Source organism: Trichosurus vulpecula, chromosome 4 (assembly GCF_011100635.1).
Source record: "Trichosurus vulpecula isolate mTriVul1 chromosome 4, mTriVul1.pri, whole genome shotgun sequence".
Lineage (NCBI taxonomy): Eukaryota > Metazoa > Chordata > Mammalia > Diprotodontia > Phalangeridae > Trichosurus > Trichosurus vulpecula.
In genome coordinates, this window is record NC_050576.1 from 163,941,264 (window position 1) to 163,998,157 (window position 56,894).

The 56,894-nt window shown below is 43.6% G+C and overlaps 3 protein-coding genes and 1 non-coding gene across 4 annotated transcripts in view; 1 reads left to right on the forward strand and 3 right to left on the reverse strand.

The window, feature by feature from the left end:
• The window catches only part of NPR1 (natriuretic peptide receptor 1), a 22,207-nt gene extending 2,608 nt beyond the window's left edge, over nucleotides 1-19,599 (reverse strand). Inside the window, exons 1-18 of the mRNA XM_036755108.1 lie at nucleotides 18,422-19,599; nucleotides 17,384-17,583; nucleotides 16,826-16,939; nucleotides 16,079-16,214; nucleotides 15,060-15,151; nucleotides 13,297-13,432; nucleotides 10,715-10,799; nucleotides 8,955-9,075; nucleotides 6,410-6,484; nucleotides 6,174-6,251; nucleotides 5,785-5,889; nucleotides 5,504-5,575; nucleotides 4,983-5,139; nucleotides 4,462-4,617; nucleotides 3,832-4,000; nucleotides 1,349-1,495; nucleotides 497-620; nucleotides 201-269 (exon numbers count right to left, since the gene is read on the reverse strand). Of these exons, the coding sequence (XP_036611003.1) occupies nucleotides 201-269; nucleotides 497-620; nucleotides 1,349-1,495; nucleotides 3,832-4,000; nucleotides 4,462-4,617; nucleotides 4,983-5,139; nucleotides 5,504-5,575; nucleotides 5,785-5,889; nucleotides 6,174-6,251; nucleotides 6,410-6,484; nucleotides 8,955-9,075; nucleotides 10,715-10,799; nucleotides 13,297-13,432; nucleotides 15,060-15,151; nucleotides 16,079-16,214; nucleotides 16,826-16,939; nucleotides 17,384-17,583; nucleotides 18,422-19,121 (2,736 nt within the window). The 5' untranslated portion in view covers nucleotides 19,122-19,599. The remainder of the gene's footprint in view (nucleotides 1-200; nucleotides 270-496; nucleotides 621-1,348; nucleotides 1,496-3,831; nucleotides 4,001-4,461; nucleotides 4,618-4,982; nucleotides 5,140-5,503; nucleotides 5,576-5,784; nucleotides 5,890-6,173; nucleotides 6,252-6,409; nucleotides 6,485-8,954; nucleotides 9,076-10,714; nucleotides 10,800-13,296; nucleotides 13,433-15,059; nucleotides 15,152-16,078; nucleotides 16,215-16,825; nucleotides 16,940-17,383; nucleotides 17,584-18,421) is intronic.
• A 2,538-nt stretch (nucleotides 19,600-22,137) lies between these two features.
• TRNAM-CAU lies at nucleotides 22,138-22,209 on the reverse strand. Its single transcript has one exon. It is a non-coding gene; the product is annotated as a tRNA-Met (tRNA).
• A 257-nt stretch (nucleotides 22,210-22,466) lies between these two features.
• On the forward strand, nucleotides 22,467-31,561 carry ILF2 (interleukin enhancer binding factor 2). The gene is made up of 14 exons (XM_036755109.1): nucleotides 22,467-22,568; nucleotides 23,814-23,873; nucleotides 25,369-25,411; nucleotides 25,885-25,989; nucleotides 26,675-26,752; nucleotides 27,337-27,439; nucleotides 27,915-27,980; nucleotides 28,332-28,448; nucleotides 28,844-28,922; nucleotides 29,147-29,234; nucleotides 30,245-30,306; nucleotides 30,396-30,510; nucleotides 30,725-30,815; nucleotides 31,000-31,561. The coding sequence occupies exons 1-14, from the start codon at nucleotides 22,564-22,566 to the stop codon at nucleotides 31,158-31,160; spliced, it is 1,173 nt and encodes a 390-aa protein (XP_036611004.1). The 5' UTR covers nucleotides 22,467-22,563; the 3' UTR covers nucleotides 31,161-31,561.
• A 308-nt stretch (nucleotides 31,562-31,869) lies between these two features.
• SNAPIN (SNAP associated protein) lies at nucleotides 31,870-34,037 on the reverse strand. Its single transcript, XM_036756296.1, has 4 exons — nucleotides 33,825-34,037; nucleotides 33,513-33,559; nucleotides 33,170-33,288; nucleotides 31,870-32,517 (listed from the first exon to the last, which is right to left on the reverse strand). Exons 1-4 carry the CDS (start codon nucleotides 33,965-33,967, stop codon nucleotides 32,416-32,418), a joined length of 411 nt encoding a protein of 136 aa, XP_036612191.1. The 5' UTR covers nucleotides 33,968-34,037; the 3' UTR covers nucleotides 31,870-32,415.
• Between the last annotated feature and the right edge of the window lie 22,857 nt (nucleotides 34,038-56,894).

The following is a 56,894-nucleotide window of genomic DNA, read 5'->3' on the forward strand; positions in this document are numbered from 1 at the left end:
TCCTGTGTCTGTTTCTGTGTTACTCTCTGAGTTACCCTATTTCTTTCTTCCTCCTTTCTTTTCCTTTCTTCCTTCCTTCCTTCCTTCCTTCCTTCCTTCCTTCCTTCCTTCCTTCCTTCCTCTCTTTCTTTCTTTCTCTTGGACTCTGTGTCACTGTTTCTTCTTCTCCCTCTTCCTCTCCCCATTCCCAGTCTAGTCACCTTGTACACATCAAAGTTGTCGATCACAGCATCGAAGCAGGTGTACAAGTCATTAAGGAGGGCCACCACCTGGGAAGGGAAGCCAAGTATCAAGAAGAAAAGGAATTTTTACTCTGGGAAATATTGATAGAGAAAGGAAGTCTGGGGACAGGGTGGTGGAGAAACAGGGAAGAGGCCTTGGAGGAAAATTCTTCCACCCAGGAAGGAGTACAGCAAGCCTCAGTGGGTTCTACCTCCATAGACACTCCTGAGCTGTGAGGTCCTTCTACCAGCTTGGTCCCTGGGATCCTACTCACCTGCATGGGTGTACTTTCTGCAGACAGAGCCGTGAAGCCGACAATATCACTGAAGTAGATGGTGACACTGTCAAAGGCCTCAGCCTGGACCGTCTCCCCTCGCTTCAGCTGCTCTGCCACTGAGCTGAGGAAGCAGGAGAGAGGGGGGAGAGGGTCAGGTTCAGTGGGTGAGGAGAGGAGACAGGCTGGGGATGGGCAGTGACTTGTAGAGGCCCTTGCTTATTAAGCAAAATCAAGTAGATAGGGAGCCATGTGATGTCTTAGGGAGGTGAGGGAGATCCTGGAGAGTGGCATTGACAACAGGGATGAGAAGGGAGCCCAGATTGTCAAGAGAGAATCAAAGTAGGGAGGAAGAGAGACTCCTGGAAAATGGAGGGGATTCTCAAATAGGTATGAGGGGAGCCTGAGGGGAATCAGTCCTATGGGGGAATGAATGAATTACAAGCATTTATAAGTGAGATAACATTTGCAAAGCACTTTGAAAACCTTAAAATATCATATAAATGCCATTATTATGCAGGCTATCCATCAATAATAATGGTGGTGTGGGGCAGGTAGGCAACACCATGTAGAGAGCACCAGTCCTAAAGTCAGGAGGACCGTTCAAATGTGGCCTCAGACTCTTAGTAGCTGTGTGACCCTGGGCAAATCACTTAACTCCAATTACCTGAAAAAAAATGGTGGTGATAATGATAACCAACATTTATACAGCATACTTTAATTTGCATAGATGATTTCTAACCACTGTGCTAAGTAATGGGGATCCTACAGTAGATGACCCACAGCTATTAGGCCAAGAGGGGGAGTAAAGAGAGAGGTCCTATTATTGGAGATCCCAAGGTAAATACTCACTGGGGCAGAATCTGGTAGAGCAGGGCCTCGGCCTTCCGCTTCTCATCCAGGTAGGCCTGCGTTCGTTCTTCCACCAGCTCCTCCAGATTGTTGGCATACTGCTCCATTCTTGAAAGCAAGTTGTCCAGGATATTACTGCTGTTCTCCCTGGGTATAGAACAGGGAAGAGGGTGGAGGTGAGGGATGGAGGAAGGCTTGAGGTTGAAGGTTGTGTGTGTATGTGTGTGTGTGTGTGTGTGTGTGTGTGTGTGTGTGTGGTGTAAGGAACTGGAGTCCATCCTCTTCTACCACTTACCAAGAACCCCATCAGTATTGGGTAGAACACCCAGGGCCGGGAGAGTTGTAAGGGAGGAAGAAGTCTTTAATTTCGGCCCACTACCACACCTGGAATCTGGGATAGGGTCTGAAGTAGAACAGCCTAAAGGATAGATTGATATGGGGGTGGGTGGTGGGTGAAGGGTTATGCAGGAAGAGAGCTATGAGAAAGGAGGGGAGGGGGAAAGTAGGAGATGAAGGGGAGTGAGAGAGGAGGGGCAAAGGATGAGGGGAGAGGGAGATGATGAAGGAGGGCTGTAACCATGTGAAAACATGCTCCGAATGAGTAACAGTAAGGAAAATGTGAATTAAAACAATTCTGAGTTTTTACAAAATGTGATATAAATTGGCAAAGATGGTAAAAGATGAGAAATCCTCATTATAGGGGCTGTGGGAAAACAAGGCATACTAATGCATTATTGATAGAGTTGTGAAGTGATGTAGTCATTTGGGACTTCAATTTGGAATTAGGCAAAAGAAGTGCTGAAACCCTTCATACCCTTTGACCCAACAATCCCACTTACTGGGGCATATGCTCCAAGGACAGAAACAAAAGCCCCAAACAAACCAAGTTCATGGCAGCACTCTGTGATAGCAAAGATCTGGAAACAAAGTAGGTAATGGCTGAAAAAACTATGGCATAGGAATGCAATTGAGTATTCTTTTGTAGCAAGAAATACAGAATATAAGGAATTCAGAGAAGCACTGACAGATTTATATCAACTGATACAGAGCAAAATAGGCAGATATGTGAGAACATACATGATAATGACACCAAAGTAAATGAAAAGATCACAAAAAGGAAGCTGAACTCTGAATAATGGGGAAAATAATAATGAAATTCCTGAAGGAGAGATAATAAAATATACCTCCCCCTTCACAACAGAGGGGTGGGGGATGACTAGGGCAGATGTTGGATATACTTTCAGAAAAAAGTCTTGGTATCATATATTTTGCTAAATTATTTTCTTTTGTCAGAAGAGAGGGTTCAATTTAGAGGGTATTGGTGAAAAATAGCTGATACAAAAAGACATCAATTTAAAAAGGAAAACAGTGGAAGGGAGTAGAAAAGGTAATACGAGAGTGTGTTGGAGCTAGCTCTGACTCAAACTGAAATTTTCAGTATGGGCATTTATACCTCAGAAATTGGCAATCACTACAAATTGGCTTGATTTATTCTTTTGTCGATTGTCTAGGCTTGAGAAGGTGTTAATGCAGATTAAATTTCAAAGTATGTGCATAGATGGGTTTGTTTGTTTTTCAGGATAGCCTGGTTAAACATTTATCAGCGTATCTGTGTATTGGTCTATAAGCATTGCTTGACTCAGCAGGAATTCAGTAGAAGGCCTGGGAAACGAAGTTATCGTCAGAGTGGAGGCCTGGTGATTATAGGTGAATAATAAGGATAGTCATCATTATTGTTACAACTGGAATTTATATAATGCCCTGAGGTTTGCAAAGTGCTTTATATCCATTATCTGATTTGAGCCTCACAACATACCTGGGCTATGGTATGTGGAAGAGGAGTAATAATTGAAGAGAAAGAGGGAGATTAAAGGGTAGAGTAAGAGGGAGTGGAAGGGAATGGGGAGAGAGAGAGGAGAAATGGAGGGGATGAATGGGAGGGGATAAAGCAGGAGGGAGGATGGAGGGGATAGAGGAGAGAGTGAGAGATGGAATAAGAGGGATAATAATGGATTACGTAGCTCTCTAAGGAATGAGGGGAAAAGGAAGAAGAGATAGTAATAAAGCAACATTTTAATACACTTCTAAATTTTACAAGGTGTTTTTCTTACAACCACCCTAGGAGGTAGGTAGGGATGAGTAAGTGGTGGAGGAAAGGGGGAATCAGGAGGATGAGGCAGGGAATGAGAGTTGGAGGGGAAAGATGGAAGGGTATGGGGAGAGGAGTAGGAAAGGAGAGAAGAGATAGGGGAGGGAAAAGGGAAAGGGATGGAGGAAAGAATGAGAAATAGAAGGAGGGAGGATGAACAGGTATTGGGGATGGAGGAAAAGAAGGATGGAAATAAAATGAATAGGGAGGAGGGTGAAAGGGGACATACAATGGACAGAATAGGATTAGGGAAAATCGATGAGAGGCAGAGTTGGTAAGAGGTAATGGAGTAAGGGGTGGGGACAGAGTGTGCGTATTTGGAGAAAGCGAAGACCTGTTGAATTTCCGCAGCATCAGACGGATCTGCTGGAAGGGTGGACGCTCCTGGGGGTCTTCAGCCCAGCACTTCTGCATCAGCTGCCCCAGCTCCTCCAGGTGGCAATGAAGGGCCAGTGATGGCCGGAATGGGGGCTGTTCCCCTCGGACTACCCGCTCAATAATTTCTGCGTAGATGATTGGAGCAGGGAAGGAACATCTTTCAGCCTGGGAATGACCTCGTGGGCTGGTGGACTTTCTTGGGGCTTAGTGTGTAGCTCTGAGTGGGTGGTGGTATGATGTAAGGCAGGATGGCGTATTTAGGGGTCTGAGGCCAAGGGGTTAGAGTAGGTAGCCCAGGGAAAAGATGCTGAGGGGTTAGGAGTTAAGGTGAAGGTGAGTCAGGCTCTGGATATAGAGAGGAGAGGTGAAGGAATGAAGGAAGCTGATAACGGGACACCAGATATTAGGGGAAAATTTGAGGATTGTCTCCTTGGAATTGAGGTCAATCAGAGACAGGAGATGTGGACAACTTTTCTTTCTTTCTTTCCTTTTTTTTTCTTTCAGGGAAAATATTCCTTGGGGTTAAGGTCAGTGCCAGGGCTGAGTGTGGGGATAGGAAGATATAGCAAAAAGGCGGTCCTTTCACCTTTGGGACTGAGGTCCATTCCCTCCACATGGAACACCCCCCTCCGAAGAGCTATCTCCTGAAGGATGATCCCGAAACTGTAAATGTCACCTGCCTGGGTGCCCTGGGCAGGAGGGGCTGCCATTCGAAGTAGCTCAGGGGCTGTCCACAGCTTCTCTGGGGGTCAGAAGTCAAAGGTCACAGAGGGAGGTTACAGAGGCCCTCTACAGCTTAGGAATTAAGGGGGAGACATTGGAGTTAGGTTATAGGAGTTGGAGTTTTGACTTTCATAGATGAAGGGGGCTGGGGTCATTATGGGTCAACAGTTTATCTCACCAGCACCCAACCTGTGGCTATACTCACACCTGAGGTCAAAAGATGTTAGAGATAATCTAGTCCAACCATATATTTTACAAATGAGGAAACTGAGGTTCAGAGAGGCTACTTAGTCAAGGTCATCAGAGGTCAGTGGTCAATCTCATTGGCTAAGAGGGCATTCATATCTTAGGGCTAGAGTCAAGCAGTTAAAGGCAAAGTCTCACTGGCATAGAGGGTATAGCTGTGCTCTGGCTCTGGCACCCGGAAGCTCTCCAGCCCATAGTCAGTGATCTTGAGCACGAAGCGCCCATCTACGACGCAGTTAGATGACTTTAGGTTCCCATGAGAGCAAATGGCACCATTGTGCAGAAACAGCATTCCCTAGGGAGGGAAGAGGCAAGGATAGGAGCTCTCTTTGTATCCCCAGAGACTAACTCCATTTGCCCTTTATTGATGCTTATTGAATGGAATTGGATTCCTAAATATAGGGTCATACAATTTTACATCTGAGAAGGACCTGGGAGGTTATCTAATCCAACCTCTCCTTTTACTGATGAAGGTCTTGATTTCTAGAGTGGGATGTGCTTTTTCCATTAGTAGAAGAACAGAAACTTAAATCCCAGTCCTCTGCTTACTTCAAATGCAATGTTCTTTCCCATTGTACCATAGCTGAGAGCAACCCTACCGTTCCCACTCTCATCCCCCTTCATATCTCCTTCTCTTTAAACGAAGCACGGGGACACACCTTAACAATGTCATTTGTGAGTGAGTATCGAAACATCCAGTCCAATGTAATACTCTCATTCTCCAAGATATCCTGTAGGGTGAACAGGGAAGCCTGAGAAAGCCAGCCCACTCACCCACATCATTCCCCAACTCGGCCTCCCATCATGGAACCACCTCCTCTTCATCCTCCATCCCATGCAGAGTCCCCCATTCTGACTCTGTCCTCCTTGGATGTTGGGTTTTCATCTATCTCCACCCTGCATCCTTTCCATATCCCCTCTTTTCTCTGTGCCCTCTCACCTGAAGGCTCCCTCGTGGACAATATTCAGTGAGGATACAGATATTGGGGGGGTCAGTACAGGCACCCACAAACCTCGTCAGGTGTTCATTCTGTACATCTCTCATCTGGAGGCAAATAACAGAGCAAAAATACTACTGGAATCTCTCTCCTCACCAAGCCAGCTTCCCATTCCATCTAGTCCCTATTAACTTCCTGGTTCATCTATACTTCTCATTCTTTGCCAATCCCCCATTTAAGAGGTACCTGATGACTCTTCTATCTCTTTTCCAATGATCTCCCCGGATCTCCATTACCTGTAGTGCCAAACCCAACCCCTTCCAATAGGCACCTCTCCCATATCCTCCCTAGGATTTCCTTCCCAGTAACTAGCTCCCCCATCCCATATTACATGTTTTAACTCAAATAGGACTTTTCGGGTCAGGTCAATGCGTTTCCGGTTCACATGTTTTATGGCCACAAGATTGCCCTGGATAAAGAAAAGGAAATTTAGTATAAGATAGGTTACAGGTCCCCCATCTTCCTTCCTGCTGACCCCAGCTGATTCCCCTATCCCATGCCCCAGCCAAAGAACTCAAATCTTCTTCCACTCTAGACCCCAGGAACTAGAGATCCCAGGTTCCCTACCTTGTAATAGGCTGTCTTGGCATAAATCTGGAACTGGCCTTCAGTGGTCAGCAGGGAGCCATAGTTGGATCCTCTCTGCAGGAGTGTACATGGACATCAAGAGTGATCAGCTACAACCCACAGGAGTAAACTCCCTTTCCAGGTTACCATCCTGGTCATCCCAATCACTTGAGTCCTAGTCCTCACTGCCCCAGTCCTGTCTATTTCTTCCCTGGTCCACTTCTCCCAATGCCTTTATGCTTATGTAGTTAGTGCCTTCCCATCCATTATCTCTTTGGATCCTTGTATAGTCTAGGAGGACTCTACTGTGGTTTTATTTTCTCATTGAATTATTTTTGCCCACTGGGCCCAAGGAAAAATCATTGAAAGAAGTGGTGAAAAGAAAGCAGGATATTCTTGTTGTGTTCCTCCCAAGGTCTCACTATCAATGACTCTTTGAGGCAGGAAGGGCAACTGACTATCATTAACTCCATTTGATAGGTGAGCAAATAGGCTCAGAGATGTTGAATGACTTGTCAAAGGTCACGCAGCAAGTTAGATATTAAACCAGCCAGGTCTCAAAACTGGGTAGGACACAGCAGCCCCAAAAATTGAACGCAGGCTGTATCAAGAGAGGTAGAGGGTCTAGAACAAGGAAAATGATAGTCCCACTATAGTCTGCCTTTGACATCAGACCACTGTTAGACTGTGGTAACCAATCCTTGGTGTCAACTTTGGCGCAGGAAGTTGACAGACCGGAACACATCTGGAGAAGGGATCAGAATAGAGAAAGAAATGGAAGCCACGACGTCTGAGGACCAGGCAATAGAACTAGAGATGTGTAGGCTGAAGAACGAAAGATTTGGGGGTCCATGAGAACTGTCTTCTCGGTGTCTCCCTTGAGAGCAGCGATTGTTGCACTTCTGTCTTTATATTTCCGGCACTTCGCATAGTCTATCACATAGTAGGAACTTAATAAAAGCTCATTGACTGATTGATTATTTGAAGGTCTATCAAGTGGAAGAAGGCTCCAAAGAGCAGAACTAAGGGCTCTGGGAGGACAGGTCTTAGCTTGAAGTCGGGAACAAAACCAAAAACTTCCTAATGATTGGAGCTGTCCAAAAGCAAATGAACCGCTTTGGGAAGGATTGAGCCCCCCCTTCACCTGAGGTTTTCTTTTTTCTTTTCTTTTTTTTTAAAGAAATTTAATACATTTATTTTAAGTTTTTTTAACATTCATTTTTATATAAAATTTTGAGTTCCAAATTTTCTCCCTCCCCTCCCTCTCCCCAAGACAGTAAGCAATTTGATATAGGGTATATATGTGCAATCATGTAAAACATATCCATATTAGTTATATTGCTTCATCTGAGATTTTTCAATTGGAAACTGAACGGGATATTGTCAGTCAGGCAGTTAATTTATTAAGCTGCTACTAGGTGCCAGGCCCTGTCCTAAGTGCTGGGGATGTAAAGAGAGGCAAAAGACAGACCGTGCCCTCAAGGAGCTTATAATCTGATGGAGGAGACAACAAGCAAAGAAATATGTACAAAGGAGCTATGGACAGAATACTGAGGAAAGGCATTAGAAGTGAGAGGGATTGGGAAAGGCTTTCTGTAGAAGGTAGGATTTGAATTGAGACTTGAAGGAAGCCAGGATGGGAGGATTCCTATTCTGTTATGGGTTGATGTAGATTCAATATTCAGAACAACTCTGTGAGGGTGTTTCAACTCTTCCCCCAACCCTTTCAGTAGACTGGGTTTCCCCATCTCACCCAGGCTGGAAATGCCTGATTTCCCCAATCATAGGCAGAGAAGCTTTGACGTGTTCTCTCTGTGGCCTGGGCTGATTTGTCCCTCCTTAGGAAGTCTGGAGGCCCCTCTCCCCTGGGAGCTTACCATATCGGTGACAGACATAACCTACTGAAGCTCTACTGCCTCGAGGCAGCTAGGGGGCTCAGTGAATGGGCCTGGAGTCAGGAAGACCTGAGTTCAAATGTGACTTCAGATCCTTCCTAGCCATGTGACCCTGGGCAAGTCACCCTTTGTCTGCCTCAGTTTGCCTCCCATGGTTGTTATGAGGACGAAACGAGCTTAGCACTGTGTCCAGCACATAGTAGACACTATTATTACATCACATTATGTTATTGGACGTGTTGTATTAGATTCTATTATTATTTCAGAGCCTCTGAGCTCAGGCGATTCATTAGTTTGATCCTAACCAGTAGCAGGGAATATAGGCATGTGCCATCACGCTGGGCTACCCTTCCTTTTTAAAATGAGAACACTGATTTTCAGAGAGGTGAGCTACCTCACACCAATAATAAGCAGCAGAGATCCCATTTAAGTCCAGATTGTCCACTACTGGCCCTACAATCCTTTTGTCCACACTGAACTTCCTCTAAAATTTGCGCCCTAGCCCCTTTCTAAATGTCTCTAGTTAAAAGCCTCAGACTGAATCTTTGCCCCACTTCAGCTGTAGCCTTCTTCCCCTGTCCTTGGAATCCTGCACTGAGGTCCCCATGGCCACCTCTCCTCTTTGGGGTGAGCAACGCCCCCTTACTTACCGCACTCAGAGTTAGCCGGCTCCCTGCACTTCGAAGGGTCCTCTCCAGGCTGCTGGCCTGTACATCTTCCCATCGTACCCTCCACAGTTCTGAGGCCAGCTCCTTCTCTAGTCGCAGCTTCCTGGGGGTAAAGAGAGGCCCACACTGAACTGGGGTGGGGGAGGTGCTATGCTCTCCTGAGTCTTCCCTTGGTTAGGATATTATATCTTGCCTCTATTGTTTCTGAGCATTGAATAATGATATTTTATTCAATATTTTGGATTTTAAAAATTTTATAAATAAAATTTTATTTTTATTTTATATTTATTATCTTATAAAGAAAATATTTTATAATTTATACATTTTGGAAATATTTATTTCTAGAGACCTGTAAGATTTGAAAAACGCCCTCCTCCCAGCAACTTTGTAAGGTGGGTAGAAGAAGTGTTATTATCCATATTTGACAGATGAGGAAACTGAGGTTCTTCAAAATACAATGACTTTCCCACAGTCACAAGCTAATAAAATCAGAGCTGGAATCTGAACTAATGTCTCCTGGTCTCTATATCAGTGATCTTTCTGCTACACCAAGGGTTCTTAAGCTCATAGAGAACTGTGGATAGATTTCAGGGGGTCTGTGCATTTTTAAAAACTTTGATGATTATATTTCAATGTAACTATTTTGCTTTGTAATCCTGTGGGTATTTTATTTTATGCATTTAAAAGTATTACCCTGAGAAGGGTTTCATGGGCTCGGTTAGGTTGCCAAGGGGGTCCAGGACACAAAAAAAGGTTAAGAATCCCTCCCCTAATTTCTCTAGCCTCCTTCCTATTCTCCTTCCCTTTTTCTATGCTCCTTTTCCCAGATCCCTAAACCCTTAAAGATTGTCTTTTGCCTGGGTCTCTTTTCTTCCTTCTCATTTTTCCTTCTTTATCTCCCCACTCTCCTCCAGGTAATGTTGAACCCAATGGAAGAATCAGGTGAGAGAAAAGATTATTTCTCTCTTGTATTAATAATTATTCAATCAGGGCTAAGGTTTTTTCCGTTTTCTACTTTCTCATCCAGAAATCAACTCGTATGAGAAGTCTTTCTCAAATACTTACTTAGGCTAAAGATCTAATCAGACAGTAAAAGAAATTCTAAGTTTAGACTACTGGGTGGATTGCTGGTCTCTGTGTTTACTTTAGATAGGAAAATGTAGACTCTCCCCTTTGTCAGACAGGCAATATGGAAATTGATAAGTCTCTTTGACCAAGAGTGGGTGATCCAAGACCCTCATTATGAGGGCCTTGAGCCCACATCTCATTATAATATTCATTTTCTCATTAATTGCTAACCAGTCATAGTTGATTGCCACCATCAGGAATATCCACTCTTCCCAGGCATATAAACTATGAGCCCACAGCCATGAGAGGTCTTTGGCATTTGAGAGTGCCAATGACCTATTTTACTAATAACTTGCTAGCATTATTAATAAAATGACTAATTACCCAGAAATTATGTCTCTTGAACTTTTAAAATGTCACACAGGAGATGATTTCTGTACTTGACTGTGAAGTGACCTGGCTCTTGGGCAAGTCCCATCCTGATCCCTTCCCTCTGTGTGGGCCTTGCAGCCCTCTAAAGCCTCTCCCTCTCCCACAGACACCCCCAGTTCCCTCAAGCCTCTTCCTGTCCTACCCTGGAACGCTGACTCAATTTGCCCCTCAATCTGTCCCCCAGACCCATCAGCCTCAGCTATACTGCATACTCTGCCAGCACTAGGGCTCACTTCGCTCACCTGTATATGAAGAAGGACACAATTAGGATACTGAATAGCAGGAGGCTTCCCACCAGGGCCAGGACTTCCAGAGTAGAGAGGGAGGCTACCATGGAGATCCGGAAAGGGGAGATGCTCAGGTTAGATGACAATTCAACCACAAATGGATGAAGTACCTACTATGTGCAATGTGAAAGGCGCTAGGAATGTGGAACTAAAATTAAAATGGTCCTTGCTGGCAAGCAGGTGATCTTCTACTGGAGTATATGAGAAAGGAAATACAACACATATATAAGTTAACCTCAAGGAGAGAGAACTGTCATGGCGGTGGGGAGGACCAGGAAAGGTTTCATGGAAGAGGTGGCATCTACACTACATTTTGATGGAAGCTTAGGGATTCTATTTTTTTTAGAAGCTTAGGGATTCTAAAAGGTAGAAAAAGTAAGGAGAATGTGTGTTCTACACCTATGCAAAGACAGAGCTGAAAGATCACGGGTCTAGAGAGGAAAAGGACCCCTAGAGACTATCCAGTCCAACCATCTTATTTACAGGTGAAGAAACTGAGGTCTGTGGAGGCTCACTGTATTGCTTTAGTCCATAAGCAGTATGTGTCTGAGGCAGGATTTGAATGTAGGATCTCTGACTTCAAAGTCAATGCCATACTATCTCCCAAGGAACGTTGTGTGTGGGGAAGAGTTAGCAGGACAGTTCGATGGTAATGGAGAGTGCATGAAAAGGAACAATGTAAAATAAGACTGGAGGTATGTGGATGGGAGCCAGAATGTGAAGGGCTTTGAATGCCAGGCTAAGGATTTTGTACATTATCCTAGAGTTAACAGGGAGTTCCTGAAGGTTTTTTTTTAATTATGTATAGGACAGCTAGGTGGCATAGTGGATAGAGCCCTGGGCTTGGAATCAGGAAGACTCATCTTCAGGAGTTCCATTCTGGCCTCAGACACTTACAACTGTGTGACCTTGGGCAAGTCACTTAACTCTGCCTGTCTCAGTTCCTAATCTGTAAAAAAAAATGATCTGGAGAAAGAAATGGCAAACTAGTCTAGCATTTTTTACCAAGAAAACCCCAAATTGGGTTACAAAGAGTCTGAAACATCAATAACAACCAATAACAACAATGTTTTTTTTTTTTAGTATAGGAATAATATGATATGGTCTGTGGTTTAGGACTATCAATTTGGCAGCAGTGTAGCATATAGATGAGAAAGGGGAGAACCTGGAAGTAAGGAGACCAATTGGTTTGAGCTTGAGCGGAACGCGTGTGATGAAGAGACAGGGGACAGAAATGGGAAATACTGTGGAGTTAGAATTGACAAGACTTGATGACTTACTGGATAGATATGGGGGTGAGGCATAAAGTCAAGCATGACTCTAAGGTTGCATTCTTAGGTTACTGATGAATAGTCAGGCAGGCAACAAGCATTTATTGAGTGCTTCTGATGCCAGGCTCTACACTAAACACTGGGCATATGAAGAAAGGCTAAAACAATCCCTACCTTCAAAGAGCTCACATTCTAATGTGGGAGAGAACATGTAAATATATAAGATATATACAGAAGAGCTGGAAAGCAATCTTAGTGGGGAAGGCATTAGCAGCTGGGGAAGTCCCATAAAGGCCTCCTGAAGCATATGGGATTGGAACTGAGTCTTGAAGGGGGCTAGGGAAATACAGTTGGAGATGAAGAGGCCAGAACATTCTCGTTGTGGAGAATCAGTGCAAAGTCATGGAGGTGGGAGGTGGAGTATCACAGTCAAGGGCCACTTATTGCTGGATTTGTAGAATGTGTGGTAGGGAGCAAAGAGAACACTAGGAGGGTAGGAAGGGGTTGGATTATGAAGAGTTTTAAATGCCGAACAGAGGAGTTGATGGTTTAATCTAGAGTTAATAGGGAGCCGTGGGAGCTCATCGAGCAGAAGGGTGACATGGTCAAACCTATTTTAGAGAAATCACTTTGGTAGCTGAGTGCAGGATGGGTTGGACTTCGAAGAGACTAGAGGTAGAGACCAGTTAAAAGGCTATAGTGATGTCTTAACCAGAAATAGGGAATTTTGGAAGAAGAATGAGTTTGGGGAAAACTATAATGAGTTCTGTTTGGGGCAACTGGAGTTTTGAGATGTCTATAAGACAACCAGGCAGAAACCATCGGCTCAGAGATCTAGAGGGGAAGGGAACTTGGGGTCATCCAGTTCAACACCTTCTTTCATTTTACAGGTCTTTGAGGCAAAAGTTAAGTGGCTTGCCTTTGGTCATATAGGTAGTAGGCAGGATTTGAATTCAGGGTCTCATTACTCCAAATCCAATACTCTTTCCACTTTAGTATGCCACTTCAGTAAAGTCCAGCAGGTCACAGATATGGGAGTGGAGTTAGTCAGGACTGGACACTTAAATTAGGGAGTCCTATACATGGAGATGATCATTGAACTTGTGGGAGCGGACGACTTCCAGTTTATGTGAATAGGAAGGACTTCCTAAAAGTTAGGGAAATGGGATGAAAGAGGGCATCTCTTTCCCCTCTCCCAGATTCTGGAGGGAGCATATAGGCAGGTGGACTCTAGAATTGAGAACCTGAGGAGTGAGAGGGAATTACCTTGGCTACAGGCAGGATCCCTGCCATCAAAGCCACATGGGGGGACGTCAGGAGGGGGACGCCCTAGGGGCCAGTACAATTCACGTCCACGGACAGAAACCATCTCTTGGGTTGTCCCATTGTAGTTAAGCACGACCTGGAATGGGGGTAGGGGAAGAGAGGAAGGTATGGAAAGAAAAATGATGGATCAGGTCTGAACATGGGAAACTTGTCCCCAGACTTCTCCACTCTACACCAAACTCCTGCCCACCCATGTTTTGCCTTCTTTGACCCTGAATCCTGGAACAGTCAATTAATTATTTGCTTGATTAAATGGTGAAAGATACAAAGAAAATATTGTGCAGGATCTTCTTAAAATCTTTGGGTACTTTAAGCACCTTTGGTCGTTGATGTTACATTAAGAAAAAATTCATATTTCTATGTGATTTAAGATTTACAAAGGATCTTATTACAAACAACTCTGCAAGGTAATTAATGTAAACATTCTTATCCCATTTTAGGGATTTGGAAACTGAGACTTGCAAAGGTTCAAGTACAGGGTCACTCACACAGCTAGTAGATAAGTAGCAGAGTCAGGACTTGAATCTAGGACTCCTGATTAGGGCAGAAGAGATTGTCAAACAAATTTAAATGAAAATTAGCTCATACTGTTGATAAAGCTGTAATCACCAACCATTCTGAAGAACAATTTGGAATTATGTTAAAAAGGTCACTATGCCAAAGGTCCTTTGACCCCTTTGGTCCATTGCTAGATCTCTGTCTTTATATCGGTGTCTGATATACAGAGATACAGAAAGAGAGAAATAGCAATAGCTATAGACGTAGCTATAAATATAGATGGCAGCTAGGTGTTACAGTGGATAGAGCACCAGACATGGAGTCAAGATGACCTGTATTCAAATCCGATCTCAGACACTTCCTAGCAGTGTGACCCTGGGCAAGTCACTTAACTCTGCCTCAGTTTTCTCATCTGTAAAATGAGCTGGAGAAAGAAATGGCAAACCGCTCCAGTATCTTTACCAAGAATACCCCAAATGGGGTCACAGAGAATCAGACATGACTCAACAACAACAACAAAATAGACACAGGAGTACAGAGTACACCAAAATAGTCACAGCAGCACTTTTTGTGGTAGCAAAGTATTAGAAAAAATATAGCCAGTTGCCCATTGACTGGGGAATAGTTGAGCAAATTGTGGTACACACATTGAATATTATCGTGCCTTAAGAAATGATGAAAATGAGGAAATTAGAGAAGGATGGGAAGACTCATATGAACTGATACAAGCGTGGAAGCAGAATCAGAACGATATACATAATGACAACAATGGAAGTGGAAATAACAAGAAGCAGGTGAATGCGGTGTAATTGTAACAATGCAGCGTGACTCTGAAAATTTGATACAAGTGCACCTCCCTCTCTTCTTTGCAGAGGATTATGGGTGTAGAACATTGTATATATGATCACACTTGATGATGCATTAGTTTTGTTCAACTGCTCTTTTTTTTCTTTTTTATTCATTATTACAAGGAATGACTTAATGGGGGAGGGGAGAGGAAGGATGTATTTGGAAACAAGGGTGATGCAAAAACAAAAGATATCAATGACTTTTTTCCTTAATTGTAAAAGCAAATTAGATAATGTTTAGGACAGCTACTATTGAATGACAGATAGCCTGACACTACTTTGGGATGTGAACATAGGGCAAGTATCCAGTCAGGCAGGGTTGATGGTATTCATCCTCCCTCATCCCCACAAACTTACCCTGAAAATACCAGTAGGCGGTTCCATGTCCCAGAGAGAGAAGTCGTTCTCCCGGTCACCATTGCTATCGATTTTTAAGTACCCTGTAACACCTGAGGCAGGCAGGGATAGAGGGAAGAGTGAGGGAAGGGATGTGTGTCCTGAGAGGTAGAGAAGGTCCAGGCACTTCTACTTATAATTCACATCCATTCACATGTCTATAGCATTTTATGGGTTTGTAAAATACTTTCTTCTCAGTAGCCCTATGGGATAGGTAGCACAAAGATTATTATCCTATTTTATAGGTGAGGAAAATGAGATTTAATGACTTCTCCAGGGTTGTACAACTAATAAGTAATAAAGCCAAGACTTGAACCCAAGTCTCTTGGCCCCCAAACCAGTGCTGTTTCCACTGCCGACTCCTTTGACTCTGTATTCCTTCCCCCATCTCCCACCATCCTCACACACCAAGCAGTCACAGAGAAGTATCCCAGTGCTCTGAACAAAAAATATTGAAGTAACAGCAGGACAACTGAAGTCTCATACATTTATCTATCTATCTATCTATCTATCTATCTATCTATCTATCTATCCATCTAACTCTCTATAGATAGATAGAGGGATAGATAGGTATAGAGTCTCATATGTAAAAGTTATATACATACATGTATATGCTTTCCCTATGGAAATGTATATATCTATCTATATCTGTCTATCTGAAATGCTTTTCCTATGGAAATGCAGGATACAGTGGGATGGAGACCTGATGAAGGCTACGGAGTCCTCATCTAAGAGATGGGGAAAGGGGCTTTAAATGGAGATAGATTCTTCTTCCCTGTGGTAGGTAATTAAAGGGCAAGGAGGCTACACCCTAGTTGAGATTACTTCTCAAGGTCCCCTCCAGGCTGAAGCATCTACTTGCTCCTGAATCCCCTCAGATATCTTTCTGTTCCTTCACATCATGGTGTCCATCTGTTTTACACACACACACACACACACACACACACACACACACACACCCCAACCCCCAAGGCTCTGACCATAGAAACTTCGATTCCACATCCTTTTTGTGACAGCTTCTCCATCAGTGGCTGAACCACCACTGGCCAGTGTCTCGGTCACTGCTTGGGCATAGATCAGAAGCCCATCGTAGAAGGAGGCGGCAATGGTGTTCATCTGTTGGGGAGGGGTGGTGGTGAGAGGGCATCCTATCTCAGATGGCTGGGGGAGGACACTGGGTAAGAACATGGGGGTGGTGGAAAGTAGAGATCAGCAGGAACCAGGAACAGGCAGGAGACACTATCTGGCAATAGAGAAGGAGATGCCTAGATAGGTAATGGAGGGATGAGGAACACCAGGAAGAATAGGGAGAAGAGATATGGTGTCTTTGGAGTAAACAACCAGGAAAAGGGACATGGTGATGGTGGGGCGGGGGGAGGAATGTGGAGGGAGGACACAATGTGTAGGGGAAACAGGGCTACAATACAATTCAAATATTAAGCACTCACTGTGGGAAAGGCACTGGACAGTTCTAGACAGTTGGGATACATAGAGAAGATAAAAAGAAAGTCTCTGCTTTCAAAGAGCCTACTTGCATTTTACAGAGCACAGTGAGTAGAGCAAAAACATGGAAACCATGAAGCAAGAGACATTAGGTTGGAAGCACAGAGCTCATGTGGGTGGAAGGGTGGAAGGGCAGTGGGTATGCTGTATATGAGTTGGTAACACTAGGGCAGGGGTGTGTGAGGCTGGACACTGCCTTGGGAGCCAGAGTGGGGCTTCCTTACCAGCCCATCCTCCACTGTGAAGTTAAATTTCTTTTGGGCTAAATCTTTGAGCTGCTGCAGAAATTCCAGGTACTCAGGATTATCAGGCTCCTTATATGTGATGATTTTAGCAGCCTGGCCATGGGGCAGGAGGAGAGGGAAAGAAAGAGTTATAAGGGATATAGCTGAAGGTGCTAGACTACAGGGCTCCTCATTCCCAGGAATATTGTGATCACGCCCTTGGGTTTCTCTGTTTCTGTTTGGTGAGTCTAAAGTCCTAAGTCCAGAGGCAAAGGAATAGACAGAGAGTCGTCCAAACTCCTGCTCACCGGAGGCACCTCTGAGCTCCGGACTTACCTCATTTCTCTAACTTGTCATTCATTTGGCTCTCAAGCCCCAGCTGTAGCCACCAACCCATCTCCTCTACCATCCATCCTCCGACTCCCTGATAACCTGCCCCCAACCTCATCCCCCTTCTGGAAGTATGTCAAGGACCAAGGAAACAAAAGGAAGGATAAGCCTCCAGCATAGCATCATACAATGAGAGGTAGGTTCTAACCAGGACTTTCGGGTACCCACCTGGAAGGCCTTTCGGGCAATGGCATCATACCTATCCCCCTGCTGCCATGGCCTTCCAGAGATAGGGCTATGCCCATCCTGCAGGCTCTTCCCGAAGACATCAAGGTAAAAGAAAATATAGTCTCCCCCGGTCATCCCTGCTTCCTGGGCCAGGAGCATGAGGTCTCTGAATGTGCTTGGAGAACTGCAGATATAGATGACTATGGCAGAGGACAAGAAGGAGTTAGATGAGCAGGGGATAGGAATTTTGTGGAGAAGTTTGGGGGCTGAAGGAGGGGTGAGATGGGGATAATAAGGGCCAGAAAAGATAGTCCTCTCCACTCCCCACCCCAGGTGAGCCATATCTCCAGGTTCAACTTGGGCTATGGCAAGGAAAGGAGGACAGAAAGAAGTTGACCTGAAGACAATAGGGACTCTTTGGCTTCCCCACTACTAAAGTAACAATAGAAGACAAGGTGGGAAGGAGAAAGTGGAAGTTGAAAAAGGAGAGGAAATTGAACCAGAGGGGAGAAAGGGGAGATAACCAACAAGGACAGAGAGTCCAGAGAGTATAGGAAGAGTGGTGGTTGGAAGATTGGGTGGAAAAAAGGGAGGAAAGGGGATTAGGGAAAAGAAAGAGAGGGAGACCATAGGTGTGGGATAGATGGACAAACTCAAGGCAGAAAGGAGTAGAAAAGAGGATAGGAGAAGATAAAATCCAGACAGAGTGGCGAGAGGAAAAATGGGGAAATGGGAAAGCTGGGGAAGAATGAGGAGTGGAAAATGGGAGGAAGGTAGGGGAGAAAGAGCTGGAGAAACAGGACCAGAACAGAAAAAGCAATATAAGAAAGAGGGGTGAGGAGGGTCGAATAGGGAAGAAGGGAGAAGGGAAGGGAAAGAGCCAGTGGTGCCAAACTCTGGTTGTGAGATGGAGGCCCGTATGGGTCAGGAGCTTGAGGGATCCTGGGAGGGTGTAGGGGTGGTGATGTAGGGGTCAAAGCCGACCTCCCATTCCCGAGGGGGCTCCTCCCACGGTATCTCAAAGGGGGTACCCCTTACTTCTGCCCTTTTGTTGCACGTCCCGTAGAAGTGCACTATAGAGCTCCAGGTCACCCTCGGCAAACTGCAGGTAGTCCACGGTGATGTTGAGTCGGGTCCTGAGCCGAACGTAGAGCCCTTCGATGGCAAAGAAGCAGGGCCGGTCGTCCGGGGGACGATCGTTGTAGAGCAAGAGTGTGCGGCGCTCCCAGCCCAGCTCCTGATGCAGCGTGGCCACGAAGTCCCCGATCTTGACGTGGCTCGGGCCGGTGCGGGTGGTCAGGGCGTACTCATCCTTGGAGCCGAAGCCCAGCGCGGACGCCCCGGCGGTCAGCAGCGGTACCTTCCAGTGAGCAGTAAAGCGGCCCACCGGCGCCGCGGAGTACACACAGCCTGGCCCCAGAAACACAGCCGGGTTGTATTCCACTTTGAGGTCCACCGCAACCAAGGGTGCCCAGCTGTCGGAGCACACCCCTTGGGGGTTCTCGCTGTTGCCCAGCTGGTGCACCGCGGTCCAGCCCGGCAGCAGGTCCGACTGTTCGTTCATCCTCTTCAATGCCATCTCCACGGCCGGCCCCACGCGCGACCACGACCATGGGTACGTGGTGTTGGTTACTGGCAGGACCACAGCCACTGTCAGATTCTTCGCCTGGCACCCCCGGAGAACAAACTGGACAAGGAAGGGGAGGAGGGCGCCCGAGGGGCACTTCGGGGCGCGCATTGCCTCAGCTGGAGAGAATAGGGCAGAGGGAGAGCTCCCAACCACGTCCCCTCCCCTCCCCACGCAACCTCTTTCCTCTCAGTGAGGCATCGTGTCCATCTCCGGGGTGGGGGGGGGGGGACGACACAAAGAGACGCCTGGGCCCTGGGTGTCCCCTCGGTCTGGGCGAGAGACAAGAGGAAGGGGCGAGAGTGAGCAGCAGGGGAAGACAGTGCTAGCGTGCCAGGGAACGAGCGTGCCTCAGCGGGAGGGTGCAGGAGGGCAGGTGGGTGAGAGGGCGAGAGTGGAAGAGTGTATGAGAGTGCGTGTGTGTGTATATGTGTAGGCTGGTGAGAGAAGTGAGAAAGATAAGAAAGGAGGGGAAAAGGGAAGGAGGAGGGGTGTGAGTGCGCGCGCGCGCGTGTCTGTGATCTAGGGTGCCACAGCGGGCAGAGGGGTGGTCCAGCCAAACTCTCCGTCTGTCCTAAGGGGACTGGGAAGGACCTGGAGCCCTAATACACTCGGAGCCCTCCCTTTTTCCCTCTCCGACTCAATGACAAAAGGGCCAATCCCGGATATTTAACTCCTTCCTCCCCGCAATCTGGCTGCCTCTGTCTTCCTACCTCCCTTCCTTCTTCGATGTCCCTCTAACCACTCCTACCTCTGTCTCCCCTTCCTCCCCTGGGGATCTGGTACGGGCGAGAAAGCCTTTCTAGAGGACAGGAAGTTTGTTGAAGAGGTATTTGTATGTGCATGTGCGTGTGTGCGCTAACAGCTGTGTCCCCTTCCTCCCTCCCTTCCTCTTATCCTTTCCCTTCCACCTTGTAACATCTGGTGAGAGAAGCATTTGCTTACTTGAGAATCTGCAAGAATAAAATTGGAGGCGGGGGTGGGCTAGATTTATGGGAATGATGATTTGGAGAATGGGAAGGGGGAAAGAGGGTGAGAGTTGAGCTGGGAATCCGGAGGCCAGGCTCTCCATCTGTACGTGATTTCCCCTTCAGGACTGAGCCACGGAGATGGATCTTAGTCTTGGGAATAAAACTGGAAGGGACCTCAGAAGCCGTCTCAGTCCGACCCTTTCATTTTACAGTTGAGGAAACCGCCCCAGAGACGTGAAAAGACTTGCCCGAGGAACAAAGGGGGAATTTCTAGGTCTCTCGGGTTCCTAGATTGGAGGGGAGAAACGGAGATAGAGCCCCAGGATTGATGGGCACAGATCCTCCAGTGTGGGAGCTTTGGTGAAGACTACCTCACAAGGGTTCCGTCTCTTCCCGGGCTGGTGGAGCAAAACTTCGGATCCTATCCCTATACCTAGAAGATGTGGCCCGAGTGCGAGCGAGCGCCCGTCGGGGTTTAGGAAGAGTGGGAGCCTACGGTGGAAGAGCGAGAAGGAGGCAGGGTGGGGTGTGGGGTGCGACATAACTTAGGGACTGGAGGGGAGCTCAGTCTGGACGACTGGATGCAGTCCGGACAACAGTGGAGTCATTCTGCCACCCAGTGGTCAGTTCTCATCACTGATGTCGCCGGCTCCTGCCTGTCAGGTCATCAACAATAAATTCCCCCCGAGGTGCCCCAGGCCAGCTTCTGCTAATCATCATCATCACCATCGCCATCACCATCACCATCATCATCATCATCATCATCATCACCACCATCATCACCATCATCATCATCACAATAGCATTTCTATAATCCTTTAAAGGTTTGCAAAGAGCTTCACAAATATTACCTCATATTATCTCATTTAATTCTTCCAACCGCCCTGAGAGGCGAATGCTATCATTATATTTTATTATATATATATTATATATGTTATATTTTACAGATGAGGAAACTGAGACTAAAAGAAGTTAAGCCCAGATTAACTAGTAATTGCCCGACCCCCCCCCCCCCCTCAGCTTCCCATCTCCAGCGCTTCCATCTGGATGTGCCTTAGATATTTCAAAGTTTACCTGTTCAAATCAGAGCTCATTTTTCTTCTCCCTAAACCCTCTTTTCCTTATGACTTTTCCTATTTCTGTTGAGGGCATCACCTAGGTTCACAATCTTGACTCTGCACTTGCTTTTACATAATCAAGTTTGTAGATTTCACTAGTTCATCTTTTGCCTGTCCCCTCCCCTCCACTCACATGGTTAGTTAGCACCCTCATTTCCTCTCATCTGAAATATTTCAACAGCTTCCTAACTGGTTTCTCTGCATCCAACCTCTCTCCTTGACAAATCCGTCCTCCGTACAGCTGCCAAATGGTTGTTACTAAAGCACAGGTCTGAGTAAGTCACTTCAATGCTCAAGAAGCTTCAATGGCTCCCCGTTTCCTGTAATATAAATTACCAACCCTTCTGTTTGGCGTTTAAAGCCTTTCACAAGCTGACTCCAACCTAGCTTGTCAGGCTTCTGAAGCATTACTTTCCCCTTTGTCTCCCTCTCCTATCAAACAGCATTATGCATTTGCTGTATAGATTCCATCTCAAGCTCTCCTGGCTCCCTTTAAGGTTCAGTTAAGAGCTGCCTTGTCCAAGAAGCCATTCCTGAATCCCCCAGTTGTTATTCCCCCACTATTATTACTTTGTATTTGTTTCGTAAATATTTGTATTTACTTATTTGTGTACATGCCCCTCTCCCCCATTGTAATTTTCTGAGGTCAGGGCCGTCTTCATTTTTGTTTTTATACCATATCCTCAACTAGTGCAGTGCTTGGCACACGGTGGGTGCTTAATAAATGCTAGTTAAAATGAATTCTGTCTTCGGCCTATTTGTCACTTTCATTTATTCCCTTCCAGTCTTTCATTTCTTCACAACCTGTCTTGGGATCCCACTCTTTTTCTCTTCAAATCCTACAATTTCCAGGCCTCGGTCTTTTCCCCTTTTTGCCTCTGGTTTTCATCCCGTCCTGCTTCTAATCTTCATATTTAGGTAGATTAAAATCAGGCAAAAAACATGTTACAATATATGTTTGAGATTATCGCTCGTCTTCTACAAGACAGCAGTATCATAGAGGAAAAAAAATTTTAGTTTGAAATCGGAAAATGTCTCTAGCAGAGGATGGTTTCGATCCATCGACCTCTGGGTTATGGGCCCAGCACGCTTCCGCTGCGCCACTCTGCTAGTTGACGGCAAGACTGACTAAATCGTATATAAAGAGTGTAGAACGTGTCTTTCGAGTCAGTATATTGCATTACCTTTTCCACAGCGCCTCCTGCCGAACATTCTAAAAGTCGCCCCAGTCGCCGCTTTTCGTTAAGCTTATTCTCATTGGCTGTTTCCCGGTACAGCCGGCTCTCCCAATGGCTGATAATTCGGCTTGTCCGAGGAGGCCAATAGGCATGGATTTTGAAATGACGCAGGAGCCAATAGCAACTGGTCTTATTGGAACGTGCCGGCAAGCGGCCTCTCCGGTTGTTGGCTCCTCAGGGGAAGGGGCGGTTGGCGGGGCCTCCATTGTTCAAGACTGTGGGAACCATGAGGTGAGGTGCTGGGGGGCTCCAGGGGAGACCTGGAGCGGGGCTTGAGGACCAAGGCCAGAGACAGTGAGGCCAGAGCGCCAGGAAGCTGGAGGGACTGGGTGTCCAGGAGTTGGCTGGATCCCAAGATCCCTTAGGCCGGGTGGGGGAGGGATGGACTCATGGCAGAAGCCAGAATTTTGGGGGAAGGGAGAAACCCAGGGGAGCTCTTACCTGTTGAGGCTGAGGGAGTCGAGGCCCCCTCATCTCGGGGGACAGGGAAGGCGGAGCGCTTGGAGTCCTTGCCTCCGGTGACACTTTTTACAAGGAAGCCTTTCCTGACTTCTTCCCATTCATCTTGTCTTTCTCTCCAAGTTATCTTGTAGGGCAGTAATAGAAATGGAAATCTCATTTAAGCTAAATATGAAATAGTTGGGAATAAATCTGCCGTAACACAGAATACTTATATGCAGATTCGATTACAGACCGCCCATAGACATAAAGAACAATTTAAATAGCTGGAGGAGTGTTTAGTGCTCATGGTTGGGCCCTGCTACCAAAGTTAATTTACAGATTTAATTCTATATCACTCAAACTATCTGTACCCCCATTCCCCAATAAAACGAGTGTAAGCTCCTTGAGGGCTAGAGCTGCCTCCATTCTCAGCACCTAGACCTGGAGCAGGGAACTCCTTGCACCTATGATTTTCTTCCTGTGGTAGGGCATTTCCCCTGCTAATGCAGGTTGCCACCTATTAGTTTTAGAGTTGCCTAGGGCACCGAAGAAGTTGAGTGACTTGTCCAGGGTGACATAGCCAGTATGTATCTCAGGCAGGACTTGGGTGCTAGTCTTTCTGGCATCTTTATTTAATTGGACTAGCTACCCCTACATTAATAAATGTTTTTTTGAGCAATGTAGTGCAGAATTTTTGCATATGCTGCCAGATGCTGGGGATGTGTTGGTGGAGTTTGTATAACTTTTCTCTTTTAATTTTCTCTCTAATGCCACCCTGGATAGGGGAAGCAGGAGGGATGTGTTCAGTAATAAGCATGATGTGAAAACAAAAGATATCAATAAAAAAGATTTTTGAAAATAAATGCTTGTTGAGTTGAATGTTTGAGAGGTTGGGTAAGCAGAGTACCCATTGAATTAAGTTGAATCATAACTTGGGGAAAAGAAACTGGGATGGGAGGAGGTTTGGATCAGTCTATGCTGAGGATGTTATTGGTTTCTTCACCCTGTATAACAATTGCTTTGTCTTATTTATAGGGGTGATAGAGGCCGTGGTCGTGGAGGGCGCTTTGGCTCCAGGGGAGGACCAGGAGGAGGGTTAGTACCACCTTTGAATACCAGATGGGTGTGTGTCTTCCATCACCTGATTATTTTTGTCCAAGACCTTTTACAATAGAGGCTTTGGAGTGGGTCAGTAAATATTGCTTGCTTTTTATGAGGCCATACTCTGGCTGAGACAACTTTCCCCTTGTGTTCTTTTTTGACATCTCACATTTATCCCCTTTTCTGTACTCATTCACATTGCCTCTATCCAAGTTCAGGTCCTTATCACATCTTCCCCAGATTGTTAATATTTTAATGGCCTCATAGTTGGTATTTCTACTTCTAGTCTCTCTACTCTGTCATCTGCCGCTGCCAAGTTGGTATTCCTAATTTATAGATCTGACCATGTGACTCCCCTATTCAGATATCTTTAATTAAGCTCCATGTGCCTCTAGAATAAAATGCAAACTCTGCTTTGGTATTTAAAGCCCTCCACAATCTGGCTCTCTCTAGGCTTTCCAGTCTTATTTCATAATACTCCTTTTTGCTCTCTCCCATTTCTAGTCCAGTTAGCCTGCTATCCACTGTATATAACACTTCATTTCCTGCCTCTGTGCCTTTGCATAGGTGGTTCCCTGTGTCTGGAATATTCTCTCTCTTCTACTTCTTAGAATCCCTAGTTTCTTTTAAAGCTAAATTCAAGGGCTACTCCTACAGGTCTTTCCTGATCCCTGTCCCTCCCTCTCTCTAGTTGTTAGTATCTTCTCCCTTATTTGTAGAACTTTTGATTTTACTTATGTACATGTTGTCATTCTCTTCCCCACCTCCCCTTCCCTGGTGAGACTATAAGATATTTGAAGGTGGGGATGGTTTAATAAGTGCCTAGCATGGTATCTTATTAATTAATAAGATTATTAATTAAGCATATGTGCTTAATATTTGTTGAATTGTTCCTGTAATAACTTGATTTTTGGTTCCATTCCCACCATGCTGAGAGAGATACACCTCAGGTGACTTTGTTGCCAGTTCAGAGCAGTAGTTGTTTATAAAGGTCTCTAATAGTTACAGAGATGTTCGCTCATTAACTACATTTGGATGATAATACATATCTTGGAAACTACAAGCTCATGTGGGTGGGTGTGAAACTTAGTATAAATTTTTAATATCTCCTATTAAGTCTCACACAATGCTACCAACGCTCTGAGCATTTAATGTTTAATCTTATCAGAATAAGGTTGTGTAGGCAGACAGTGCTAAATGCTGCATAGAAATGAAGAATTTTAAGTTCTGTATCCCTAACATTTTTTAATTTTTAACAGTTTGCAGAACTTGGTATTTATCAAGTGTGGATATGATAACATGTCATGGTAAAGGGATAGACTTAACTTTTACTGGGTAGCAAAAATGAATATTTTTCTTATTTAAAAAATTCCTTTTTACTGATGCCTTCTTTATTTTACATATGCTTTCTTTTTTGCAGGTGTGTCAGAAAGTCCAGCCCTTCTGGTTATGGGAAATGACTTTATTTTCATTGTTTCTTGTTTTTTAGGTTCAGGCCATTCGTGCCACATATCCCATTTGATTTCTATGTGGTGAGTTTGGTACTTTGTTTTAACTTGGGTCTTCCACTTTTGCTAATCCTAATCATAGGGGTAGAGCCATGGTCCTCTGGTGTATAGTTACAAGTTCATTTGAGGAGAAACATGGTTGTGGGGAAGGGTTTGAGGTCCACCTGTATTTCCTTTCACACAGAAAGGGGCTGTGCAGGTTGAGAAGGTATAACCTTGGCTGCTGTTGGCAGAAATTCATGATATTGTCACTTTTGTTTTTGCCTTTCTGGATATCTTGAGTTCTCTTTTCCTTGATCTGTTAATAAGATGTCATGATATTTTGGAAGAAAGAATTGTTAACTTTGTATAAAATATTACTGCAAAATATTACTGCCTTTTTCTTTTGGATGTCTGGTAGAATATAATAACTGCACAGGAATTTTGTTGTATATAATTTGCATCTCTGTAGCACTTGTTGTGATTCCTATTATCATTTCAACTTCTTTCTGGTTCAGTGTGAAATGGCCTTCCCCCGAGTCAAACCTGCACCTGATGAAACCACTTTCAGTGAGGCATTGCTAAAGAGGAATCAGGACCTTGCTCCCAACTCTGCTGAACAGGTTTGTTCTATAGATCTTCCCAGTGTTTTCCCCGATAGTTGACAATGAATAGCTGAAGATGGTGTTGGGAATAGTTGCAGAGACTTAAACTTGGGTGTTCCTCAGCTTTCTCATTTTGGGTGGAAGAAGGTTTTGAGAAGAAAGAAGTGAATTTGATTTTCCTGAAGTGTAGGTCCTACTATAGCTCTTACCTACTCTCTTACCTAATTCTCTCTTGCCTCTGGAATCAAATATAAGTTCTGTTTAGCCTTTAAAATACTTCCGAATGTGGCCCCAACCCATCTTATTTACCTTAATTGTACATTACTCTTTGTACTCTGTAGTCCCGCCAAACTGAAATTGCTATACCTTCTATAACAATTGAATATTTTTTAATTTTGGAGGCGGGGAAGGCAAGGCAATTGGGGTTAAGTGACTTGCCCAGGGTTTCCCAGCTAGTAAGTGTCAAGTGTCTGAGGCTGGATTTGAACTCAGGTCCTGACTCCAGAGCCGATGCTGCATTCACTTTGTCACCTACCTGCCCCATAACAATTGAATCTTGGTCCAGATCCCAGAGTAACAAGTTTTTATCAAGTTTTGATACCTAGGATTGTCACCCATAATGTTTAGTTATTCAGGTGCTGTTGACATATTTTTGGTGACTTTTTTTAAACCTTGGGTTTTTAAATTTCATGTCAATTTTCAGGCATCCATCCTTTCTCTGGTAACAAAAATCAACAATGTGATTGACAACCTGATTGTGGCTCCAGGAACCTTTGAGGTGGTAAGTTTTTGTTGCTTGAATCCCAGGAGGAAGACAGCCTTTGATCTGTGATGGTTTCCTTGGGCCTCTTTTCACCTTAGAGCTAGCTTTTATGTAGTGTTTTACATGTCTTACCTCATTTGATCGCAACAATAATAGGTGATATTATTCCCACTTTACAGATATGGAAACCGAGGCTAAGATAGCTTAAAGTGATTTGTCCAGGGTCACACAGCTAGTAAGTGTCTGAGGCAGGATTTAAGTCAGATTTTCCTGATTCCAAGTCCTGCACGATTTACTTACACTACCTAGACCCTTCTAAGGAAAATACAGTGGAATCTCTTTAATGTTGTTGGTGTTGATTGACAGGATGAATACTAGTATTACTGGTTATCTGTGACATGTGAGGCTTTGATATAGTTTTTATTTGTAAGGTGGATATATTATTTGCTTTTTTGATTTTAATAGTGTATCTTAATCTTGCTAATAATAGGTCATATAATACGTATAATATAATACTATGTAAAAAAAAGACTGAAATTAGACCTTTTTTTCAATAGTTCTTTTCTCCCTGTTGACATTAACCCCTCTCCCCTTTCCAACAGCAAATTGAAGAGGTCCGGCAAGTGGGATCTTACAAGAAAGGGACAATGACCACAGGTCATAATGTGGCTGATCTGGTAGTGATTCTGAAGATCCTGCCAACATGTGGGTGACAAGCTTTCTTGGTCTTGGGAACCACTGGGGCTAGGTTTGAGGCATTCGGGGCTCAAGGTTCAGATTGCCAGGAGAGATAATTTGAGGAAAGAGAGAGACCTGAGCAGGTTGGAGGGGAAAAGGAAGTTGTGATTACTTAATTTGGAGGGAGATTAGGGTATTGGGAATGTTGTAAAGTTAATAAATACTAACTGAAATAAGTAGAGAGCTTAGAAATAAAAATGGGAATGGAATTTGGGAAATGTAATTCTACTGATGGAGAATGGAGGCTGGAATGTTTTGAGCTGTGAATTTATTGCTTTTCTTGTCAGGACTGGAATTTTCTTTTCTGCAGTGTTAGAAAGATAATCCTTGCTTATGCCTTGGTTTCTAGGCATGGTGCATAAGTAAAGTGTTAGATGATCTGTAGAAGTAACAGGTAGTGGTATTAGAGGGGTATTTATTTTCTACTTTCCCTTTTGTCTAGTGGAAGCTGTTGCAGCCTTGGGGAACAAAGTGGTGGAAAGTCTCCGAGCACAGGATCCTGCAGAAGGTTTGGCTTTATTACATTTTTATATTTATATACATATATATATATAAATATAAATATAAAAATGTAATATATATAAAATATATATATATTTCTCATTGTTGCTGAGCGCTGTATGGAGTGCATGTTACAAATCATTCAGATCAGGCAAACAGAACCATCAGTAAGGGATGGTGGTTTCTCAGAGACTGAAAATTGGTTCCCTGGTGCAACCAACTTCAAGCTCTTTGTTCTTTCTTGTTCTGAGCTCTACTACAGAATTACTTGAAAAGATGGCTTTTTTCCACCTTCAACCTCCTCTCTTCCAATACCTTGCCTATGTGATAGACTGTTTCATTTGTTTTGTTTCTTCAGTTTTGACTATGCTGACCAATGAAACTGGCTTTGAGATCAGCTCTGCTGATGCCACAGTGAAGATTCTCATTACAACAGTGCCACCTAATCTTCGAAAGCTGGACCCGGAACTACACTGTAAGTCAAGCTCCTCCTTGGCCAGGGAATTTTGTGACCTAGAAGCATTGGTTACAGGTGAGCTTGCTGTTTGCTATTCATCTCTAGTTAGTGTTTGACTAATCCTGTGACTGACGAAGTCACTGGATTTCTTACATGCCTTCTTACATGACCTTTGTAAATCTTGAATAAGTATACCTGCTCCCTGGGGAGGTTTTAGAAGTGACAGTGGTTTGAAGGCTGAACAGAAAAAGTAATAAAGTAAATCTGTGGGAAAGTTTATAATTTAGAAAGAATGCAGTAGCTATCCTATTCCCTAGGTTGATGGGAGATGCCCTCCCTTTTCTCAGTGACTTAAGTTTTGTGAAGGACAGTGTGTTTAAGGTGTCATCCTGGGCCTTCTTTTTCCTTCCCAGTGGACATCAAGGTTCTGCAGAGTGCTTTGGCGGCCATTCGGCATGCTCGTTGGTTCGAAGAGAATGCTTCTCAGTCTACGTAAGTCAGTGAGGTTACCTCAGTCCACACGGGATGGTAGAAATCTTTCAAATTGACCCCTTATTTTTTCCAGTTCTTCCCTAGGCATTTGTCATTTTTACCTTATGCAACATAAGAAAAATGATACTTGTAGTAGTTAACTCCCTTAAATCTTGTGTCTAGCATTTAAAAGGTTAGGGTCCAGCTTATTGGCCCTTCTCACCTAGGGATCCTTTTCCCCTTAGGGTGAAAGTTCTCATCCGTCTACTGAAGGACTTGAGGATTCGGTTCCCTGGCTTTGAACCTCTCACACCTTGGATCCTTGACCTTTTGGTAGGCGAAGGAAGGGGCAATTGGGTTTTTTAATTTATATATACTTGTTAAGAGCACTGACATTGGAGTTGGGAAGATCAGAGTTTGACTGCTACCTCATACGTTTATCATGTGAATTTTGTCAAGTCACTTTACCCCCTTAAGCAGTTTCCTTATGTGTAAAATGGTGGTAACAGTAATAATAGCCACCTTAAAGGGTTGTCATTAGGATCAGTGTGGTCACGTATGTGTGTATGTAAAGCATCTGTGCAACTTGAAGGTTATAGAAATGTTAGGTGTTATTTAACACTTGCAGGATACTGTGCTAGCACATCATAGGGTCCCCTCATAAAGCTTAGTGTCTGATAGGAAGATGACACCAGCCCAGAGAACTGCAATACAGGAGGTGCAGTGTGAGCTCCAAAGTAGGTGTTCATTCCCGACTAGGGTGGGTGCATCTGAGGGAGGAGACACAGCCGGCTGTAGAGGGGAGCTTTAAAAAATGTTAAGAATGTATTCCAGGCACAGAACTGCAGCCTAAGCAAAATGAAAGAGTGAGCACACAGTGTTTTCAGGGGCAGAGTGATCATGGGTGGTAGAGTCTAGAAAGCACAGAGGGAAGTAACATGAGAGAAGACTAGAGGTAGTGTTGCCAGATGGTGTGTTGGATGCCCATGCCAAGGAGTTTGAACTTGACTCAAAAGGGAATAGGGAACAACAAAGGCGATGGCTAGAAGTTCTATGTATTCATTGAGATTAGTAACTTTGAAAGCCATCAGAATCTGAAAAAATTAGTTCAGACTTAAGTCAGATTGTGGACAAGTTAAAATTATGATCTATTGTTGGTATTATTGTGGACAGAAGGGGCATGAGGAGTCCTTGCCTTCAAGGCATAGATCCTAGAAACAGTACATGTGAAAAATTTTTTTCTGCTTATGATTTGTCTCCCATACTGCACTGTGATGACTTTAGGTTAAATTTATCAGTTTGGTTCTCCAAGTTCTTCCTGTCAAATGTTATGTCTTTAACAGGGCCACTATGCTGTGATGAACAACCCTACTAGGCAGCCCCTAGCCCTCAATGTGGCTTACAGGTACAGAGCTTGCTCTTAGGAGCTATTCTTATTTCCTTAGAGTGATGACCTAGGTTTGCTGATTCTTAACACTTTCCCTTATGTCCTAGGCGATGCCTTCAGATTTTAGCTGCTGGGTTGTTTCTTCCTGGTTCAGTAGGAATTACCGATCCCTGTGAAAGTGGTAACTTCCGGGTACACACAGTCATGACCCTGGAACAACAGGTAATGGAAATGATAGAAAGTTATGTGGAACCTTAGCCTTCCTCCCAGTCACAAGTCATATTTGTGGAATTTGAGGAATGCAGTCTTTGTAAAGGGGCCAGCGGAGGTAATCATTGAAGTAGAAACTTCGGTTTTAAGAATAAACCCCTCATTCTGTTCTGAATGGTGTGAGTTTGGCAGGCATCTTCTGACCTTCATTTTCGTTCCCATTCAGGACATGGTATGCTATACGGCTCAGACATTGGTTCGGATCCTGTCACATGGAGGATATAGGAAGATCCTTGGCCAGGAGGGTGATGCCAGTTGTGAGTGTCTGTTAGAGCTAAGTACTTCTTACTGAGTCTGGCTGGCAGATAGGCTTTTGTGCTATTGAGGAGACATCTAGATATAACTGCCACTGTGTTACATGGCATCATCTCACTTAGTACTAAGCAGGCTCCCCAACTTGGCTGCCCAAAATCATCATAACTCCATCTCTTTTCCTTTTAGATCTTGCCTCAGAAATGTCTACCTGGGATGGGGTGATAGTGACACCTTCTGAAAAGGCTTATGAAAAACCTCCAGAAAAGAAGGAAGGTGAGGAAGAAGAGGAGAATGCAGAGGAGCCACCTCAAGGAGAAGAAGAAGAGAGCATGGAGACCCAAGAGTGATCCCTTCTGGTTCTTTCTTGGCTGCCAAAGGCAACAGGCATCCATTGTGGAGCCTGAGTGATGGCATGTGTGAAGGTGAGGGGATCGTGGGAAGAGAAGCTGTGGAGAAAGAAGCATTGTCTTGTAGGTGATTTGATGCTCCCTTGACTCAGCTACAGGATTCTCACATTTGTGGCCTATGCCACAAAGGGAAGGTGTTAGCCTTCCTGCGCTTTGTTCTTTTATAGAGTTACACACACCCCTAAGCCCGCCACAGAAAATCAACTCTGGAAACCCTACTGAGACCAAAACCTTCCAGAATTGTTTTTGTTGAAATTATTGTGAACTGTTAGTGTCTGAAAGTTGTTTTTGGTTTTTTTTTTAAATTTTAGAAACTATTAAAAGTGTTTCCTTCTAAGGTTCTTTTCTTTTCCTTCTTGCTGCTAACAATGTTGGAACTTCTCTCTTTACTTAATTTTGACATTTGCCTTACAAGCTTCTTGACAAATTATAGCTTGGGGAAAGACAAGATTCTAATCCCCTCTTTCTCCTCAGGTACCTCATCCATTCCACCCCTCCCCCTTCCCCTCCCCCCCTGCCCCCTGCAAGTGCACAGTCATGATTGGGACTTTGACTGACTCCAGAGGGAGAGGCACATAAAATTAGTATCTTCAAAAACTTGAGAATCTAGTCCCCACCTACTTATCCTGGAGTAAACCTAAATACAGGATTACAGCATTAATACTCTGACATTTATTGAATTGTTAATAGAAATGCTGCTGTGGCAGCTAAAAGCTAGTGCAATCAATAGAAGGGTGGATGGGCAAGGTATCCTCACCAAGACTCTTCCCCCTCAAATACTCAGTGCAAGCATAGGAGAAAGTAGAAGTCACTATGAGGGAAGCTGTCCAGGGACAAGCAACTTAGCACCTAGCAGAAACAATGCCCCCCAGGGTCGGGTTCAGGGTGCTGGGTGGATCTCAAGTCTGCAGCTTTCCTCTTTATAAGCCTGCACGCTTTATAAACGGCTCTTTAAAAACAAGAATACTTACAAACTGATTCTTCTAGAACTCTTCCCAACCGGAATTTAGGCAAGGGGCTACTTCTGGGGTCCCAATCTAAATGGGTAAATCTAGCTCCAAGTGCTCAGAACACAAATGACAAAGCAGCTTGCTTCCAGGTCAGTACAGATTCAGTGTCTTCTAGATTCACAGTTGAAGTCTAAAGTCGAAGCAAGGCAATTAGAGAGCAGGACTCCTGGTTCTTCTGAGAAGCATTATTTGCTTGGGGAACCTGAAGGGTAGCCCCCTGACTCCAGCATGGCTCGCCGTCGAACTGTCTCCTTGGCAACACTGTGGTTCAACCGTCTCAACCGTTCCTAAAAGAAGGAAAAAGTTGAGTTCTTGGCAGCAGGATAGGAAGGACCTAGCAGCTCAAATCTTTTCCCATTTTGCATCACCTCATTGTTTACAAGGTCAAGCTAAGTTTGGCGCTGGGAACAATAACCTCCAACCTTTATGGAAATGACCTATGTTTTAATTTCTGATCCCTAAACCCCTAAAATAGCAATGATCTGTAGTGGATAGAGAGCTGACTGCTGATCTTGCAGTTGGAAAGACCTAGGTTCAGTGCCTATTGCATATATTAGCTGGATGAGCACAGATAACTCAGTATCCCCAGGTAAATCTCTCAGATTATAAATTACAAGTGCAGTGCGGATCTCTATTTGTGGAGGAATTTTTTTTCCATACTATTGAGTCTTCTACACTGATTAATTAACAGGTCTGAGCCAGGAAATCCATATAATTCAGTTGTCTTTGGAGTCGGTAAACGTTTTGAATCCTAACAAGGTACTCAGTTTACTGTAAAATAAGGGAGTTAGTTTTCCCACCTTTTAAATCCTGTTTTTATGCATATTTTAGTAGTTTGGAAAACTGCCACTCCTTTATACTTGGAGGTGACAGATAACCCTCGGATGTTGCAAAATCATGGTGGAAAATCCTGAAGTGGGTGTCATCAGATTCCGCTACCTGAGCATTCTGTAGGATGTTATTAACCAAGACGACCCGTCTCCTGGCATTGAGGAGCTTCTTCACGTAGGGATCCAGGTCCAAAGCCACCTTCTGGTCTTCGTTGATTCTGCAGAGTTCTGGAAGGCAAAAAGGGGGAAGGGGGCGCAGCCCATGAGAGACTCAGTGGAAGTGGGTGTATTCCCACAGGGGCTCGACCACTAGAACAGGTTCTAACTGGAGTGTGGGTCAAGGAGCTGTCAGTCTTAAGAGCCGGGAGAGAGGGCGTGGGAAATCCAGGCTCTAGAGGACGGGACTGGAAAGAAGGAAAAGGCCCATCGGATCGGAGGGTCCGCTCACTCACCCGTGGCCAAATTGTCAATCTGTTCCCGCAGCTCCACCTGACTCTCCCTGCGAACAGAGACAAAGGCCGCCGGTCAGTGCCCGTCCGCTAGCCCAACGCCCCAGGGCCTGGGCTGGGCAAGCTGAGGCTGACCGGCAGGCAGCCTCGCCTCTGCCCCGGCTCCAGCCCTCCGCGGCCCTGCCCCCGAGGACCCGAGGCCCAGGCCCGGCCTCCAGCCCTCGGCGCCCCCCACAGCCCCCGGGGTCCGCCGCCCCGCTTCAGCCGGCCTGACAGACACGCCCCCGGAGAAGCCAAACCCCGCCCCGCTCGCACCGAACCGCGTGCACGTGCGAGTCTAGCTGCTGCACGGCGGGCCGCAGGAACTCCAGTAGCCCTTCCGCGAACAGGTCCCTGCCCGAGGGCCCGGCCACCGGCGTACCGGCCCCCGACACCGCGGCGGAACTAGCTCCGGCCATCTCCTGCGATCAGCGAGACCGGAACCCCTCGCGAGGGCCGCCGGGAACCGAGCGGATCGCTCCGAAAGACGTCGGCCGCGGGGGGGCGCCTGGGAGACGCCGTCTTCGGCACGGGCGCTGGGGCTTCTGGGAAATGTAGTCTCTGGATTTTAAAGAGGATGGGACAGAACGAGAGAAGATGCCGCGAAGTTCCGGCTCTTCCCAAGGCACACGGGGGCCGTTGATCCCTGCGCTTTATCGGATTTTCAAGTCCGTTTTTGTTTTTGTTCTTATCTCTTGTTTTCACATCCATCTTTATCTTCCCTATAACAAGAAATGGAAAGAGGAGAGAGAAAAGTTCAGCAAAATTAACAAATACATGGAAAAAAAATCTGATGTGCAGTCTTTCATAATCGTAGTCCCCGACTCCCGCATCCCCCACAAAGAAGCCGAGTTGGGGACTGGGAATAGGGGTTACATCTTCTCGTATTTCTTCTTTGGGTCTAAGTTTGGTCTTAATCTCCCAGGATTCATTATGATTATTTTTCATTTTCATTTACACTGTTCAAGTCTGTCTTGTTTCCTGTTTCTGCATTATTTCACTTCACCTCACGCAGGAACTTTAAGGTTTTGTAGACCAGAGGGAGAAGGTTTCCTTTGGCATATTCCTTCAGCATACCCATCAACTAGTATTTTTTAAGCACCTGCAATGTGCCTGGCGTTGTGCTAGACACCCGGTGTGACGCAAAGACAAACGCCAAGCAATCCTTGACTTCAGGGGGAAGGGAAAACCAGGGGAAACAGTGTGTACATAAAACCAGTACAGGCATACCTCTTTTTATTGAGCTTGGCTTTATTGCTTGGCAGATATGGTGGTTTGTTTTTCACAAATTCAAGGTTTGTGGCAAACCTGCCCTGAACAATTCTATTGGAGCCATTTTTCCAACATTTTGTGCTCACGTTGTGTGTCTGTGTCATATTTTGGTAATTCTCTCAATATTTCAAACTTTTTCATTATCATTTTATCGCTTATGCCGTTCTATGATCTTGCTATTACAATAGTAATTGTTTTGGGGCTCTGAGAACAGCGCCTACATAAAACAAGAATTTAATCTATCAATGTATGCTCTGCCTGTTCCCCATCTCTCCGCTCTCCTTGGCCCCACCATTCCCCGAGTCACGAAAATATTGAAGAATATTACATAAACTTAGTTGATAAAGTAGTTCAGCTTGATTCTAATTTTGAAAGAATTTCTACTGTGGGTAAAAGGCTGTCAGCCAGCATTACATGCTACAGAGAAATCTTTTGTGAAAGGAAGAGTTAATGCAGCAAACTTATTTGTCTTATTTTTAAGGAATTGCCACAGTCACCCCAACCCTTCAGCAAGCAACACCCCAATCAGCCAGCAGCCACCAACACCAAGGCAAAAGATCTTTCCCCAGCAAAAAGATTACCACTTGCTGAAGGCTCAGATGATGGTTAGCATTTTTTAGCAATAAAATAGTTTTAATTAAAGTATGCACGTTGTGTTTTTTTTTTAGCCATAATACCATTGCACACTTAATAGACTACAGTATAGTAAAAACTTAACTTTCGTATGCACTGGGAAACCCGCTACTGCAATATTCTCTTCATCGAGGTGTTCTGAAAGCAAACTAAAATATCTCTGAAGTAGTCTATATATACAAGATAAGCTATAAGGTGAATCAGGGAATCATTAGGGGGATGGCGGGGGCAGGGAGGAGTCAGGAAAGATTCTGCATAAAAGATTTTGACAGAGCAAAGTTTTAAAGGTAACAAGAGATTGTAAGGGGCAGAGGGGAAGTAGAAGTGTATTCCAAAGAAAAGGAAGTCCAACTGCCTGAGCAAAGACAGGGAAGATAAATGGAATGTTGGGTGTGAGTAACCATAAGAAGGTGTGTTTGGCTGAACAACATTGTGTGGGAAGAAAAACAAGGTTTAATAAGGTTGTAAAGGTAGGTGTGGTAGGAGCAATACCCTAACCCCCACTCCCATGCAAGCTAGGTTAGTTTGTCTTAAAACGATTGAAATCATCCAGGAGACTTAATTGACTCAGGGAACTTAAAGGCTCTAGTGGTTGACAGCACTTTCCGGTTGCTTGAGTACAAAATCATCAGGAGGAGCTCCAGGCTTTCTCTGATGCTTGGCTGGCAGACCACCTTGGGCAATTCAGAGGGAGGGGAGCCTTACTTGCATGAATCAACTTGGAGGTGTTCTCCTTGCTGAATAGAGCTTTCCTGCAATGTCTAAGGGAATCTTATATTAACTGTTGAATGATCTGAGTGTTCTATATCATTTCAAGCATTGCCTCTTGTAGCCTTATAAACTTGTTTGTCAAAAGGGCAGCAGATTTTTTTCCCTCTTAATTACTGTAAAAGATTTTGTCCTACCATTTCCTCCCCTAATAATAGCTTCTGTCAAAGTCATTCTTAGCCCAGGCCTAAGTCTATCCCAGGCCCACCTCTTTTTGCCTCTAGGACTTTATAGGGAGTATTACTTTGCTGTGACCCAGCCCCAGACTACCTGTTTTTGTATCAGCCCTATTCCATTCCTGCTATCATCTGGCTTATTAGATTTGGAGTCTTGCCAAGGTACCCTGTTTCAGCCCTGGTTCCAGGCCTCAGGCTTCTATCTTCACCCCTGGTCCTTCTGGAGTGTTCCACTGGCCATTTCCAGAGCAGATCCATGTCTCCTGCCTTCTGTCCAGACTCCTCTGGACAGTCTGCTATGAGTCTGCTATGAGTCAGGCTTTCCGTACCTCATGTGACTTGGAATCATCACCTGCCACAAGGATGGACATCAAGAGAGGGCCCTCATCGGATCACTGTCTTCCTTCAATGTACTTCTCTTCGGTTACTGATAATTTGCCTGAACTCATCTTCAATGGTTAGCATGCTCTAACCATATCATACTCTCCCCATTCTAGTGATACTGAACCTCCCGGCTGTCATTATACAAACCCCAGTGCACTCCCTCCACTGCCTGTTCTCTTACTTCCATCTCGACCTCCTTCATTGTCCTTCCCCAGATCTACCCACCTCTTCTGCTGTGCTCTCTAGAATGCTTACTCCAGCCATACTGAAGAAACTTGCATATTTCATGGAATACTGTTGTCCCATAAGAAATGATGAGCAGGCAGATTTCAGAAAAACTTGCGTGAACTGATTCTGAGTGAACGGAGCAGAACCAGGAGAACATTGTACAAAGTGACAGCAACATTGTTTGAGGACTGACCTTGACTGACTTCTTCTCAGCAGTGTAATGATCTAAGTCAATTCCAAAAGACTCATGATGGAAAATGTTATCCACACCCAGAGAAAGAACTGTGGAGTCTCAATGTAGATCAAAGCATACTATTTTCTCTGTTTTTGTTTTTTGGGAGGTTTTTGTGGTTTTCCTCTTTTGTTCTGATTCTTCTTTCACAACATGACTAATGTGGAAATATGTTTAATATGACTGTATAGCCTACCTATATCAGCCATCTTGGGAGGGGAAAAGTGGGTGGGGGGATTTAGAACTCAAAATCTTATAAAAGTGAATGTTGAAAACTTAAAAATTAATTTAAAAAGAAACTTGCTTTCATCTTAAACCTTTTCCTTTCTCACTCTTTCCATCTTCTGCCATTCACTGAGACCTGGTTCCTTTATGATGACATGGCATCCCTGGCCACCATGTCCAGTGATGGTTGTACTTTTTCTAATATTAGCCCCAACTACTGAGGTGGGGGAGTGATTGCTCTCCATTGCTACTTCCAGACTCTCTACCACCATCATTTACTAAACTCTCCTCTTTGCCTTTGAGATTCACTCAATCTATATTTACCAACCTATCGAGATTTTGGTAGCCATTGTCTACCAGCCCCCAGTACGCTCTCCTTTGTTCCACAGTGAGTTCAATGCCTGATTTTTCATTGTTCTCTCCTGCTCAACTCCTGAACTCATACTAGGGGACTTTAACTTATATATTCCTTCAAATACTTTAACTTCCCAGTTCCTTAATCTACTCATTCTCCATGACCTCATCACACACCATTCCTATGCCTTCCACCATTTTCTCCTCCTTTACTCTAGCTTCACCTTGGCTACTATAAGATATCTTGCTGTCACCCACAACAATTCCACTTCTTTGTGAACTCTGAAATTCCTTCATCTAATTATAATCTTCTATTATTACATCTTTACAATTTACATTTACAATTCCTTCATCCGATCATAATCTTCTATTATTACACCTTTATAATTTGCATTGCAATGCATACTTTATTTATACATTACAATACATATTTTATGCATTACAATACATACTTTATTACACTTATTATTCCATCTTTCCCTGTGCCTTATGACCTTTAACCCTGTTCTATGTCCTCACTACGACCTCAAGTCCCTCCACCTCTCTGCTCTTTCCTAGGCCATCAACCCAGCACTGGCTGCACTCTGCTTCCTTCCCCATCTGGACTTCTTGAAAAATCAATTCAATTCTACACTGTTCTCCAATCCTGAGTCACTTAACCCCTCATCCTGTCACCAATGGTGCCTTGCCAAGCCCCACTCCTGCTTAACTGCCACTCTCCTCTGCTTTCTCTCCTACTCTTGTGCTGTTGGATGAAGCTGAGGAAAATCAAGAAACCGTGCTGACAGGGTCTACTACAAATTAGTTATATTTCCCTAATCCATTCACTACCCACTCACCATAAATGACTTTTCCAAGCCTTTTCAACACTTCCTCCAACCTCCTATGGCTACCCCTCCCCGAGTTTTCTCAACTGAGAACTTCGCCTCACATTTCACTAAAAAGTATTTGAGACCATTCACCAAGAGCTCCCTCTTCTTTCTTTCTTCTCCTCACATATCATTCAGATACTTTCTACCACTATCTCCCCCTTTACCGCAGTTTCACATGAAAAGAAGGCCAAGCTAAATCCTTCTACATGCATAATCGATTTAGTATTGGTTCAGTGACTGCCCCTTCCATTATCCCCACTGTCGTAATAATCTTCAGCCTCTCCCTCTCTATTGGCAGCTTCCCTGATGCCTATAAACATACCTATTTTTGCTTGTCCTTAAAAAACCCTCAGTTGAACTGCCTATCCCTGCTAGCTATCATCCTATACATCTTTTTCTCTTTCATGACTAAACTCTTTGTGAAAGCCGTCTATAATTGGTCTGGCTTCTAACCAAATCATTTGATTGAGTCTGAATTTCCAAAATCATCAATGCTCCCTTAATTGCAAAAATCTAATGGCTTTTCTTTTTTTATACAATTAATTTATTTATTTTTAGATTTCCACGTTCCCTTCCATAAGATTTTGAGTTTTAAATTTTCTCCCCTGCCCTCTCCTCCTCCCTCCCCAAGATGGCATGCAATCTGATATAGGCTCTACTTATACATTCATATTAAATATATTTTCACATTAGTCATGACATAAAGAAGAATTAGAGCTAATGGAAGGAACCATGAGAAAAAAGAAACAAAACAAAACAACAAAAGAAAAGGAGAGCAAATAGTATGCTTCCATCTGCATTTAGATTCTACAATTCTTTCTCTGGATGTAGATAGCATTTTCCATCATGAGTCTTTTGGAGTTGTCTTAGATCCTTGCATGACTGAGAAGAGCTAAGTCTATTGAACTTGGTCACTGCAAAATGGTATTGCTGGGACAAAGGGTACGCACAGTTTTATAGCCCTTTGGGCATAGTTCCAAATTGCTCTCCAGAATGGTGGGATCAATTCAGAACTCCATCAACAATGCATTAGTGTTCCAATTTTCCCACATCTTCTCCAGCATTTGTCATGTTAGCCAATCTGATAGGTGTGATGTGATATCTCCGAGTCATTTTGATTTGCATTTCTCTAATCAATAGTGATTTAGAGCATTTTTTCATGTGACTACGGATAGCTTAATTTCTTCCTCTGAACACTGCCTGTTAATATCCCTTGACCATTTATCAATTGGGGAATGACTTGTATTCTTATAAATTCAACTTGGTTCTCTATATATTTTAGAAATGAGGCCTTTATCAGAGACACTGGCTGTAAAAATTGTTTCCCACCTTTCTGCTTCCCTTCTAATCTTGCTTGCATTGGCTTTGTTTATGCAAAAACTTTTCAATTTAATATAATCAAAATCATCCATTTTGCATTTCATAATGTTCTCTGTCTCTTGTTTGGTCATAAATTCTTCCCTTCTCCATAGATCCGACAGGTAAACTATTCCTTGCTCTCCTAGATTGCTCATAGTATCAGTCTTTATATCTAAATCATGTACCCATTTTGGCTTTATCTTGGCATAGGGTGTAAGATGTTAGTCTATGTAATGGCCTTTTTTTCGATCCTCATTTTTCTTAACTTCTCTGAAGTCCTTGACACTGTCAATCACTCCCTTCTCCTTGATCTTCTCTTCTCTCCAGGTTTTTGTGACAATTCTCTCTCCTAGTTCTGCTCCTCCTTGTCTCATTGCTCTTTCTCAGTATTCTTTTCTGGATCATAGTCCGGGTAGTACCTGCTAAAACATGGGTGTCTGCCAAAGTTCTGTTTGGGCCCTCAGCACCCATGGATTCAGTTATCTTTTCTATGCCACCTCTTCTCTGCTCTATTTGTCCAGACCTTACCTCTCTCCTGACTTGCATTCTTATATTTCTAAAACTGGACCTCCTATAGACATCTTAAACTCAGCATGTCCAAAACTGAACTATCTTTCCCCTCAAAGCCTCCTCTTTCTTACTTCACTATTACTCTTGGGGATACCACCATTGTCCCAGTCACCCAGTCTCCCAACCTAGGTGTCATCCTCAACTCTTCACTCTCACCTCACCCCCCATATCCAATCTGTTGATAAATTCTATTTATTCTACCTTCGTAACATCTCTAACATATACCTCTTCTCTTCTCTGTCGTTGCTGCTAACCTGGCGCTGGCCTTTATCACCTCATGTCTGGACTATTGCTACAAACTCCTGGTGGGTCAGCCTGCCTCAAGTCTCTTCCCACTCCATTCAGCAGCCAAAGTGATCTTCCTAAAGCACAGATCTGATCATATCATTCCCCTCCCCTCCCACCAACCTACTCAATAAACTCCAGTAGTTTCCTATTACCTCCAGAATTAAATATGATATCTTCTGTTTGACTTTTCAAGTTTTTAATAATTTACCTTCCTGCCTTTCCATTCTTCTTTTTAAAAATTAGATTTTATTTTTAAAAAATACGCAAAAATCTGCCTTCTCTCCCTTCCATACCTCCTGCCCAACCGAGAAAGAAAAAAAACAAAATCCCGTTACAAATATAGTCAAAGAAAACATTTTTCAGCATTATCATATCCTATATGTGTGTGAATACACATACACACATTGTATATAATTCTTTACTCTGAATGCTTCATCTCTCTATCAGGAAGTGGGTAATATGTTTCATACCCTAATTTATTCTCCTTCTTATTTCCCTCTTCCTTTCTCCCCTTTCTCTTGACTCTTTCTCTGTTAAGTGAAATATGTTTCTACACCCAACTGTATGTGTGCGTGTGTGCACATGTGTGTGTAATCTTCCTTCCTTTAACCAATTTAGATGAGAGTGAGGTATCCCCCATTGCTCCCTTCTTATTTGTCTGGAGTCTAGACTTTTACTTTCATATCTTGACTATGTGAGATAATTTTCCTTCTCCCTTTTACCTCTAGTGTATTCTTTTTTCTCTCCCTTTCCATTCTTTTTAAAAGATCATCAAGACATAACAGAATCACTTCTAGACTCTCTGTCTAATTAGACAAAGGGGGTCCTCCCTCTTTGACCCTTGATGATGATAGAGTTCAGAGGGGACACATGTATCATCTACTCATATCAGAATGTAAATATTTAATCCATGTTTAGTCTTTTATGATTGTTTGCTCATGTTTATCATTTTATCCTTCTCTTGATTCCTGCATTTGCATTTCAAAATTTCTATGCAGTTCTGGTCTTTTCATCAGGAATGCTTGGAAGTACTCTATTTTTTTGTTAAGGGTGCATTTTTCCTTCTGTAGAATTATACTCTGTTTTTCTGGGCAAGTTATTCTAGTTTATAAGACTATATTCTTGACCTTCTGAAATATTATACTCCAGGCTCTCTGCTTTTTTATGGTGGTGACTGCTAAGTTGCATGTGATCCTGATTGTGGTTCAAGACTTGAATTCTTTCTTTTTGGCTGCTTACAGTATTTTTTTTTTGGACCTTGAAACTCTGGATTTTGGGTATAATGTTCCTGGGAGTTTTTGTTTTGAGATGTCTTTAAGGAGGTGGCTGGGGGATTCTTTATATTTACAATTTGCTACCTGAGAGTTTTTAAGAGATATGAACAGTTTTCTTTTATGATTTCTCAAAATGTGATGTCTAGGATTTTTTTATGGTGGCTTTTACATTGTCCAACGATTTTTAAATTATTTCTCTTCAGTTTTTTTAGGTCATTTACTTTTGCTATGGGTTAGCACTGCTCCTCACCCCAGAACACTGTTGCTCCTAGATGCAGGTCTCCTCCTCAGTCCACCCTGGATCTGTGATCCAGAACAGTGAGTGACAGTTACCAGTTGGCACTTGTTCCTGTACTCTGCATAAATATAGGCCCCTCTATCTCTTCTTACCTTGGTGCACAGACTTATTTTGTGCTGCAATGCTCTTCCTCCTCTATGTGCTCTTGGCCAGACCCCACCCTATGTCGAGAGACCTCTCTGTCTCCTTATGCCAACTTGGGCTGGAAAAAAGACTCACTGGGATCTTTTCTTGGATTCCCTGATCAGGATTTGTTCTGGTCCTATTTTCCACATCTGTTTGCAGGTTTTGGTGGGGAGGTGGGGGTAGGGGTGGGGAGGGAGTGGAGCTTACTCTATTTTTTCCTGATACTTCCCTTTCCAGTCTTCTTACACTTTACTCTTTTCCACATACTCAGTGATGCAGTGACACTGGCCTCCTTGCTGTTCCCTACACAAGATGCTCCATCTCTTTGCCTTTCACTGGCTATGTACTGTGCCTGGAATTCTCTCTCATCACCTCTGCCTCCTGTCTTCTCTGGCTTTCTCCAAATCCTGGTTAAAGTCCTATCTTCTGTAGGAAGCCTTTTCCCTTCATTTAGTGGTATGCTAGTAAATTCTTTAACAACCAGATCTCTCCCACCCCCAAATAGTACAAATGATATACTTTTTACTTTTAAGCTGCATCATTAACATTTTCTCCATCACTTTTTTCAATCTAAACTGTCAACAAAATAATAAATCAAACCCTGATTAATATTGTTTGTCACTTTCCCAGGGGTAAATGCTCACACTGAAAATTTAATAATCAGCTGTCCAGCTGGTTAGAGCAGGCTCCAGAACACTCTTGCTTCTCAATGCCAGTGCGTCCCCTTGAGATTACTTCTAATTTATACTTTATGCATCTTGTATGGACATAGTTTTTTGTATGTTTTCTCTCCCATTAGGATGGGAGCTCTTTGAGGACATGGATTGTTTTTCTGTTTTTACCCTTTTTTTTTCCTCTTAAATATCCCCAATGTTTAGACCAATGCCCGGCACCTACCAAATGCTTAATAAATGCTTGTTGACTAGATTTGGTTCCAGATTTTTATTAAAGTCAAAACTGAAAAGACTGCCACTCCTAAGATAATAGCAGCCTCCCAATGTTATTGACTTTTTATCATTAAGTTAATTATGGAAGCCAGTCCACCATAGGTTTTCCTTCAGACTGGGAACTGATATCTGAGGCCATTGAAAGTCACAGACCAGTTATGAATAAGGCAAGAATTGTTCATGAGCTGGGCTTGGTAGCCCTAGTCCATTAGCCACTGAAAATCTTTAAGAACAGTAGGAAGAGTAAGAGACCTTCCTGATAAGGCCTGACATCAGAGGTAGAGCTTTTTCACTACGTGAGCAGGAACTATCCAGACTCAAAACACATTGCTGTCAAAGACATCCTTCAATCCTTACATGGATACAGGTACTTGTAGTAGTTTGGGGAAGGTGGATATAGGATGAGAATAAACCCGAAAGGCCTAGAATTTACATTCTGAGTTGGCCATCCTTCTTTGTTCCATTTGATTATAATTCATCTTAACTTCTTTAATAAATATTGCCAGAATATTGGGAGCTCCTCATTGAGCTTTGCTTTCTCCTTTTGGTGGCTTGTGAGTAACACTTATCACAATTATTCCCTGAGAAAGCATTTGCTGCTAAATATTGGAGAATGAATGTGTGGGAGAGCCTGACCACCAGCCTCAATTCTAATCCTTGGAATTCACCCCCGAACACCAAAGAAATATACTGATAACCTAATTCAGTGGACTATGTAGCTATAAAATAGGACTATAGTTATTAAAAAAAACTCTAGAGCCTATTATTAAAAGGGAAGTAAGTGAATATCTAGAAGAAGATTATCAGAAAGAGCCAGTATGGCTGGTTTGATGGTTTCATCAAGGATCAATCATATCAAAATCACCTCTTTCACTTCTTTGACAGGGTCACTGGATTGGATTTTAGTTAAGTATTTGACAAAGTTTCTCATGCTCTCCTTGTGGAAAAGATGAGAGATATAGGCTGGAAGATAATAAAATTAGATGGATTTACAAGTATTTGAATGACCAAACAATCATTAATAGTTTAAGGTCAATATGAAAGGAGGTTACTAGCAGAGTGTTCCAGCCCTGGTGCTTGGCCTTGTGCTGTTTATCATCTATGTCAATCATTTACATGAAGGCTTAGATAACATGCTTATCAATTCACAAATGAATAAAAGCTAGAGAAACCCGTTGGAGAATAGGGACAGGATTAAAAAAGACCTTGGCAGGCTACAACATTGGGCTAATTCTAAAGAAATTAATTGGGGGGCATCTAGATTTGTGATTTTACTGGATACTAGGAGCAGCTAGGTGGCACAGTAGATAGAGCACCAGGACGGAAGTCAGGAAGATTCATCTTTATGATTTCAAATCTGGCCTCAGACACTAGATGTGTGACCCTGGGCAAGTCACTCAACTCTGTGTGCCTCAGTTTTCTCATCGGTAAAATGAGCTGGAGAAGGAAATGGCAAACCACTCCAGTATCTCTGCTAAGAAATCCCCAAATGGGGTCATAAAGAGTTTATATGACTGAAAAATGACTCAACAAAGGGTTATTCCGGGTAAAGAAACACCCTCTCCCAAGGCAGATCAGTTATTGTTTTTCCCTTTATCGTCTTGGAGAATTGCCTTGAGAAGATTAAGTAACTTTTCTAGAGTCAAATAGTATGTCAGAAGTGAGGTTTTAACCCTGTTTTCCTGACAGTAAGCCAGCCCTATTCTACTACACAACACTGTCTCTCTAAGATGAAATTTAATAGGTGTGAATAGAAAGTCTTTCGCTTGAGTTCAAAAAGTCAATTTCCCAAGTACGCAATGATGGAGGCACGGCTTGGCAGTTTGCTTGGATAAAGTCTGAGGGTTTTCGTGAACTAAAAGCTCAAGATAACATATGGCAGCCACCAAACGTAGCATCACTTTGGGCTGCACTGAGAGATGTCTATTTTCCCAGAACTAAGAAGATGATCATACAACTATAATCTTAGTCGGACCGCATCTCATGTATCCTCTTTACTGTGCTGGCTTTAAGGAATGACATTAATAAGCTGGGGAGTAGCCAAAAGAATGCAACCCAGATGGTAAAGGTGGGCCTTGGGATCTTGCTCTCCTCATCTATAAAATTGGGTAATAGTTAGTTCCTGACCTATGTGGAGGATAAAGTTTGCTTTGAAAACCTTAAAGCACTATGTAAATGAGGGACAGCTAGGTGGCCCAGTGGATAAGGACACAGAGCCTGCAGTCACAAAGATTCATCTTCCTGAGTTCAAATCTGGCCTCAGATAGTTCCTAGCTGCGTGACCCTGGGTAAGTCACTTAACCCTGTTTGTCTCAGTTTCCTCTTCTGTAAAATGAGCTGGAGAAGGAAATGACAAACACTCCAGTAAAGCCCCAAATGGGGTCATGAAGAGTCAGACACAACTGAACAAAATACTAGCTATCATTCTCTATAACTTTGGACGTGGCTGTTAAGTACTCAAAATGTAAGGTTATGATGCAAAGATCGAGAAGTAGACATACTCTTATCAAGAGTTCTTGACTTGGGGCCCAGGGATAGATTTTGGAGGGGAGAGTGGAACGGGGCTTGGATGGGGAAAAAAAATGACAACTTTATTTTCACTAACTTGTAACTGAAATTGGGCATTTCCTTCTGGAAATAAGCCTAAGTAAAGTCTCCTTTGTTGTACAGCTGAAAATATTAAGAAATTCTGTTTTCTCCAAAAGCTTTTTCTAATCTTGCCTCCCTAGGAAAGGAGGGTGATAAACTAAGCATAAAAAGGCCTTTCATAAGGAAATGGACTGAGGCCGGAAACAAGCGTGTACAGAGAGAGCTTCTTGTTTCTTTGGGTTCCTGCCTTCCCCTTCCCCTGAAGATTAACCTATGACCTGCCCAAAGACAGTGCCTTCTATTCCATTCAAAAGGAAGAAAGGAAGCACCCTCTTCTGCATGGAAGAGAAATTCTTGATATTGATCCCTTTGAATTCTGGGGGGTGGGTGTAGTGGTTCCAGAAGGAATTCAGTAGTGGGTATTCTTCAAGGTTAACTGCAAACTGTGTTTTATCACATGATGATTTTTTACTTGTTCAAAGTTCTTCTAAATGTTACATCAAATCATCTTGGCATTAGAAAGGCATATTGAAGGGCATGAAGCGGGCTAGGCCAGGTTTGGACATCTCTTTCTGTCTGTCTGTCTCTCATTCTCTATCTCGGTTTTGTCTCTGTCAGCCTGAGAAATGGATTGGATAGAGAGTAATGCTAAATTATCTAGAGGCAGCTGGGTGACTCAATGGATAGAGCACTGGATCCAGAGTCAGGAAGACTTGTGTTCAAGTCCTCCCTCAGACACTTGTGAACTCTGGGCAAGTCATTTAACCTCAGTTTCCTCATCTGTAAAAAGGGGCTAATAATAACATCTACCTCTCAGGGCTGTTGTGGTAATATTTGTAAAACACCTTAAAGTGCTATGGAAATGTTAGCTATTATTAAATAAAATAAAATTAATTTTTTTGAGGGGGGAAGGCAGGGCAATTGGTGTTAAGTGACTTGCCTAAGGTCATATAGCTGGTGTGTAAAGTGTCTGAGGCCAGATTTGAACTCAGGTTCTTCTCACTCCAGGGCTGGTGCTCTGTGCCACCTAGCTGCCCCAATAAAATTATTTTTTAACAAAGAGGTCCATCAAGGCAGGGTGCTCATACTGACTCTAGAAAGCTGATTGTTAAATTTTTGGTGTGAGCATTTATATTTCAAAAATCAGCAAGTGCTGCAAATCAGGACTTGACTTATTGTTTTGTTCATTTTCTAGACTTAAGAAAAGAATGGAGGAAATGCTGATAATGTGGATTAAACCTAAAAGTCTGGCCTGCTTTTTGGAGAGCTGGTTGTTGAACATTTACCAGCATACCCCTAGGTCAATGACTCAGAAAAGATTAAGAATCCTTATATTGGAAGGGTCATTCTTGAAACCAGAACAAATTTGGCAATGGCAGCTAAATGGAAGAATGGCTCGTAGGTTATCTTTAAAGAAGCAACAACAAAAAGGAATTAGAGTTGATCTGATCATGCACCAAAAGACCACGAGAAACATGATTTTGTGAGACATTTATTCCTCTCAGGTTGCAGTACTCCTCAGGATAAGGGTTTGCAAAAACCCTCAGCTGACAATAATTGCCCCATCCTCGTCACCATCTCTTCTACAGGATGAAAAGATAGAGCAGTGTCAGAAAGAACTAAGGGCCCCTCTATTAAATGATTTGATACTCAGTAGCTCAGTGCCAGAGTTGAATATGGTAGACATATATTGGAACACATGGATCAGGATAAAATGAATGAGAGAGGTCAGATTCTGGGAGGCTACCAGAAACTTCATGACTATATGCTATGAACATTTTATTTGAGAAAAAAATCAGTAGGTATAGGATACGATGAGTATTAAATAACATGAAGAGCAAAATTAATTCTATTTTAACAGACAGGATATGATTCATTAGTAATGTGGAAGGAAGTAATTTCTGAATCAGCTGTTTGTGTCTGGTCAGACCACTAACTTGTTTGAGCAAAGATCAAAATTAATGCAAAGCTAGAACTAAATATGAGAAAATGAAATAAAATTGAAGCAACTCAATCTTGACCTATTCAAACAAATCAATGAAAATGAAAAATGGGTAATGGATAAAAGAAAGGACCTAGACAAAGACTCTGATGCTATTATAAAAAAGCTTAAAGCACCTGCCATAGCAACGAGGACAAAAGCAGCTTAAAATGGGTCTTGGTCAGCACATATCTAACACAGTTATTTGCTGGGCAGAGATGGCAGCCAAAGGCAAAGCTGTTTTGTTTTGTTTTGTTTTGAACATAAAGTCATTTGTAAAATCTTATAGAGAAACAAAATTGATGCTTATTGATTGGGGGAATGGCTAAAGAATTGTGGTACGTTGATGTGATGGGATATTACTATACTCTAAGAAATGATGAATGTAGAGAAACACGAGAAGACAGGTGGATGGAGGCAAAGCGAAGTTAAGGAGAACCAGAAAAATATTATATGCACTGATTACAACATTGTAAATGGAAACAACAACAACAAAATGAAATTGAGTGTTGCGAAATTAAAATGACCAGGCTTGGTCTGACAGAAGAGATATGAGAATGTACCTCCCTCCCTTAATTACAGAGGTGGGGGACTATGGGTTTAGAACATTACATTAAATATCAGGATTGTGGGATTGTTAGTCTGTCTTGTTGAACTTTTCCCCCTCTTTTTACTTTTTTGTTATATGGTATGACTTTCTAGTTGGGGTGGGATATATCGGGAAATGTGTGTGATATAAAAACAAGATATCAATAAAATTTTACTTTTAATCTTACCAAGAATGGTGAGAATTAAACTTATTTAATGAAAGCTTGGTGAGAGACCCAACTAAAGAAAGTCATCCAGGGGCCATTTGAGAATAAAAATGGAAGGAGGGGTATCAAACAGACAAAAAAAGGGACAGATGCACAAAGATTTTTTATAACAAATTGTTTTCTGCATTGAGTTCTGATGAGCTAGCATACTCGAACTCTGACATCATGGTCTTGGAAGTGCTCATGGAAGAGATGGAAATGGCACCATGAAGAACAAAGATGGTATGTGTACCTAGAGGAGATCTGAGCTGCCACACAATTGTGAGGGTGTTACTGGGTCACTTCCCAAGATGTCCGAAGGAAGGAAAGAACCAAAGGCAGGGAAAAAAAAAACCTGAAATTTTATTAACACTGAAAGGTGATTGAGAAAAGTCAACAACAAGGGCAGGTAGGTGGTGCAGTGAGTAGAGCACTGGCCCTGGAGTCAGGAGGACCTGAGTTCAAATCAGGCCTTAGACACTTGACACACTTACTAGCTGTGTGACCTTGGGCAAGTCACTTAACGCCAATTGCCCTGCTTTCTCCCCTCCAAAAAAGAAAAAGAGAAAAGTCAACAACTAATAACCTGCATGCCTCCATACTGACATATAAAAGTGTGGAAGAATAACCTACGTACAAATCAAGGGTACCTTCAATGAGGATGTTAGTAGGTAATTGGCTTTCTTTCACGGGTAATATTCCACATCTTTAGTAACACACAACTTGATAAAAGTTGGTGAGAATGCAAAATAGTACTGTGCTTGTTTGCTGATTATATAAAAGAGGATTTTATTCGATACAGCAAAATACCTCCTTCTCTTTCAATGAGGTGTCTCCCATGGATACATCAAAATTATTCAAGATTTCTTGAAGGATATAATAGTAAACACAACCTTGTTAGATGATCTCACTCGTCAAATGTATTAGATAAGGCACAACAAGGAGGCTCATGCCACAGGCGATGCAAGCAATCCAACAAAGTCCACATTAAATAGAGATTCCTTTTGGATGGCGGAATTCTCCAGCTCTGTCTGTTTGCGTAGGACATGATTACATCATTTTCATTTAATTTCTTTCATCTCTTTCATGTCTTAATCCTGCTAAATTTTCATTTAAAAATTAATTTTTCCAATGAACAAATATCTATTTTCTCTTACTCCTCTCTCCCAATTGAAAAAAGAAAAACAAAACAAAATAAAACCCTTATAATGAATATGAATAGTCTAGCATAACAAATTCCTTCATTGGCCATGTGCAAAAAAATGGAATCTTTAGACCACTGCTTCTTTGGAAGGAGGTGGGTAGCATCCTTCATCATTGATCCTCTGGCATTGTGGTTGGTCGTTTAGTTGATCAGACTGAGCCAGATTTTTCTGTATGTGTGTGTACATGTATGTGTATGTGTGTATATATGTGTATATGCATATATGTATGTGTGTGCATATATATGGATATTTATATATAATAATATAAATAAATAATATAAAATAAATACAAATATATATATTTATACATGTATATATATATATATTTTTTCCCCTGCCATCCTCCCCTTTTTATCAAAGTCAGTAAGTATTAAGGTTGAATTGGTTTAGAAGATCTTATTGAGTTCTCTATTGCATTTCTTAATGGAATTTTTTTCCATGGGCCCAAACCAAATTAAAATGCAATTGATAAATATTTAACAAAATCGTGTATAAATAAAAATATAATAAAACATCAATGTTACATTTTAAAGCTATCAAAATGCTGCGTGCAGGGATGGCCCTGTGGATAGTGCTATGGTCCTGCAGACAGGAAGACCCTGAGTTCAAATAAAGACTCTGACCCCTACTAGCCGTGTGACCCTGGGCAAGTCACTCAACCTCTTTTTGCCTCTAACAACACCCGCCTCTCAGGGCTGTTGTGAAGACCAAGTGCGATCATTGTAAAGCTCTTAGGACAGTGCCCGGCCCATAGTAAGTGCTGTGTAAATGTTAGATATTATGAAGTTAGCTGTTATTAAGATATAAGCCCCTATTTCTATTTGAGTTTGATACCACTAATCTAGTCCAGTCTCATTTTCAGATGAGGTGACCGAAGCCCCCCAAGGCTAAGTGACTTGCTCAAGGTCATACGGCTCAATAAGAGTCAGAATTTGAACCCAGGTCCTGAAACTTATGGAATTTTTTTATAGGGCTTTGTCATAAGCCCAGACCACCTAAGATGGAGGCCCCACATGGGCAAAAAAAATCTCCTTTTAGGACTGGTATCTTTCCATTGGCTACATAACCAGAATTAGGTGAGTCTTTAAATCTATCTGCTTGAGGCAGCTTTTCTCTCTTTCTTGTAGTTTCTAAGGATGAAGGACTCATCCGTTCAGAGGATGGATAACATACACTAAGCTGGACGGGGAAGGACCCCCTTCTTCCCTATAGGCCCTGTTGCCTTGAGAAATGGGCCAGAGGTTTCTGTCTATTTCTTTTTGTCTTTTTCAATTCTAGGTAAACAGAGTGGGGTCTCTAACCCATGAAGCTGATCCATGGGGAACTTGGGGCTCAGGACATTGCAACCACACCAATATGAAATCCTTAAGACGGCAGTGTAGTGCCCAAAGAAGGCTTTGAACTTGAAACTTACTGGAACCAAGGCTATGTAGAAACTGAGCTAAACTGTGAATCTAATCTCTCTTTCATTTCCAGGTGCTAAAGTGGTGTGTGTGTGTGTGTGTGTGTGTGTGTGTGTGTGTGTGCGCGCGTGCGCGCGCGCGCGCGTGTGTGTGTGGCAGGTGCTCCCCAGGTGTTGGGGAAAATGTTTATGTGTTTGTTCTTAGACCTTTAGAATAAATATTCCTTTGTAATAATCTAAATGAATATTTAGAATAAATATTCCTTTGTAAAAGCTAATCTGGCTATTAAGTGGTTAATTGGAACTGGGGTGGTTGGGGTACTTTACTTGGGAACTTCATCAGTGGGGGCCTTAAGCCAAGAGATGAGAATCTGATAAGAAACCAGAGAACCCTGGGGGATGGCTGGAGATATAACACATCTGGCCTTCAGGCAGTGGCGGCCAGAGACATCTCACTACATTTGGTTGTGGCTCAGCCTACAGAGATGAGGATTAAGTAGATGTATTGATTAATTGCCACAAAAGAGAGTGAGGATTCTTAAGGAAGAGACCTGGCCTTGAACTGGGAATGACTGGTCCAACCAAGTAAGGACCTGGGAAGTATGGTAGAAGATTGGGTCTATATACTCTTGTGCTTCCCCCTACTGTCTGGGAGGTAGAGAAGACCCTCAGAGCTCAGCCAAAGGGGCGGAAGGGAAGCTTCCACCGATCCTAGGTTAGGGGGTCTCTGCTCTTCCTGAGGGGGCATAGCTGCTGAGGGCACCAGCTGTAGCTGCCCCCGAGGATCAAGACCAGCTTGGCCAAAGAAGGACACAGGAAGCAATAAAAGGTCATGACTCTAAGGCAGGGGGTGGGGAACCTTTGACTCAGTCAAAGGGTTGAACTTGCGGACCTAGAGGGCTCCACGTGGCCTCCAGGCAGCAGATTCCCCACTTCTGCAATCTAAGGGATAACAATAAAAAAAATGGGAAGGAAAGGGGCCTAGAAATATCAGATCTCAAACTATATTATAAAGCAACAATTATCAAAAATATTTGGTACTGGTTAAAAAATAGAGAGTTTAATTAATGTAACAGATTAATCACACAACATATAGAAGCCTACAAATACAGTAATTTAGTGTTTAATGAGGCCCCAAGGGGGCAGCTAGGTGGTGCCATAGTGCACAGAGTGCTGGGGCTGGAGTCAGGCCTACTCATCATGAGTTCAGATGTGACCTCAGACACTAGCTGTGTGACCCTGGGCAAGTCACTTAACCCCGTTTGCCTCAATTCCCTCTTTTGTAAAATGAGAGGGAGAAGAAAAATGGCAAACCACTGCAGTATCTTTGCCAAGAAAATCCCAAATGGGGTCATCAAGGGTCAGATAGGACTGAAAAATGAACCATGACAACAAAACCCAGCTACTGGGGCAATGATTTATGATTCAACAAAAGCTGCCCAAAAAACTGGAAATCAGTCTGGAAGGAACCTTCGGGCTTGAGGCCATATGTGGCCTTCTAGGTTCTCAAGTACGGCCCTTTGACTGAATCCAAACTTCCCCTTAATGAAAGGATTTGTTCTGTAAAACCTGGACTCAGTCCATAGGCTGCACCCGAGGACCTAGAAGGCCACATGTGGTCTCGAGGCTGAAAGTGTCTCACCCCTGGCACTGTAGACCAACATTTCATGTCGTAAATTAAGATAAGCACCCAATGGTTGTGTGACTTAGATATAGGGACACTGTGGACCTGAGAGGGAGAAAGGGCAACAGGGTGTTTGGGTAGGTGCTACAAAGCAAGACCGGGGCAAGTGTCTTGAAGGAAGTGCTTAGTTTAGGGGTACAGGGAGGGACACCATGCCATGAAAGAAAGATAGGGGCCCAGGGATCCTAGTGTGATGGCTACTGCCAGAGAGGCTGCCACTTCTTGTATGCTATTGCCAACAGGATAGCGTGAGAGAGAAGCTTGCTATTTCACTTGAAGTATTCTCATTTTAGCTAATTGCTCTTAGTAACTAGGTGCTAAGCTCTGTGGCCCAAGTATCGTCAGCACCTCCTAAATTAGGTAGTTTGGAGCAAAGCCCCAGCTGTCCCACCTTAGGTACAGCTCTGACCATGTGCTGCTGCCGGAAGAATTCCTCCTCTTTTCTAGCAATGTAGGAACTTACAGTTCCACCTGGAGGGAGGAAGAGAGGAGTTATTAGGGAGATTCAGGAGGTAACCTCAGCACTGCTGTAAGCTGATGGGTATTTGAAAGACTAACCTCAAAGGTGTGAGAGCAGCAGCAGCTTGGAAGAAGAGGAAGCATTTGGAGTGAGAGACTGTTCTGGAATCTTTTGTGAGATTAGTGACTAAGGCCAGGGCCCTGGGGTGGGAGGAGAGGGAGTGACCAGAGAGTAAACCCAAATGCCCAGGGAAGCCTAAGCAGATGTGGTGGGCCTGAGTAATGGCCCGGCGAGGGTGAAAAGCAGAAACTGTGGAGGGCAGAGCTCGTGGGGGATAGAGCTATGACCTGGTGATTCAAGTGCATCCACTGCCTTCCTGGTCCAATGAACAATGATGGAAAACTGCAACATGAAACTCCTGCCAGTCCAGTGAATCTGAATCTTGGGCATCTGAGCTCCCCCTGGTTTCAGGTTGGAAGGAGGGTGCCTGGGGGCACTAGGGACCTGGAGCACTGGGAAGCTTTGTACATTGCCTCATCCTAAGCCGGTAGGCACCCCATAAATATTTAATGAATTAATGAATGAATATCAACACATTTTCTTGACTCCCATAATGATTTAATACCTAAATGGCAGGGATTGGATTCTTAATAAAAATCTCCTGTGCTGAGTCACAGAGGCCCTGAACTACAGAAGATCAAAACTGTTCTGTTTTAGTGAAGTTAGAGGAAGGAAGGAGGGTGTGTCTTTGTGGGCTGAAGACTCCCAGCTCATTACCCAGTAATGCCTGGTGATAGGTACATACCTGTGCATGAGGGAGGGGGAGAGCTGGCTCCTGGAGAGATGGATTTGGTTCTGTCAGGGTTAGAGTAGATAGAGAATAGAATAGGCAACAAACATGTATATGTGTGTATGTGTTGTGTGTGTTGTATGTATGTGTTGTGTGTGTATGCGTGTGTTGTGTTCTGTGTATGTGTATGTGTGTGTTTTTCTCTATGCTCCCTGAGGGCAAGGGCTATTTTTTCATTTTGTTTTGTTTTTTGCTTTCTTTATATACCCAGGGAGTGCCTGTGCAGAGAGCACAGTGATAGGCACTTGTGGGGTATAAAGTCCTCTAGCACCACCTTCACCTTCTCCCTTCCTCCCTCTTCCTCCCCACTGCTTCTTTTCTAAAACCTCTGGAGGCCACAGGCCTGTCCCACCCTCCAGACCCTCTGCATTCACTTTCCCTTTGTTACCCCAGCTGCTTCTTCCACTGGGGCCTACCACACCCCACCTGATACCTTTGGTGGGTCCCAGGGTAAACCTTGTACACACCCCCTCCAGGGATTGGCCAGCCTGCCTGTCCGGAAAGCGGATCTGCGGCAAGCATCACCCTTACCTCGACAAGCCAACTTCTCTCCTTGCCCCGTGTGCAGGCTCTGTGTGTGTGTGTGCTCTCTCCTGTGCTCTGGGTCAGAGGTGGCCCTCTCAGGGCCAGTAATGGTACTTTCCTGGTGGCACTGGCACTGAGGGTGAAGGGTATTGCCTCAGAAGTGGAGAGAGGATCTAGATGACTACACAAAGAAAGCTTTTAAGCTAAGAGACTGTAGGGTGGCTAAGTGGCATGGTGGCTACAGCAGTGAGCCTGGAGTCAGGGAGACCCGAGTTCAAATCCAGCTTTGGACACTTTTGCTAGCTGTGTGACCCTGGACAAGTCACTTAACCCTGTTTCCCTCAGTTTCTTTGTCTGCATGGCAAACCACTCCAGTATCTTTGTCAAGAAAACCCCAACTGGGGTCATGAAGAATGGGACACAACTGAACAACAACATGGAGCTTGAGCTTATCCCTTTTGGCTCTCCTTTCAGTTCCCCAGGAATTGTGGATGGCCTTTCTAGCTTCTCCTCCCCTTCTTCCTGCAGAAACTCTCTCTACCACCTTTCCTCTGGAGGATAAAGCCCCACGTGCTTCTCATATTACTGGCTTTCAGTAGGGCCACACTGGCTGCACTCTCTAGCAGGAGTGGGAGGGAAAGAGACTTCTGACCCAAATGGTCAAGGAAATCTCCTGCCTTTCTCTCCTCTCCTGCCCTTTGCCCTTCCTCTTTCTTCTCTTTTCCCTTCTCCCCAGCCCCGGAATCCTCCATATTTGAGTAAATTATGAGATCTTTTGGAAGAACGGTCCCAATAAATTTTTTTGGTTTAAATCTTGAAATGGGTAATTACTTTGTTGGACATCTCAATCTCTTTGTTGGAAATGAACTATGCCTTTAAATTTATTACATTTAGTATTTTTTTTTGGAGGGGGGAAGGCAGGGGTTATTGGAGTTAAGTGACTTGCCTAAGGTCACACAGCTGGTAAATGTGTCAAGTATCTGAGGTCAAATTTGAACTCAGGTCCTCCTGACTTTAGGGCTGGTGCTCTACTCACTGTGCCACCTAGCTGCCCCTACATTTAGCATTTTAAAACAGGACTCCTTGGATCCTCTGCCCCCTTAACTGCTTGTGCCTTCCTTCCCAAATCCACCCCAGTCTTTTTCTGCTGCCCTGACTTTCCTTTTTCCCTCTGTCCATCATGCAGCATGGGCCTTAGAAGCCGGCACATGGCACTGGGACCTCAGGGTGCTCCATGATGTCTCAGGTGCCTGTTTCAGATTCTTAAGCCCTATTGTTGTTGTTGGTTGTCCTTCATTCTGGAAGAGGACAAAGGACATCAGGAGGGTGATGGCTTGACTTGCAAGTGAATTGGATTTAAGTGAGGCAGAGCTGGGCAAAGTCATCAGCCCCACTATCTCCTCCAGGGTCATTGGAGTCCAGTGGCAAGATATAGGTCAGGATGACTGGCAATGGTACAAGATGCAGTGGAGACCTTGGCCCTAAGGTCTTTCCCAGGTCTCAGTTTGTCTGAGATAACACACATTCAGTAGTTAAAGGCCAGGTAAGAATGGAGGCAAAAGATGGCTCAGTTTGCCTTCACAAAAGAATCAATCTGGGAGGGGAAGACCCTCAGAGTTTCTGTCCAGGACAGAAACAATTGCTATTTTCATTCACTCTGGGCCATCAAAACCCAAACAATCCTCAGCCCCATAGCCCTTTGGAGGAGTCTCTGTCTTACCCCAATCCCCATTCTTCTCTCCACCCTCAAGATACTACCCCCTTTAACATGCCTGAGAGGATTGCTTGGCTGGCATTCAGGTAGGTTGGAAAGCCAGCCCAGACAAAAATGAGTACCCCCAAGCAGGATC

Excerpts from the sequence above, each read along its gene's own strand:
- ILF2 (XM_036755109.1), top strand. Across the intron at positions 26,753-27,336 it reads CTCCAGGAACCTTTGAGGTG|CAAATTGAAGAGGTCCGGCA; the intron begins GTAAGTTTTTGT and ends CCTTTCCAACAG. Across the intron at positions 29,235-30,244 it reads CTTGGATCCTTGACCTTTTG|GGCCACTATGCTGTGATGAA; the intron begins GTAGGCGAAGGA and ends TGTCTTTAACAG.
- SNAPIN (XM_036756296.1), bottom strand. The coding sequence starts at position 33,967 with ATGGCCGGAGCTAGTTCCGCCGCGGTGTCGGGGGCCGGTACGCCGGTG. Across the intron at positions 33,560-33,824 it reads TCGCACGTGCACGCGGTTCG|GGAGAGTCAGGTGGAGCTGC; the intron begins GTGCGAGCGGGG and ends CTCTGTTCGCAG. Across the intron at positions 32,518-33,169 it reads ACATCCTACAGAATGCTCAG|GAACGGTTGAGACGGTTGAA; the intron begins GTAGCGGAATCT and ends TCCTTCTTTTAG.